At 35.6% G+C, this 72,089-nt stretch overlaps 1 protein-coding gene and 2 pseudogenes across 1 annotated transcript; 2 read left to right on the forward strand and 1 right to left on the reverse strand.

Moving 5' to 3' along the window:
• The first annotated feature begins 18,605 nt into the window (after positions 1 to 18,605).
• LOC131181335 (uncharacterized) lies at positions 18,606 to 39,336 on the forward strand (annotated as a pseudogene).
• On the forward strand, positions 38,383 to 38,556 carry LOC131181849 (U6 spliceosomal RNA; annotated as a pseudogene).
• Positions 39,337 to 40,965: 1,629 nt separating the features above from the next.
• Positions 40,966 to 50,588, reverse strand: LOC110645573 (uncharacterized). The gene is made up of 10 exons (XM_058150017.1): positions 50,164 to 50,588; positions 49,458 to 49,611; positions 47,885 to 48,059; positions 47,065 to 47,180; positions 46,841 to 46,900; positions 45,934 to 46,084; positions 45,621 to 45,687; positions 41,897 to 41,968; positions 41,672 to 41,737; positions 40,966 to 41,309 (listed from the first exon to the last, which is right to left on the reverse strand). The coding sequence occupies exons 1-10, from the start codon at positions 50,365 to 50,367 to the stop codon at positions 41,175 to 41,177; spliced, it is 1,200 nt and encodes a 399-aa protein (XP_058006000.1). The 5' UTR covers positions 50,368 to 50,588; the 3' UTR covers positions 40,966 to 41,174.
• Between the last annotated feature and the right edge of the window lie 21,501 nt (positions 50,589 to 72,089).

A 72,089-nucleotide genomic window follows, 5' to 3' on the forward strand; every position in this document is an offset into this window, starting at 1 on the left:
TACCAAGAGTATAGCAATCTAAAAGAATGCAATGCCATGATGAAAATCAACTCAAGTTCAAAATATATTTGGCACTTAAGATTAGGTCATGTTGCAGAAGATAGGATTGCAAAAACTGGAGAAAATGGAAATTTTATCCTCATTGGGTTCTGGACCTACTGCAACTTGTGAATCCTGCCTTTAGGGTAAAATGACTAGATCACCCTTTATGGGACAAGGACTAAGAGCTGAAAAATATTTTGGAGCTAATACATAGTGATGTATGTGGTCCATTTAAAGAAATGGCTAGAGGCAGTTTTCATTACTTTATTACCTTTACTAATGATAAATCAAGGTTTGGGTATTTGTATTTGATGAAATACAAACATGAATCCTTTGAAAAGTTTAAAGAATTTAAATCTGAAGTAGAAAATCAAATAGGAAAAAGTATTAAAATTCTTTGATCAGATCATGGAGGTGAATACTTAAGTACTGAATTTGATGAATACTTGAAAGAGCATGGCATTGTTTCCCAGTTGACTCCTCCAGGAACACCACAGTTGAATGGTGTATCTGAAAGGAGAAATCGTACCCTATTAGATATGGTATGTAGTATGATGAGTTATACTGATATGCCAATCTCCTTTTGGGGATTTGCATTAGAATCAGCTTTGCATATTCTGAATAGGATTCCATCAAAATCAATTTTTTCCACACCTTATGAGATATGGCATGAAAGAAAACCAAGTCTTAAGCATGTTAAGATTTAGGGTTGTCCAGCATATATCAAAAAGCTGAACACTAATAAATTGGAAACCAGATCAGAAAAGGGTCGATTTGTTGGATATTCAAAAGAGAGTTTTGGATATTATTTTTATTTGCCTACATCACAAAAGGTTGTGGTAAGTAGAGATGCCACTTTTCTTGAACAATAGTTTATTCAAGAAGGAGGCAAAGGAAGGCAAATAGAGTTAGAATTGGAGAATTCTGACTAACCAACAGATCAAATGGATATAGATCCATCTAGTCAACCTACATCTATTAATGAAACATCTACAGTAATTCCTTGCAGATCAATCAGGATATCTCACCCACCTGTGAGATATGGTTTTCTTCATAAAGATGAACAAGAGTTGTTTACTCATGAAGAAGTAGATCATGGAGATGATCCACTTGCCTATGAAGAAGCTATATCAGATATAGATTCTTCAGAATGGATTGAAGCTATGAAATCCAAAATTAATTCCATGTATAAGAATCAAGTTTGGGATCTTGTTGACCCACCTAAAGGTATTGTACCTATAGGGAATAAATGGGTTTTCAAGAAGAAAATTGATTCTGATGGAAAGGTAGAGACCTATAAAGCAAGGCTAGTAGCGAAAGGGTTTTGCTAAAGGCAAGGAATCGACTATGAGGAGACTTTCTCGCCTGTTGCCATGCTTAAATCAATTAGAATTCTATTAGAAATAGCTACATATTATGATTATGAGATTTGGCAGATGGATGTCAAAATAGCTTTTCTCAATGGATATATTGCAGAAAACATTTTCATGGAACAACCTAGGGGTTTTGAATCCCAAGATGGTTCCAAGGTATGCAAGCCAAAGCGATCCATTTATGGGTTGACACAAGCTTTGAGGAGTTGGAACATCCATTTTGATGAAGCCATTAAGTCATTTGGTTTTATAAAAAATGTGGATGAGCCATGTGTATATAAGAAGGTTAGTGATAGTGTTATTACTTTTCTTGTCTTATATGTGGATGATATTCTGTTGATAGGTAATGACATAGGTAGGTTGACAGCTGTAAAGGTATGGTTGTCAAATACATTCTCCATGAAAGACTTAGGAAAGGCAACCTATATTCTTGAAATTCGCATCTATAGAGATAGAGCAAAAAGATTAATTAGTTTATCCCAAAGTTTATACTTGGAAAAGGTGTTAAAAAGGTTTAACATGCTTGATTGTAAGAGACGATTGTTACCAATGAGACATGGTATCCACCTTTTTAAAGAGATGTCTCCAAAGACACCTGAAGAAAGAGACAAAATGACCAGGATTCCATATGCTTCGGTTATTGGAAGTTTGATGTATGCAATGATGTGTACTAGGCCGGATATTGCACGTGCTGTTAGTTTGACTAGCAGGTTTCAATCCAATCCAGGTTTAGAACACTGGATAGTTGTTAAGAATATCCTTAAAGTACTTGAGAAAAACTAAGGATTTATTTTTGATTTATGGAGGTGGTTACTTGCAATTAGATGGTTATACTGATTCTGATTTCCAATCAAATATCGATGATAGAAAGTCTACTTCTGGGTTTGTGTTCATTTGTAATGGAGGTGTACTCAGTTGGAAGAGTTCCAAACAGAGTACGACTGCTGATTCCACTACATAGGCCTAGTACATTGCTGCATCAGATACTGCAAAAGAGGCTGTTTGGATAAGGAACCCCAGTCTCACCAGAATCTAAACAGATAGAAAGGCGCTACCATATTATCAGAGAAATAGTTGGGCAAGGCGATGTAGCCATGCAGAAAATAGCATCAACTGAAAATCCAGCTGATCCATTCACAAAGCCTTTGTCACAAGCTCAGTTAGACCAACATCTTGAGAAGATGGGTCTAAGATATTGTAATGAATGGCTCTAGTGCTAGTGGGAGATTGTTAGTAGCATGCCCTATAGCATATCATTTAGTATGTATCTTGTACATATTTTATTAATAAAAGGCAATTTCACTTTTTCGTTTACATAATATATTTATGTGTAATAAAAAAGGTCCATTGATATTTTATTAGAAATTCTATTCTTAAGTTGTTAAGAATATGAGTGATAATATTTCTAGCACAAAGTATTATAAATTGATTCACAATCGAGGATATCTCACACAGGACATGACTTATCCAGAAAGATTGTAATCATGTTTGTTCCCAAGATATTTATATGAGATATAAATAAGATGGAATGGTGAGTCTCATGCCATATAACAAACATGATAGGCACTTATACATGATAAGTAGGCCGAACTAGTGACGCATATGACAAGCACATGGAGTTTACTCTTGTCAATGCATTGTCATATATCATATCAGTGCATATAATCTTTAGACCTAAGATAACATAACTATCTTGTATATAGGTGGTTTGAGTTTGATACTGCTTTCATACTTGCACTGTGTATGGGTATATGGGCATGTGTTGGCTCCTACTAGTTATATATGGAGGTAGGTGTTGATCAAGATAGAATCTGTTACCCTAAGTAAATAGCGATAAAGTCCTATGTTTATTTAATTGTTCTTGATGTTTGAAGTTCCTGGCCAGGACAGATAGATTTAATCAGAAAAGAGTTTCTGATAAGAAAATCTAATTAATTAAGAACTAGAATTAAAAGAGAACATAATATTCATAGCAAATGGGGTTTGACATAAACAATGACTCCAGCTCGAATTGAGATTTTATAACAGAGAGATTCTAGTGCATGGTAATATATGATTTTAGGTTCATTTAAAGGTATTCCTTATTACTGATTGGGTGGCCATAGCATACTATGCTAGGTGTCAACCATGGTCTATGAGATACCTAAACTAATTTAAAAAAATCATTTATGGTAAGAAAGAGTTCTGATGATATTAAGAGTTAATATCATATCTCATTGCCAATTAGTGATAAGCCTAGTAAGTCACACACATACACAAAATAATCACCAAGTAAAATATGATTTAATTGATTAATTAAAGATTTTAATTAATTAATTAAATAGGTTTAGTTTGTAATAAGATTGCAAAGTCCCTAGCATGCCTTGAAATCAAATCTAGGCTATTGAATGTATAATACAAGTTAAATTTATATTTAAAGTGTCTAAATATGAATTTAATTGTGAGAAATTAATTAATGAAGATTAATTAATTAATTTATATTTGATATAAATTGATTAAAAGAGAAGAAATAATGATTTTGGGTTGAGAACTTAAAATTAAAACATAAAGGTAATTTGGTCATTTCACAGGGTGATATATGGCACCATGAGATGGTGACACATGGCACCATATAAGCTTGTCATTTGTCTTCCTATCATGTAAGATGATCAAAGTCAAGATTAAGTCTAGCTTTGACACTAGGCTTAATGTGATTAAGTCAATTAAAAAAATAAGATGCAATGTGGTGGTGACATGTGGCAATAGGTTTAAGTGATGACCTAATTATAAAAGGGAAAAAAAAAGAAGAAACAACATACTCTTCTTTGTCTCAAAGGTGCCGCCACCTTTATCACTCCCTCTCCTCTTCTACTTTTCTTATCAATTCAAAGAGAATTGCCCAAATTCCTTTGAATTAAAATTGCTAGGAATTATTTCTAGTGTCCTATACACATCTACAACCTCTCTAAAGGCATAAACCCAATTTATAATTGGTTGGCAAGGCTTGAGAAGCAAGATTGGGGGCTGCCCATTGGTGATCTTGGTGTGGACAAGCTAGAGGGACAACATTTGGGGTCCTAGGTGCATCCTAAAGGTGGTAATTACATCACTAGTGCATTAAAGGATTAGTGCACATATTCTTCTTTCAAACTAGGGTTCAATTGAATTAATTTGTTAATTCAAAAATCTTAAATGGCAAACATAGATCCTAATATATATTAAAAGTGTTTTAATATGTAATTGAGCATTGAAATTAATTAGGCACAAAATGGATGTGGCATGATGCATGAAACCCTAGAAGAAATTTTTGAAATTTAGTGCTCTAATGAATAAATTTTCATGCTTCCACTCCTTCACTAGTTATTCAAGAATTGGAATTAAAAGAGAACATAATGTTCATAGCAAATGGGGTTTGACATTAACCATGACTCCGGCTCGAATTGAGATTTTGTAACGGAGAGATTCTAGTGCATGGTAACATATAATTAAAGGTTCATTTAAGGTATTCCTTATTACTGATTGGGTGGCCATGGCATACTATGCTAGGTGTTAACCATGGTCTATGAGATGCCTGAAATGATTTAGAAAAATCATTTACGGTAAGAAAGAGTTCTAATGATATTAAGAGTTAATATCATTTCTCATTGTCAATAAGTAATGAGCCTAGTAAGTCACACATCTACACAAGCTAATTACCATTTAAAATATGATTTAATTGATTAATTAAAGAGTTTAATTATTTAATTAAAGAAGTTTGGTTTGCAATAAGATTGCGAAGTCCCTAGCATAACTTGAAACCAAATCTAGGTTATTGGATGTATAGTATAAATTAAATTTGTATTTAATTTGATTAAATATGAATTTGATTATGAGAAATTAATTAATAGAGATTAATTAATTAATTAATTTATATTTGATATAAATTAATTTAAAGAGGAGAAATTATAATTTTGAGTTGAGAACTCAAATTAAAAAGTAAGAACAAATTGGTCTTTTCACATGGTGACATGTGGCACCATGAGATGGTGACACATGGCACCATATGATCTTCCACTTGTCTTCCTATGATGGAAGACCACATATCATGATTTAAATAAAGCTTGACACTTGGCTTCATAGGATTAAATCAAATAATAACAAGATGAGATCTTGTGATGACATATGGCAAGGGAGTTAGGGTTTCACCTAAGTATATAAAGAAAAGTTATAAAGAAAAATCAGCCACTCTCTCTTTTCTCTCATGTTGGATGGCAACATGGAGTCTTCTTCTCCTCTTCCATTTCTCAATTGATTCAAAGGGAAAAACTTAGATTTCCTCTTGAATTAAATTATTAAAAAGTGTTTCTAACACCTAATACATTCTTACAACCTTCACAAAGCATAAACCCTATCTCAAAATTGGTTAACAAGGCTTGAGAAGCCAAACTCGGGGCTGCCATTGCATCTTTGGTGTGTGCTTGTAGTGGACAAACTAGAGGGACAACATTTGGGGTCCTAAGTACATCCTAAGAGGCTTCAATTGTGCATTAAGAGGTTAGTACCTAAAAATCCCTCTTTTAGTTAGGGTTTAATTGAATAAAATATTAATTCACAATCTTTAATGGAAAATAAAAATTAAATACATGCTAAAATGTGTTTTGGTATGCAATTGGGCATTGGAAATTGATTAGGATCATAAGACACTTGGTATGGTGCATGTAATCTTAGAAATAATTTTTGAAATTCAAGGTTCTAATGCCCTTTATTCACACTTCCACTCCTTTATTATATTATACCAAATTCACCTTTTCAAGTTAGGATTTACCTACGGGTATTCCACTATCATCATTGTATTCGACACACCTAAATTAATAGGAATTGATTATAATATTGAGGTGCCTATCAATGCTGCACATCTAGGTGAAAATGCAATCTTGAACTTTGGTAGAGTTTTGTCAATCCAAAGAAGCCCTCAACATGCTGAGCACAAATGTATAATTACTTCCACAATATTACAAATAGATAGCTCGATCTTATTAAAAACTTTGTGGTCGTCTGTGACTCTTTAGATTTTTTTTGTGATGAAAATTTGCTTCGCTGGTCTTTATTCAAAACTATCGACAGTAGGACCACCATGGTAGCCTTGAATTGTGAATTGTGTTAGACGCTTACGAGAAATCATGCTAAAATAGTTTGAGGACCAAAACTTTTCTCCCTTAATTTTAATGCTTGCCAACATTGGATGGCAATGGGGTTGGCTCCTTTAGGTAGTCTACAGGATGAGGAATCAATTAGTGGTTGGGAGAGATTCAAACAGTGGCTAGAGTCCCCAGAATGAAGTAGCCTATTTCATGGATTTTTGGGTTTAAATCAGGTTCAACCATTTTTTCCTTCATTGACATTATCAAGTTTTAATGGCTAGAAAAGTTTTAAAGAGGGGGGGAACTGTAACGCCCTCACATTGGACACTCCTGTATAGTTTACTGTTCCGGTGCCTGATGTCTGCCTGGACAGTCAAGACATCTGAAGTTATATCTGTGACATCCAGAAAAGTTATAGATAAAAGTAAATAGTGATTACCAGAAGATCAAGTATAAATAAGAAAAATAGAGCATAAAAAGTTAAATGAGCCAGGGGTCATAGCGATGGGTGACCGCACCGAGGAAGTGACTGCAAGATCAGTTAAAACCCTAATTTCGTACATGGCATTGTGACACCACAGTCCTAGGAAAAATTGCGAAGCTAGGAGAAATGTGAAAATCACAGAAAAAGGTAGAGAACCAGATCAAATAGTTAGGTCAGGATTCCGGAAGAAATACAGTATTATTGGCAAACCAGATTAGATCGGCGAGAGACAAATTGATCAATTCACCTCTAGAGGTGACTCATGATCTAACTGTCCAATAAAATGTGAGAAATTAAAATTGTGAAATATATAATTAAATTGAAGAAGTTATGAAAAAATAAAAGGAAAAGAAAAGAAATTAAAATAAACTTTATGACATCATTCAAGTGACATAAGCAAGATGTAATAAAACTCTAATTTTTATTATAGGAATTTTTTAGGACAATTTAGCCTTATAAGACAAAAGAAAAAAAAATAAATGAAAATTTCCTTTCTTCTTCCATTTGCCGTCTCCCACATCTCTCTCTTCTCTTTCACCATTTTCTCTCAACCTCCATTAACACACCCATTCCAAAGCTTCACTAAACGCTAATTTATGCCCAAAATTCCTCATATAAATGATAGAAAGCTTCAAATTGACTCTTAAGAAGATTGAAGGAGGAAGGAGAAGGAAAAATTGAGGAATTAAGGAGTTAGAAAAACTACACAAAGAGGTTAGTTAAAATCATTAAATTTCTCTTTATATTCATGCATGTACACTTGAACTAACTTAGGAATTGAGGAAAATGAAATAAAAAGAACATGTTAGGGACCTAGAGTGAAATTTTGCCAGCACATAACTAGTTAGGATTTGATGATGTTTAATTAAATTAAACATGGATTCTTGGTGAGTTGAAGTTGTATAGGTGATCTATATGTGTGAATTGCATGAATTGAAGAATTTAGAAAATTAGGGTTCTTGACCCTTAGGGTTTTGGAGGGAAAAAATTTGAGAATTTGGAAAATTGGTGTATTTTGACCTAAGTAAGGTTAAAATGGTTAATTGGTATAATTTAGAATGTGTTTAAATAGTGAGAAGTTAAGTCAAATTCAGATTGGTGAGGAGTCACTACTGGATAGCCTGACCTAGGTCTATTTTAGGGACCAAAACTATAATTCTGCCACCCTAATTGGTGTGAGGCCAATTGGATATGAAAGTAGACACATAATGTCATAATTTTTGTGTAGAAACCATGCCCAGAAAATGACATTAAGATAGTGAACAATTAGGTCAAACCCAGAATTGGCACACTACCACTGTACAAAAATGACCAAATAAACAGTATTTGTTTATTTGACCATAACTTGGTCTATAAAGGTCCAAATGACCTGATTTTTGAACCATTAGAAAGCTATGACACAGTTCTACAACTTTCATAAAGAACACAAATCCAAATTGTCACACCTTACCCCTCTGTAAGGCATAACATGTTCCCATAGTATACATAATGAATTATCAAACTTCACTTACTGATAACCCATTAAATACACTACAAGGGATTTTAAACAATTTCTTATGTCTTTTTACAGTAGTGAGCACTTTTGAAAAGTTTTAAAACCTTTTACTAAAGTTAGATTATATAACAAATCTGCAATATCAATAGATTCTATAAAAATTTCGGCAGAGTGCCGTTTATATTTTGAACAAAACAGTTCTTCAAAAACCTGTAAAAAAACATTTCCAATATATTTGTTGCATTCCTAAACTCCAATATGGCTCAACACAAATCAATTTTCTCAACATAAGTCAAACTCAATTCAACATCATTTTCAGTAGGTCAAAAAATAGAATGCAAAAAGACTAAGTAGTTCAAAAGCTGAGATAAGAGAAGTATAATACAACATTTTTACAGGTCAAAATAATTTACAACTGCTCAAGACCAAGTACAATATATACATACAGTTCACATACATTATAATAAAAATTACAAGGAGGTACTCAATATACCCGGTAAAATCTCAAAAGTGTAGCACAAGCAGGCTACTCTGCTGCTTTATCTGTCTGTCTACCTGAGATAACAATGAAAAAGCTATCACTGAGCCATTGTCTCAGTGGTACACAACATTAAGAAAATGCAATTTAAAACCATAAACCATAAATCGCATAAACTGTAGATACTTAAAATCATAGTTAATTTCAAAAGACATAGATTGTCTTAAAGAATTAAATTCCATTTCACAATGTCTCAATAAATACTAATAAATCACACACACAGCTTAATCATGATTCCAAAGTCCAATTCGTCCCAAAAACCAATGGCTAATGAGGAATAATATAGCTAGCTAGCAATTATATGAGTACTCATCTTATTCGTCTTCAACTGGTACACACCTCAACACTTCATCCAAAGAGGAAATTCAAAACCAATTCATCCCACTAGACAAGCTAGCGAGGAATTCAATCAAATATACATGATAGTTATAGTTTCAAACCATTTGCAATATTTTTCAAGCAATAAGTATCCATCAAATTTCATTCAAACAAATTTTTCGCAATTTAAGCAATAACATACAAATTATCATAATTTATTTCAAGTGAAAATTTAAAAGAAATAACTGTTGTGCACAAACTTCTGATGAGTAGCCTCTTGGCCTTGACTTAGTGGTTCTTTCCCCTTCCCCGAGTTTTTGCTAACTGAAATACATAATTTAAAGTGTTTCAATATTCATTTAAATTGTTTCTAATAATAAAGTTCAATAATTAAATTTTATTAATACTATTATTAGTCAGCCTATAATATTGACCTTTGATGCATTCTAAGTGAGTCAATTTTAATGTTCCCAATTTGTCACATTTTATAGTCTCTAAATGTTGGTATATGTTACCAATTTCATTTTAAAGCTTATTGCATTTTATTGCCATTTTTTAGATTTTATATGCTAGATTGCTCTAGCTAAATGTCTTATTTCCCTTGGTTTTTAGGTTCTAGTCGAAAGAGCAAAATTGTAGATTTATGTCTTAGTGACATTTTGACACTAATTTCATATCATTTGGAGTTTTCTAGACTAAGTTATGGTCATTTTACTATTACTGGTCAAATTGCCTTTTTATTGTGAACTTAGGTCATTTTTAGGTCATTTTCAATTCTGGCAGGTTTTATACCTGAACTTGTGCAAGCCTTTTAACTTGCTTATGGTCATTTCTGAGTTTGGTGGTCTTAACCAAAATTGTAGCTCTATGTCTAAGCTTTCCAACGATATAAATTTCAGGTCATTTGGACCTATGTACATGGAGTTATGGCCAATTACGTAATTACTGTTCAAATGGTAAATTTTTAGGTTTGAAAGGTTACAAATCCAGATTAGGTCAGTTTTAGTGTCACTTTTCGGATAGAATTTTGGTATGCTTCCAACATGAAAGTTGGCACATTTTGTGCCTAGTTTCACCTCCAATTGGTGTCATACCAATTGGGATCACACATTTAGGGTTATAAGCTCATTTGTATACTATCCTTTACATTTCTCTCAAACACCAATCCAAATGCACATTCAACTTATTCTAACTTACCTTCCATACCTAATTCTGACTTTGTACATTACCATATTCATCAATCACTTTACATTATAGTCAATTTGGGCAGAATACAATGACCTTTAATACACCAAATATAATCCTAAATTACAAAGTCCAATTATAACAATGTATACACAAAAAAACTCCCAAAAATTACATATAACTTCCACTACCGAATTATATATATTTTCATCAATCCTTAATACCATACTTCATCAAATAACTTCATGAATTCAAGCATTCTTGAACAAGTCATAAGGCTGTCGAATTGCCCTAAAATGTATAAGCCTTCCATAATTTCTTAAACTCCAATTTCAAATGCACAATCACCACATACACATGGAAATAACTTACTAGAACATTAAATCACCTTAATTAACATTAATTCCCAACAAGTATATGTAAGAATAATTTATTAACCATGAGATTCCATGGCTGCCAAAAATAGTACCCTCCAATAACTTATCAAAACCTTAAAATTTCTTCATCAATTTACTTATCTCAACATGGAAATCAAGTTTACTTAAGAAATGAAGAAGAAATGGACACTTACCTTTTGTGAGCTTTCTCAAAACTCCTCCAAAACTCTTCTTTCTTGTTTCCAATATGTTTCCCAAGATGTATAGACCAACTATAGTGAAGACTCTTGCAAGAAATTGTTGCTTGATCATGGAAGCATGGAGCTCAAATGTGGGATGGCAATGGAGGACAATGGGAGAGGTTTCAATTCGGCTTAACGAAGAAAGAAGAAGAGAAAATGAGATAGTGGATTTGTCCACATATGTTTATATATTCTCCCTTAGTGCCCCCACTAACCTTTAATTAACATTAAAATATCCATATAATTAAGCTTTAATTATCTTAAGTTTTATCCCTTAATTCCTTTTATTTATTCTATATATTTGACTTCTAATTTTTTTGGCATTTTTAAAATTTAACACTACTAATTTTTTATGGACATTTAGGTCAAAAGTCAACTCTAGGTGTCAATTGACCAAAATGCCCCTCCTTGGGTTGTATTCTCGATTTTTCGATAACACCAATTTTTATCGATTTCTTGATTTTTCGTTTTCCTTTGTACTAATTAATTAAATTTTCTTCAATATTTTCTTAGTCAATTATAACGCAATAGATGTTTGTTTAAGTCTCAAAAATATTTTCCAGGTTTTCCCGCGGTCCAGGGCTAGTCAACGGTCCTCGCCGCAACTTTCCGGTGCGGTCACCCTTCGCTAAGGTTTTTGGCTCATTTAACTTAATCACATTTCATTGCTCTTATTTTTCCTTTGTTTTTCTTGTATTTCTTCTATTGTATTTCATTATCTTATTTCTCTTCACTAACATTTAAGTATAATTTCAGGCATTCTAACTATCCGGACAGATACCGGTCATCGGAATAGTAGAACGTACTATCGAATATAGGGGTGTTACAATTCTCTCCCCCTTAAAATAAATTTTGTCTCGAAATTTTACTTGGCATCAGTCTCTGAACAGCTGTGGGTGCTGTCTCCTCATGTCCTCTTCATGTTCCCAAGTAGCTTCCTGGCCTGAATGATGGTTCCACAGCACTTTAACCAGGGGTATTTGCTTGTTCTTCAACTGCTTCACCTTATATGCTAGAATCTCTATGGGTTCTTCCTCATATGAGAGGTCTGGATTTACCTCAATCTCTTCAATAGGTAGAACATGAGATGGGTCTGATCGATACCTCCTTAACATAGATACATGGAAGACGTTATGTATCTTCTCCAACTTTGGAGTTAGTGCCAATTGGTATGCTAGAGGACCCACTCTTTCCAGAACCTCATATGGTCCAATGAAACAAGGACTCAGTTTTTCCTTTCTGTCAAATCTCATAATCCTCTTCCAAGGAGAAACTTTGAGGAATACCTTATCACCCACTGCATATTCAATATCTCTTCTTTTTAGATCAATATAGGACTTTTGACGGTCTGATGCAGCCTTGAGTCGATTTCTGATCAGTCTAATCTTTTCCTCTGTCTGCTGAACAATTTATGGCCCAATCATTTTTCTCTCACCTACTTTATCCCAACATAGGGGAGTTTTGCACTTTCTTCCATATAAAGCTTCATATGGAGGCATCCCAATGCTTGATTGGTAGCTGTTGTTATAAGTAAACTCAATCAAAGGTAAGTGTGTATCCTAACTACCTTCAAAGTCAATCACACAAGCTCGTAGCATATCCTTTGAGATCTGAATTACCCTCTCAGACTGGCCATCTGTCTGTGGGTGGAATGCTGTGCTGAAGTTCAATCTAGTTCCTAGGGCTCTCTGAAGACTACCCCAGAATCTAAAAGTGAACCTAGGATCTCTGTCAGATATAATCGATACTGGCACTCCATGCAATCTTACAATTTCATCTATGTACAATCTGGCCAATCTTTCCAGGCTATAGTCCATCCAGACTGGCAGAAAGTGAGCAGACTTGGTCAGTCTGTCAACTATAACCCATACTGCATCATGGCTATTCTGTGTCCTCGGAAGTCCCATAACAAAATCTATAGTTATCCGTTCCCATTTCCACTCTAGTATTGGCAATGGATGTAACAAATCAGCTGGTACTTGTTATTCTGCCTTCACTTATTGACAAGTTAGGCATTCCAGAGACAAAATCAGCTACATCTCTTTTTATACCCATCCACCAGTAATGCTCTTTTAATCCTCTGTACATCTTAGTGCCACCAGGGTGCATAGCAAAAGGAGACTCCTGTACTTCCTTCATAATGATCTGTTTCAAGTCAACATCATTAGGAACGCACATTCTACCTTGATGTAGCAATAAACCATTATCTCTCACAGAGAATTCAGGTTTCTTGCCCTATTGGACTTCTTTCAGTAGCTTCTGATATTTTTCATCATTCTGAGCAGCCATTCTAATCTGATCAATCAACACTGGCTGTACATGCCATGCAACTACTATCTTTCCCTCATTATCAATCTCCAAACTGGCATGCTGTGTTTTCAACTCATGTACCATGGACAAAGGAGAAACTCTAAAACTTGCCATAGTCTTACGACTTAAGGCATCAGCCACCACATTTGCTTTCCCTGGCTAATAGTCTATTAAGCAATCATAGTCTTTAATTAGTTCTAACAATCTCCTTTGTCTCAATTTCAATTCTTTCTGAGTGCCTAAATACTTCAAGCTCTTGTGATCTACGTAGATATAACACTTCTCCCCATATAAGTAATGTCTCCAGATCTTCAGAGCAAAAACAATAGCTGCTAGCTCTAAGTCATGTGTCGGATAGTTCCTCTCATGTGGTTTCAGCTGGCGTGATGCATATGCAATGACATTTCGATCTTGCATCAGTACACAGCCTAACCCATTGTGAGAAGCATCACTATAAATGTGTATTCTTTACCCGGTGTAGGTAAAGTAAGGACTGGAGCTTTAGTCAAACACCTTTTCAACTCATTAAAACTCTACTGGCATTTATCCATCTACTGAAATTTCACATCTTTCTGAAGCAGCTTGGTCAGTAGAGAAGCCAACATAGAGAACCCTTTCACAAATCGGCGGTAGTATCTAGCTAAACCCAAAAAACTACGAATTTCTGTGATATTCTTGGGTGGCTTCCAATTAAGGATAGCTTCTACCTTGCTGGAATCTACCTTGATCCCTTCAGCTGACACAATATGTCCCAAGAAAGAGATTTCCTTTAACCAAAATTCATAATTCAACAATTTGGCATATAGCTGTTTCCCCCTTAAGGTTTATAATACAATTCGCAGATGTCTATCATGCTCCTCTACATTCCTCGAATATATCAAAATATCATCAATAAACACAACCACAAATTGGTCAAGGTATGGTTTGAAGATAGTATTCATCAGATCCATAAAAGCAGCTGGAGCATTAATTAACCCGAATGGCATTACCAGAAACTCATAATGACCATATCGAGTTCTGAAAGTAGTTTTTGGATGCTCTTCTCGTACACCTTCAACTGATAATAACTAGATCTCAAATCAATTTTGGAGAACACAGTTGCACCCTTCAATTGATCAAACAGGTCATCAATGCGAGGCAATGGATATTTGTTCTTTATTGTCACCTTATTCAACTGCCGATAGTCAATACATAAGCGGAGAGTGCCATCTTTCTTCTTAACAAACAGTACTGGCGCTCCTCAAGGTGACACACTAGGGTGAATGAAGCCTTTTTCAAGTAGTTCTTGCAACTGTACCTTCAACTCCTTCAATTTTGCTGGTGCCATTCTATATGGTGTTATGGAGATTGGATCTACACCAGGCATAACATCAATCTCAAACTGCACTTCTCTTTCTGAAGGTAATCTTGGCAACTCATCAGGAAACACATCTGGAAAGTCACATACTATAGGGATGTCCTTCAATGCTGGACTCCCCACATGGGTGTCTACCACATGAGCCACGTATGCTTCACACCCTTTTCTGATCATTTTTCTAGCTAGTGTAGCCAAAATGATGTTTGACTACAATAGTTGCCTCTCCCTGTGTATTACCACATCACTGTACTGAGGGAGACTAAAAGTGACTATCTTCAGTCTACAGTCAATCATGGCGTGATGCCTGGCTAACCAATGTATGCCCAAGATGATATCATAATCTCTGAAGGGCATTTCAATGAGATCAGACAGAAAAGTATGTCCTTGGATCACCAAAGGACAATCCCTATACATTCTATTGACGCTGACCTCTTATCCTAGCGGACTTATTACTAGCACCTTAAAGTCCATTTTCGTACACGGAACAGCAATGCAATCAATGATGCTTGCACTCACATAGGAGTGGGTAGAACCCAGATTAAATAACACAAACACATCCTGATTAAAAGTTGATAAGGTACCAGCCACAATATCAGATGTTTTAGCCTCTTCTCTCTGTCTCATTGTGCAGACTCTGGCTGGAGCACTACCTTGCTTTGACTGATTCACTGTGCCTTGGCTGCCTGATGGACTACCTCTACCCCTGCCTCTACCTCTACTAACTGGTTGTGAACCTCTGGTGACAGGATTCTGAACTGACCCTTTTGTAGTAGTAGAAGGTGGCCCAACTCTACGGGTACTGGTGCAGTTTTTAGCAAAGTGTCTCGTGCCCCCACAGTTACAATAGGCTCCTATGGCCTTGTAGCATACCCCACAATGATTTCTACCACAAGTTTCACATGGACGGGGAGGGTAGGAACTTCTGGTAGTCTGCTGACCAGATAGAGGAGGTCTCTATCCCGAAAATTTTCCCTTACGAGACTTTTTACCACCCCTGCTTTGTCCCCCAAAGTTTTTTCTCTTTCCAGTAAGACTACTAAAACTCTGATCTACTGAATTTCCCTCTTTCTCTGTAACACCCCGAACCTCTGAGTTATGAATAGTACTACTCTTGGTCCGTGACTAGTACTATTCAAATACACTAATATTTAAGTATAATTCCAGGCATTCTAACTGTCCGGACAGACACCGGCCACCAAAACAGTAGAACACACTACAGAATATAGGGGTGTTACATAAATTCTGCCCATAACTAATTCATTTTGCCACCCAAGGTTGGTTGCCCAAAACTGCCAGAACCAAAAACCTGCCCAAAATTTTAGGTAGATACTAATCCGACCAGCCTTAGAAAAATAGGCATAACTTGAGCTACAAAACTCCAAATAGAGTGATTCAAAAAGGAAATTAAAGATAAGATATTAAGGAACAACTTTGATGAAGAAAAGTTGGCCAAATTCCCATTGTAGGCAGACCAATGGAACAGTAAAAATAAGTAACCCAAAACTGAAATTTTGAAATTTAACCCTAATAGACTTTGAATTGAATTTGGCAATCAATGCCAACAAAAACATGACTCAAAATGTGGTATGTGAATGCAATTAGAATTAATAAACCTATTTAGTAGGAAAAAGTCAATATTTTCACTTGAATAGTGTAATGAATAGTGACCCAAAATGCAAAATTCAAAGGATACCAATTTAAGCTAATTTAAGGCTACAACTAAGTAGGCATGAAATAAATTAATGGATTTATTATGAGATATAGTACTGAAATACTGTAAACTGTGTGTTTCAATTGAAAAAGAGACTGGAAAGGGATCTTCAAGGAAAAATAGAAATTTGGAGTAAACTAGTTAACAGAGAGGTTTGTGCACAACTAGTTTTAAATTGCTAATGTTTGGCATATCTTATTAGAGTAAATGACTTTATGTTCTTTATTTATTATGTTATTCAGCATCAAATTTATTTCAATCATTATTGAAAATTTGTTATAGTATAAATGAGTTTAGCTTTGGGAAAATGGTTCAGTTATGATTTTATTTTAGATATGGATTGAATGAGTTCAGTTTCGGAAATTTGTGATTGAAATGGGATTTGCATTAAAAAATACAACTTTATGTTTTAAATTGTGATGGGCATAAAAAAAATTATTAAATATTGGAATTAACTTTGAATGGAATTGTATTATGATTTATGCTCACAAAAAGGACAAAGAGATTTATGATATTATTTTATATCTCACCATAAATGCTTGACTAGGTTATTAACCGTCTCTCTCATTTGTTGAGGAGACAATGGAGTTAGCTTTGTTTTGTTTTGAATACCATGGTATGTGCACAGGCTTAGATTCTCCTCTTATTAGAGGTTAGATCTAAGTTTTTTATTGGCCCTTTCGGAATTTTCATTATTGTGTTGTGTACTGTGCACGATGATTCGACCTCCCCGACCGAAGGGAGTTAGAATCGCCCCGAAAATGGCCCTTACGGATTAATCTTGCATAGTTAATGAGATAAAGAATGTGTTTTGAATAGTAAGAATTGTGATTTATGCATAATTGATTTTATTGGAATTAAGATTTATTTCCATAAATTACTGGAATTACTTTAAATGTTCAGTTATGATTTGATAAATTGAAATTCTTGAGCAAAGTCATTTTAAAAAATAATTTATTTTATTGGCAACGAATATTTTGATTTTTGAAATTTTGATTGAATTTCAAGATTTCCAAATTCTTCGCTAAAATTTTGGTAAGACATTGTATATTATGTTTTAAATTATGATTGTGCATCACTGAGTTCACCACTCAATAATAGTTTTATATGCTGTCGCAGGTGAAAGTAAAGATAGAGCAGCTGAGTGAGATTTCCGGTAGCTGCACCTTGAAGACTCATTGGGATTAGCTTCGGGTATATTACAGGTATACCGTTTTACATTAGATTTTGATGTATGTATGTAATTATATTTATGTAAATTATTTGAGCAGTTGTACAAGAACTTTTATAATATTATTTTTGGTATATAATTAAAATGCAAATTATTGTAATATTCAAATTTATATATGAGTTTTGTAATTAATATAAATAATTAAATTTTGGTATTTTGTGAATGAGAAATTATTCTTTTTTTAAAATGAGATGCTTCGAATTGCGATTGATTTTCAGTTGAGCTTCTTGTATGAGATTGTGAGATGAAATGGATTTGTATTGGAGCTATGGTTGAGTAAAAATATTGGAAGTGTATTTCTTTTCAGGTTTTGAAGAACTGTTTTATCAAAATACAGCCGGTACTCTGCCGCAATTTTTGTAAAAATTGCGATAGTTTTAAATATCCAAAAATTTGATTTGTTACTTAATGTCAATTAAAAGTTTTTAATATTTGTGAAAAAAATTTACCCACTAGCTTAAAATGAATAGAAATTATTTTAAAATCCCTTGCAGTATATTTAATGGGTTACTGGTAGGCGAAATACGGTAATTCGTTTAGTGTACTACGGGATCATGTTATGCCTTATGAAGGAGTAGGGTGTGACAGGAACAGTTCATCTGTAATTGGCCAAAGGTTCAAATTAGCCCCTGAAGTATACTCAAAATTACAATTAAGTCCTTAAAGAAAGTTTTGGCTCAATTGGGTCCCTTAAGTTTTTAACATTAATATATAACGACTGAAAGTATTAAAAATCATGCAAATTGAACCAAATTTGGGTCATGTGAGTCGACATTAACCACCATTAAATTAGCATCTCTATATTAAAAGAGAATAAGAACAATAAAAATTTATATGCATGAGATGGAGATGCCATTCAACAATATGGATGATCTACTAGTTAAAGTGCCCTTGAAGATGGAGATGTTACTAAGTCCTCTAAAAGGCATGGAAATGATGGACCACATGGTGGTTACCACAATAATGGTTATCATTGTGGTTTCACTAATGGCGAAGTTGGTGATGGAGACTACCCACATCGATAATTTGAACGTCACAATGGGCCTTAGATGTGAAAATGTGATCAAATGAGAGGTTGAACCTCATTCCATTTCCTCGACTTTAAATTTTCACAGTTTTTTTTGCACCTCTCACATCCCATAGATCAAAGCAATATCATGTACTCACCATACTAAAACTCACACAACAAATATGGAATGCCAAGAACATGATGTGTGCTGTTGATCATTGCCATGGTAGATATCTCACAGCATTAGCAATGTTTCATGCAAGATGAACACATAGGAAGTTGATGAGCAGATAATCAATGTCCAAAATAAGAACTCATCCTACTTCGCTGAATGAATCCCCACATCAATGTCAAATCCACTGTTCATGACATCCCTCTAGCGGGCTTGAAGATAGGCTCCACTTTTATTGGCAACTTCACATCAGTCCAAGAGATTTTCATAAGGGCTAGTGAACAGTTTGAGAAAAGTATTAGAATTTAACTAAGAGTAGGAAATGAATTGAATGAATCTTTATTTCTCTAATATAAAAACTTATATACATGAAAGAGTCAATATAACAACCAATAACTAAATGCCACATCAACTAATAAGCTAACCTTTTACCATAATAGCTAACAAATTAATAACAAAATTCCCACCTTTGTTATGCTCTATTTTCTGCCATATTCTAAATAACTTATATCTATCATTCCCACCTCAAGATGAAGAAGGGTTGAGATTAACCAATCTCATCTTGGAAAGAAAGCAATAAAAAATCAGGGAGGTTAAAGGTTTTGTAAATAGATTTGTGAGCTATTATTTAGATGAGACATGAGAAGTCTAAAAAAACCCAGTGAGAACTTGCTAGCAAACAAGATGATAGTCGATGTCCAAATGCTTTGTTCGCTCATGGAACATAGGATTTTCTGGAATGTGAATCGCTGCCTTATTGTCATAGTTTAATGGAATTAGCAAAGAAAGAGGAACTTGAAACTCCCAAAGTAAGTATGAGAGCCATTGTAATTTGCACACCATGGAGGCCAAGCTGCGGTACTCAACCTCGATAAAGGATTGACTACTAATATTTTATTTTTTCTACTTCCATGATAATAAGGAGAAACCAAGAAAGATACAATATCTAGTGGGTGATTTTTGGGAGATATGACATGGCGCCCAATAAGAATCAGAGAAGGCTGTCAACTAAAGATCATTATGAGTAGGGAAGAAAAGACCTTTGTTAGGTGTACCTTTAAGATAGCAAAGCAAATGGATGGCAACATCCCAGTTTGGTTGTCTTAGAGCATGAAGAAACTGATTGAGGCATTTAACAACATAGGTAATATCCAGATTAGTTAAGCAGAGATAAAGTAATCGCCCCACCATTCATCAATATCTCTCTAGAACGAAAAGTAACATGCCAGTATCATTATCAAGTTTGAGGCCCTTAGTCATGGGATAGTCAGCAGGTTTAGCATCAAGGAGAGCTGCATCCTTGAGAATATCTAGCATATATTTGCGTCGGTCGAGAAAAAGACCAGATGAGGATCTAGCAATTTCAACACCCAAAAAATATTAAGCATGGCCCATATTTTTAATTGTAAACATACAATGAAGAAACTCTTTAACTTTTGTAATATCACCTTTGTGGACACTAGTAGTCAATACGTCATCCACATAAACAAGTAAGGCAAGAAAATCATTATGAGGACCTTTAACAAAGGGGCAATTATTGTGCCGCTTGTTTGAATCCATAATGATGTAACTTGGAAGTAAGTTCCCTGTTCCATTATCATCTCGCTTACTTTAATGCACATAAGCATTTAGTTAACTAGCAAACTTGCCAAGGTTTCGCAGTAAAGTATCCCTCCAGTGGCTGCATGTAGAGTTCTTCATCAATATATCCATGAAGATATGCGTTGTTTGTCTAATTGATGAATTGCCCAGTTACAAGCTATAGCAATAGCGAGCAGCAATCGAACCGTAACTATTTTAGCAACCGAAGAAAAAGAAGCAGTAAAATCAATACCCAAAAGCTAGCTGTATCCTTTAGCCATAATTCTGGCTTTATAACAATCAATAGTCCCGTCTAGATGATATTTTACTTTGTAAACCCATTTTGAATAGATGGCATTTTTGTGTAGAGGCAAATCTGTGAGTTCCCATGTTTTGTTTTCTTTTGGTGCTTTCAATTCTTTATTCATGGCAATGACCCAATTAGGATCTTTCTTAGCTTGAAAATAAGAGGATGGCTCAGGAATTTTAGACACATTAGCAATAAAATTTAGATAACTAGGAGCAAAATAAAGATAATGAAAGTCAAAGGGAGGACAAAAAATACCTTTGTCATATGCAAGAACCATATTAACCTCGGTAGTGACTAAAGTAGGGGATGCAAACAATTCAATAGGTTGGACAGTTGCAATGAAGTCACATAACCAAGTGGGCCAGGATGTAGGTCTAGTACTTCTTTGTATGGGTAAAGAGTATAATGCGTTTGAGGGCTGTTTGTGAATATGAGGTTGGGTTTGGAATTTGACTATGTGGATTTGGAAATTGAAAATGAGGGTTGGGCTAATTATCAGAGGGTGGCATAAAAGAATGATCTAAGATGGATAGGGTAATACAAAATTTGGAATAGATTGGCAAGGCAAATTTCAATAGGGAAAAACATTTTCATGAAATATAACATCACGAGAAATACAAATGGATTGAGTGTCCAAATTATATAGCTTATAAGCTTTATATCCTGGAGGATATCCCAAAAAAAATGCAATGATGAGCCCATTGATCAAACTTGGTTTTTTTGGGAGAAAGATTTGTTACATAGCAAAGAGAACCAAAAACTCTCATTGTAGAGTAGTGTGGTGCTTTATCATTAGGGATTTCATATGATGTCTTCCAACCAAAAATTCATGATGGAACACGATTGATAATGTAGGTTGCTATAACAAATTATTACCTCTAGAACATTAATGGTAGTTTGGATTGAAATATAAGAGCACGAGTAGGAGATGTTTATGTTTGCCTTCAATAATGCCATTCTGTTAAAGAGAATATACACAAGATCATTGATGAACAATTCCTTGAGATTAGAACAAATTTTGATAACTTGAATTTATAAATTATGTGCTGTTGTCACTCCAAATTGTTTGCACTTTGGAATTGTATTAGGTTTGAGAAAAAATGACAAGGTATTGATGGGTCTGTGTTTTATCGTGAAGAAGGAATGTCCAAGTAGATCAACTATAATCATCGATAATGGTGAGCATATAACTAGCAGTAATGATGGAATAAGCTCAATCCAGAGATCAATGTGAATAGGTTGGAAGGAAGAATTGGAGTGGGTTTGGCTAATAGGAAATGGTACTTATTATTGTTTTGAAATCTGGCAGATATCACAAAATGTACAGGGTGGTTTTAGTTTAATTTATGGAATATGAATGACAACTTCTTATAGGACATGACCCAACTTATAGTGTCAAATTAGAAAACCATCAGCATCATCTTTATTTTATTTCCGTCATAGAAGTACAAGAGGTGTTACAGGTTGCATTATTACATGTAAGATAACTAGTGGATTGGGTGGTACAAAAATCAGTATTGAAGGAGTTTTTATCTAACCTATACAAACCTCTTTGTATTTGCCCAACAACAAGCATATCCTTTATAATATCCTCACTTTAGCTAGTCCATACAGTCTACTGTTTAGGCGACCAATGTCAGTCTGGGCAGCTAGAATGTTTGAAATTATAAATAGACAAGAGTGAGGAGTTATAAATAAACCAAATAATGCTCATAAAAATCAAGAAAAATTTTTAGGAACAAAATACACTAAGGTTAAACGAGCCAAAACCCTAGTGATGAGTAACCCGAAAGGGAAGTGACGGTGAAGGCCGTTAGCAACCCTAGACCCGGGGAAAACTTCATGAAATAATTTTTGAGACCTCAGGGAAGGATTATTGGGGTTCTAATGACAATAAAATGTTAAGAAAATACAAGAAAAATTTAATCAATTAGTACACACAATTTTAGCTCGTTAAGCCAAACGGAGGGCATTTTGGTCATTTTCAGAGATGATTTTTGACCAACTTGTCCATTTAAATAAGTGAATTATATGACATAAAACATGAACAAACATTGATGAAAAATTTATTAAAAATAAGTAAAAGAAGTAAGAAAAAAAATGAAGTAAAATGAAATAAAAGACAAATAATGACATAAGCATGACCTCATTAAAAATTCTTCCACCAATCAAAATTGAGTAAACATTTTATAAGGGATAAGGAAGACAAAAAAATCACTTCATCTTCCTCTTCCTTCCATGGCAGCCGAAACCTCTTCCTAAGCATTCCACCATTTTTTTTTTCTTTCAAACTTGAGTATTTCAAGCTTTTCACCATAAAAGCTATATTTGTCTTCACAAAAAAAATTCACTACACCTTGGGCAAGCTAAAATAACAAAAAGAAGTAGAAAGGAGAAACTTTTACAAGTTTGAGATTACTCCATTAAAGGTTACTGACTTAACTTGCTTTTCTCTTTCAATTTATGTTGAAGGAGTGTGAATGAGTGTAAATTTACCAAGAAATTTAATAAATACCATGTGTATGCCCATCCCACATTTTTGGCAGCCTTGGATGTGGTAAGGTTTTGATGATTTCATGGAGCTAAAATGGTAGTATGGCTACCCTTAGTATTAATCTCTTAAGTGGAGTAATGAAATGCAAGTTAAAATGCATGGTTTGAGATAGTTGAGTTAGGGTTTGGGATGAAATTGAGACTTTGATCATGTAATGGTGAAAGTAGGTTTTAATGGTCAATTAGTGACCATTTGGTTATGTATGAATAAGAAATGAAGTGGTTGGTTTAGTGGGAATTGAAGTTGGTGAGGCTGTCCTTGGTGACCTGCAGGACTGGGCATGAGTCCAGCAGGTTTGGGCAGCAATAACTGGAGTTGTAGAGGTTCAATTAGTGCAAGGCAAATTGGATATGAAATTAGACACATAATGGCACAACTTTGGTGAAGAAACCATGCCCAGAAAACCAAACCAAGTTGACCTAAAGATTGCCCTAATCTGGGTAACCTGCATTCTGCTTGGGCAAAATAACCAAATGAACAATGTTTATTCATTTGGTCATAACTCAGTGTAGAAAGGTCCAATTGACCTGAAATTTTACCAAAAAATATTTGAGACATATACCTACAACTTTCATGAAGAAACCTAACCCAAATTTTGACCATAACATGTTCAAAAGGTGACCTGCAGCCACTGCCCCAAACACTATAGATTTGGTCAGTCCAGAAAATCTGGGAAGTTGGCAATCCGGCCAGTTATGGTGTTTAGGCAATAACTTCAGCTACAAAACTCCAAATACAGTGATTCAAAAAAGGAAATGTAACTAGACACAATAAGGAACAACTTTCCTGTTGACAACTTTGCCAAATTCCCACTGTAAAAATGACTAATGGAATAGTAAATACAAAGCTTGAAATCTGAAAATTTTAAATAATTAACATTAAGCTTAGAAATGGTATTAGCAACCAATACCAACAATTTTAAAATGCAGAATGTGGTATGTTGGGAGTATTAAAACCAATGTACCTATTGTCTATACAAAAGTCAACATTTTAATTGACTAATGAAATAAATAGAAACATCTAAACTTAAACTTCAAGAATTGTACAATTTAAAAGTGTGACATGCCTTAGAACACCTAGTAAGATTGGTTTGGATAGGTTGGCATGCCAATAGGGTTCTGTTAGTAGTACTGCATATGGCTTCATGCCATTCTGTGTTTTATGGCCTCACGTGCCATTCTGTAATAAAATAGCCTTTGGCTATGTTAATTGAGTATTTATACTTGAATCTTATCCCTGATGATTATTACAGCTTATTAGCTATTTTGTTGCGCACCGGGAGACACAATGTGACCGATAGTGTGATGGTCCGAGGTACTTAGTACCCAGTGCCAGTTTACCCATTTATTCAGTCCAATCGACTAGTAGGGGTTACTTGGATAATGATAATGAATCTTATAAAATTTTAATCGAATAATACTGCAATAAATGTCAGAAATTAAGTCTACCAAAAATGTAAATATATATTCTGCATATTTATATTATTTTAGTTATTTTATTTTATATTGTCACCACTAAGCAGAATTATTTAGCGCGTCGCTTTTGCCACGCATAGGTACTGAAGATATAGCTGGGGAGTCCAGCAGACCTCATACAGGGTGAGCTTTCAGATCTGCACACGGAGTCCAGAGTTACCTCACATTTGCAGTGTATTTGGCAGGACATTAGGCCACTTTTGGTATTTTGTAAACTTCTGTAATGAATATTATAAACTCATGTAATTATGCTTTTGATGTAATTATCTATGAACTATGTTCAGTAATAAATGTGAGCATTTCTCATTGAATTGAGTGTGATATGAAATGAATTGAATTTTGAGATACTGAAGTGATTTGAGAAATTGTTGAAAATATGTTGATGGTTGACTGAGATTGAAATTATGATTATATTGGAAGTGTTTTTAACAGATTTAAAAGAACTGTTTTTCCAATTTACAGCCATCACTCTGCCAGATTTTCTATAAAATTTGTAAAAATTTTATATTAATAAAAAATTGTAAATAAATAAGTAAAAAGGGTAAATTGAATTGAAATATGATTTGGTGCTTCGGCACACTGTGTGGCATATCTTACTCGGCTACACTATAGACGGGTAAGCAGTGTCACATTTAGTGATATCAGAGCATCGGTTTGGGCGTTTCTGAACCTAGATAGAGTGCATACCATTGCATTGCATTTGTAAGTGTTGAGGTGACACTGATGCAGATCTGTTTGTTTTCTTATTTTGATTAGGATATGGATCCTGCTTCTCAAAGAGCAGTTGATGAAGAGGTGGAGAGTCGTGCTCCACCAAGGGCTGAATCTGGGGGTAAGGGAGAATCTGCTCCACCAGCAGCTGAGGCACCTACCCAAACTCAGTTTGCACTATTTCAACAAATGACCAAGTTTTATCGGCAAATGATGGGGGCAATTCCACCACCATAACCACAGCCACAACCTCCACCAGCACCACAGAAGTCCCATTTAGAGAAACTGCGAAAACATGAGGCTGTGGATTTCTTCGAAAAGAAGGATGATGACCCTATGACAGCGGAAAACTGGTTGGATAGAACAATCAGAGTGCTGAAACAGCTTCATTGCACCCCCGAGCAGAATCTGGAGGGTGTTGTGTCCCTACTTTAAGATGATGCATACCAGTGGTGGGACACAGTAACCAGTGAGGTGCAACCAGATCAAATTACCTGGGTTCCTAACAGAGTTCAGGAAGAAGTATGTCAGTAAGGTGTATTTAGAAGAGAGAAGAAGAAAATTTATCAGTCTGAGACAGAGGCAACTATCAGTGGTAGAGTATGAGCGAGAATTTGTCAGACTGAGCCGGTATGGGAGGGAGATAGTCCCTACAGAGGCAGAGAGGTGCAGAAGGTTTGAAGAAGGGCTCAATAACAATATCAAAGTCATGATAACAGCATTGGAGATCACAGATTTTGCCAAATTAGTAGATGCTGCATCGAAAGTAGAAAGGGTCTGAATAAATGAGCAAACTAGAAGGGAAAGACAGCAAAAGAGGGGTCTAGGTCAATCTAGTTTATTTTCTACTCCCAGTAAGAAGAGTAAAGGTCCTCCTACTCAGGGTTCAGGACAACTACAAGGTCAGGGTCAGTCCCAGGGGCCCAGACCATAGTTCACACCTAGGAGAGGCCAGTCCACACTATCAGTGGGAAGCTCTCTAGGGACGGTGTTCAGGGGACCATCCCCAGCATCTTCTGTCTGTCCATACTGCTAGAAGTGGCACAAGAGGGACTATTGGCGAGTGACTGGTGCATGCTTACAGTGTGGATCTATAGAACATCAGATCAAGAATTGTCCGAAGAGGACTACTACAGCTGCTCCAACACAAGCTGACAGACCTGCTCCTGCACCACAAAGGGGTAGGAAGCCCAGTAAATCTGAGGTAGATGGTCCATCACTGAGGCCTGCATCTGAATAAGTTGAGAGGCCAGAGGCCAGAGTACCTGCCGGGGCCTATGCCATCAGAGCTCAAGAGGAGCAAAATGCCCTGGACATCATCAGGGGTACATTCTCTCTCTACAACACTTCTATGCATGCATTGGTGGAACCATGATCCACTCATTCATACATCTGCATCAAACTACCCCTAGAGAAAGGAGTTTCAGTAGAGGAGAGTGATCAAGATATTCTGATCACAAATCCACTAGGCCACAGTGTGGTAATGAATAAAGTGTACAAAGATTACCTGTTGAGGATTCAAGAGTATGAATTCTCGGCAGACCTAATTGAATTGCCCTTCCACGAGTTTGACGTGATTTTGGGAATGGACTGGTTATCACGTCATCAGGCAATAGTTGATTGCAAACTGAAGAGGATTTCTCTGAAAACTTCTGAGGGTAATGAGATTATTGTTGTGGGTGAAAGCATAGATTTCCTGTCCAATGTTATCTCAGCCACAGTTGCAAGAAGATTGATGAGAAAAGGCTGTGAAGCTTACCTAGCACATGTGGTTGATACTAAGCAGGCTAAGCCGAATTTGTGTGATATACCCACAGTAAGAGACTTTCTAGATGTGTTTCCTGAAGAATTGCCTGGTTTACCACCAGAAAGGGAAGTCGAGTTTGCTATTGAGATAATGCTAGGTACAACACCAATTTCTATTGCTTCTTATAGGATGGCACCCACTGAATTGAGAGAGTTGAAAATTCAATTACAAGAGTTGCTTGATAAGGGGTTTATACGCCCTAGTGTGTCAACATGGGGAGCTCCAGTAGTGTTTGTGAAGAAGAACGATGGAACCTTGAGATTGTGTATTGATTACCGGCAGTTGAACAAAGTAACTGTGAAGAATAAATATCCGTTACCCAGCATTGATGATCTGTTTGATCAGTTGAAGGGAGCCGGTGTATTTTCAAAAATTGATCTCAGATCAGGGTATCATCAGTTCAGGGTAAAGGATGCAGATGTGTCAAAAACTGCATTCAGAACCCGGTATGGGCATTATGAATTTCTAGTGATGCCGTTTGGGTTAACAAATGCACCAGCAGGATTTATGGACCTTATGAACCGTATCTTTCATCCATATTTAGATCGGTTTGTAGTGGTCTTTATTGATGATATTCTGGTGTATTCCAAGATCAGGGAAGAACATGATGAACATTTGAGGATTGTTCTGCAAACCCTGCTAGAAAAGAAGCTATATGCTAAGTTGTCCAAGTGTGACTTCTGGATGAGTGAAATCTCCTTTCTTGGACACATAGTATCAGCTGAGGGGATTAGAGTGGATCCCAAAAAGATAGAAGCAGTGATGGAATGGAAGCCTCCCAGAAATACAACTGAGGTCAGAAGTTTCTTGGGGCTAGCTGGGTATTATAGAAGATTTGTGAAGGGGTTCTCTCTTATAGCTACTCCAATGACCAAGTTGTTGCACAAGAATGTGAAATTTGGCTGGAATGATAAGTGCCAAGCCAGATTTGAGAGGCTAAAGGCTATGTTGACAGAAGCACCAGTGTTAACACAGCCAGTGTCGGGAAAGACTTTGTGGTCTACAGTGATGCCTCACATAATGGGTTAGGGTGTGTATTAATGCAAGAGGGGAAAGTGATTGCCTATGCTTCCAGGCAGTTAAGGCCACATGAACAGAACTACCCTACTCATGATTTGGAGTTAGCAGCAATTATCTTCGCACTGAAGATATGGAGGCATTATTTATATAGTGAAAAATGCTACATCTATACAGACCACAAGAGTCTAAAATATTTGCCAACCTAGAAGGAGCTCAATCTTAGACAGAGGCGATGGATTGAGTTCCTAAAGGACTATGATTGTGTGATAGATTACCATCCTGGGAAGGCAAATGTAGTTGCTGATGCCTTGAGTAGAAAATCCATCACAGCTTTAAGATCACTAAATGCCCATCTGTCCTTAGCTCAAGATGGAGCTATTTTGGCTGAGTTACAAGTGAGGCCATACCTACTACAATTGATACAAGATGGGCAGAAGGCACATGAAAAATTAATGGCTATTGTGGGCAAAATTTCAAAGGAAAAGGAAACTGATTATGAGGTGAAAGCAGATGGGTGTCTGTACTACAGAGGATGAGTGTGTGTACCAGATGATAAGGAGCTGAAGACTAGTATTCTGAAAGAAGCACACACTAGTGTTTATGCTATGCACCCGAGAAGCACAAAAATATATAATGATTTGAAGCCTCATTATTAGTGGCTTGGTATGAAGAATGATATAGCTGACTATGTGACTAAGTGTTTGACATGTCAGCAAGTTAATGCAGAACATCAAATTCCATCAGGATTGCTACAGCATATAAGCATACCTGAATGGAAATGGGACCAGGCCACTATGGATTTTTTAGTGGTCTACCTCTCACCCAAAGGAAGCATGATGCAGTGTGGGTGATAGTGGATAGATTGACGAAGTCAGCATATTTTCTGCCAGTTCGGACTGATTACTAACTGGAGAAACTAGCAGAATTGTATATCAGTGAGATAGTTAGACTGCATGGAATCCCACTTTCCATCATCTCTGATCGAGACCCAAGGTTTACATCGAGATTCTGGAAAGAGTTGCAAGAAGCCTTGGGCACACAACTCCATTTTAGCACGGCCTTTCATTCTCAGACGGATGGACAGTCAGAACGAGTAATCCAGGTAAACCTAGAACCTAATTGAATTTTCACAATTTACAAATTGAAATGATAGTAACAATGTGAATTATGTAATAGATCCTGGAGGATATGATGAGGAGTTGTGTCAATGAGTTTGAGGGGAGTTGGGATAGATATCTCCCACTGGCAAAATTTGCATATAATAATAGCTACCAAGCTAGCATTCAAATGGCCCCGTATGAAGCACTATATGGAAGGAAGTGTAGAACCCCAGTATGTTGGACTGAATTGGGTGAAGATAAGCTGGTAGGACCAGACCTGGTGAAACAGACTGAGGAGAAAGTGAAAATAATCAAAGCAAATTTGAAGGTTGCCTCAGATAGACAGAAATCTTATGCTGACTTAAAAAGAAAAGAGATAGAGTATGCAGTTGGCGATAAAGTGTTTCTCAAAGTCTTACCGTGGAAGAAAGTACTGCAGTTTGGAAGAAAGGGTAAGTTAAGCCCTAGGTTCATTGGCCCATATGAATTCATTGAACGTGTGGGACCAGTGGCCTATCGGCTAGCTTTACCACCAGAACTGGATAAGATCCATAATGTATTCCATGTTTCTATGTTAAGAAGATATCGCTCAGATCTTTCACATGTCATCTCCATGGAAGAGATTGAAATCCAACCGGACTTGACATATGCAGAAGAACCCATACGGATCTTGGCTCGGGAAGTGAAGGAACTGAGAAATAAACAAATTCCACTAGTAAAGGTAATTTGGAGGCACCATAATACCGAAGAGGCAACTTGGGAAAGTGAAGAGATAATGAGGCAACAGTTTCCTCAACTGTTTGTATCAGGTAAATTTCGAGGACGAAATTTTTATTAGAGGGGAAGAGTTGTAATATCCTCACTTTAGTTAGTCCATACAGTCTACTGTTTAGGCGACCAATGTCAGTCTAGGCAGCTAGAATGTTTGAAATTATAAATAGACTAGAGTGAGGAGTTATAAATAAACCAAATAATGCTCATAAAAATCAAGAAAAATTTTTAGGAATGAAATACACTAAGGTTAAACGAGCCGAAACCCTAGTGATGAGTAACCCGAAGGAGAAGTGACGGTGAAGGCCATTAGCAACCCTAGACCTGGGGAAAACTTCATGAAATAATTTTTGGGACCTCAGGGAAGGATTATTGGGGTTCCAATGACAATAAAATGTTAAGAAAACGCAATGAAAATTTAATCAATCGGTACACACAATTTTAGCTCGTTAAGCCAAACGGAGGGCATTTTGGTCATTTTGTCTTCAGAGATGATTTTTTACCAACTTGTCCATTTAAGTAAGTGAATTATATGACATAAAACATGAACAAACATTGATGAAAAATTTATTAAAATTAAGTAAGAAAAAAAAATGAAGTAAAATGAAATAAAAGACAAATAATGACAAAAGCATGACCTCATTAAAAATTCTTCCACCAATCAAAATTGAGTAAGCATTTTATAAGGGATAAGGAAGACAGAAAAATCACTTCATCTTTCTCTTCCTTCCATGGCAGCTGAAACCTCTTCCTAAGCATTCCACCATTTTTTTTTCTTTCAAACTTGAGTATTTCAAGCTTTTCACCATAAAAGCTATAATTGTCTTCACAAAAAAAAATTCACTACACCTTGGGCAAGCTAAAGATAACAAAAAGAAGTAGAAAGGAGGAACTTTTACAAGTTTGAGATTACTCCATTAAAGGTTAGTGACTTAGCTTGCTTTTCTCTTTCAATTTATGTTGAAGGAGTGTGAATGAGTGTAAATTTACCAAGAAATTTAATGAATACCATGTGTATGCCCATCCCACATTTTCAGTAGCCTTGGATGTGGTAAGGTTTTGATGATTTTCATGGAGCTAAAATGGTAGTATGGCTGCCCTTAGTATTAATCTCTTAAGTGGAGTAATGAAATGCAAGTTAAAATGCATGGTTTGAGATAATTGAGTTAGGGTTTGGGATGAAATTGAGACTTTGATCATGTCATGGTGAAAGTAGGTTTTAATGGTCAATTAGTGACCATTTGGTTATGTATGAATAAGAAATGAAGTGGTTGGTATAGTGGGAATTGAAGTTGGTGTGGCTGTCCTTGGTGACCTGCAGGACTGGACATGAGTCCAGCAGGTTTGGGCAACAATAACTGGAGTTGTAGAGGTTCAATTAGTGCAAGGCCAATTGGACATGAAATTAAACACATAATGGCACAACTTTGGTGAAGAAACCATGCCCAGAAACCAAACCAAGTTGACCTAAAGATTGCCCTAATCCGAGTGACCTGCATTCTGCCTGGGCAAAATGACTAAATAGATAGTGTTTATTCATTTAGTCATAACTTAGTGTAGAAAGGTCCAATTGACCTGAAATTTTACCAGAAAATAGCTGAGACATAGACCTACAACTTTCATGAAGAAACCTAACCCAAAATTTGATCATAACATATTCAAAAGGTAACCTGCAATCATTGCCCCAAACACTGTCGATTTGGTTAGTCCAGAAAATCTAGGAAGTTGGCAATCCGGCCAGTTATGGTATTTAGGCCATAACTTGAGCTAAAAAACTCCAAATGGAGTGATTCAAAAAAGGAAATATAACTAGACACAATAAGGAACAACTTTCATGTTGACAACTTTGCCAAATTCCCACTACAAAAATGACTAATGGAACAGTAAATACAAAACTTGAAATCTGAAAATTTTAAATAATTAACATTAAGCTTAGAAATGGTATTGGCAACCAATACCATTAATTTTAGAATGCAAAATATGGTATGTTGGGAGTATTAAAACCAATGTACCTATTGTCTATGCAAAAGTCAACATTTTAGTTGACTAATGAAATGAATAGTAACATCTAAACTTAAATTTCAAAAATTGTACAATTTAAAAGTGTAACATGCCCTAGTACACCTAGCAAGATTGGTTTAGATAGGTTGGCATGCCAATAGGATTCTGTTAACAGTACTACATATGGCTTCATGCCATTCTGTGTTTTATGGCCTCACGTGCCATTCTGTGATAAAATAGCCTTTGGCTATGTTAATTGAGTATTTATACTTGAATCTTATCCCTGATGATTATTACAGCTTATTAGCCGCTTACATTTGCAACAGAGACACAATGTGACCGATGGTGTGATGGTCTGAGGTACTTAGTACCCAGTGCCAGTTTACCCGTTTATCCAGTCCAGTCGACTAGTAAGGGTTACTTGGGTAATGATAATGAATCTTATAAAATTTTAATCGAATAATACTGCAATAAATGTTAGAAATTAAGTCTACCAAAAATGTAAACATACATTCTGCATATTTTTATTATTTTAGTTATTTTATTTTATATTGTCACCACTAAGCAGAATTATTTAGCGCGTTGCTTTTGCCATGCGCAGGTACTGGAGACATAGCTGGGGAGTCCAGCAGATCTCATACAGGGTGAGCTTTCAGATCTGCACACGGAGTCTAGAGTCACCTCACATTTCCAGTGTATTTGGTAGGATATTAGGCCACTTTTGGTATTTTGATATTTTGTATTTTGTAAACTTCTGTAATGAATATTATAAACTCATGTAATTATGCTTTTGATGTAATTATCTATGAACTATGTTCAGTAATAAATGTGAGCATTTCTCATTGAATTGAGTGTGATATGAAATGAATTGAATTTTGAGATACAGAAATGATTTGAGAAATTATTGAAAATATGTTGGTGGTTGACTGAGATTGAAATTATGATTATATTGGAAGTGTTTTTAACAGATTCAGAACAACTGTTTTTCCAATTTACAACCGGCACTCTGTCAGATTTTCTATAAAATTTGTGAAAAATTCAGATTAATAAAAAATTGTAAATAAATAAGTAAAAAGGGTAAATTGAATTGAAATATGATTTGTTGCTCCGGCACACTGTGTGGCATATCTTGCTCGGCTACACTGTAGACGGGTAAGGGGTGTCATATCCTTAGTCGATAGGTCCTACAAAAAACAATGGTTAGGGTGGAAAATCACACAAATGTTTAATAAAGAAGCTAGTTGACTGATGGATAATAGGTTATGTTTAAAAGAAGAGATATGTAGTACATCAATGAGTTGTATTGGGATATAAACAAATAGTACCCATATGATAGACATTTTTAATTGTACCATCGGGAAGATAAACTAGTGAGGTAGTGGTTAATTTTCAGTGGGTAATGAAAGAATTCAAATTACTTATCTTATGTGATATTGCTCCTGTGTCAATTATCCAAGAGTCTCTTCTTGTATTTGCAATACAATTAAAATTACTATTACCTATAAAACCTAAAAAGTTTGCATGATTTGCCTTAGCCGTAGACTTGCCTTTCGTCATGTATTTCACAATTTCTTGCTGCACCATGATTGCAAAGTTTGCACTTCAACTAGAGTTAATATTATTTGTTTGTGGATTATTGCCATCATCCAATGGAGAGTCTTGGGATTGAGCTACACATGCCTGAGACTTATTTTTCTTCTTTTTCATTTCTTGAAACCACTCAAGATAACTATGTAATTTGAAACACATGTCTTTCACATGACTAGTTTTGTTGCAATAGTCACAATATCAGTTTTCTTTCTTAATTCCATCATCTTTCTTAAACTTTCCCTTCTTGCCTCCTTCTTGCTAGAACTTCCCTTTGCCATCATTACTGCTTGGTTTTTAATTTCCACTCTATCACTATAAACTTGCCTTTGTTTTTCAATCTATAGAGGCATTGAGTATGCCTTACTAATGCTAGGCAAAGGATCTGTTACTAACACTTGATTACGAACATGATCATAATTATCTCCCAGTCCCATTAAGAATTGCATTAGCTCATCATCATTTTCCAATTCAACAATAGCCTTCAGGAGATCAAAGGTACATCCACCACATGTACAAATAGGGAAAGTTTTCAAGCATGCCATTTCATCCCATAACCTTTTGAGTTTAGTGAAGTAAACCATAAGTGGTATATTACCTTGTGTGAAAGCACTTATTTCCCTTTTGAGGTAGAGTAGTGGACCATTGCTCTCACCAAATCTTTGCTACAATTCATCCCATAACTGCTTCACAGTTGTTACATAAAAGAGGCTTCTACCAGTTCTTTAGAAATAGCATTAATGATCTAAGAAATGACCATGCAATAAACTCGCTTCCACTTCACAAAGTTTGGCGAGTTTTCTATAGGTTTCACTACTTCGCCATTGATAAAACCAAGTTTGTCTTTGGATTGTAAAGCAATTAACATCGATCGACTCTAAGTCAGATAATTTATGCCATTAAGTTGAGCACTCACTAGTATCATGTAACGGTCAGGCTCTAACCACTAGAAGAATTGTCTGTTTTGGCCGTAAGCCTCATGGTTTTGTCCCATAGGTAGAATGGAGAACTTCCTAGGAGGTCACCCATCCTAGGATTTCTCTCAAGCGAGCACGCTTAACCTTAGAGTTTTTCCAACTCTCCAGGCCATTCCACCAAAAGGCACCTCTAGTGATTAGTTCCCCCATTTTATATATCATTACCGTGTCCTCCCATTCCGATGTGGGACATGTTTCCTTGTCTTTCAAAGGAGCTTTACGCCATGTCTAGCCTAAACTGGGCTCCTCAACCCCTTAAGCTTCGAGCGTCCTCACTCTCACACCGTACTGAGGGAGTGTCCGACTTTGATACCAATTATAATGGTCAGGCTGCAACCACTAGAAAAATTGTCCACTTTGGCCGTAAGCCTCATAGTTTTGTCCCATAGGTGGAATAGAGAACTTCCCAGGAGGTCACCCATCTTAGGATTTCTCTCAAGCAAGCACGCTTAACCCTGGAGTTTTTTCAACTCTCCAGGTCATTCCACCAAAATGCGTCTCTAGTGATTAGTTCTTCCATTTTATATATCATTACCTTGTCCTCTCACTCCGATGTGGGACATGTTTCCTTGTCTTTCAAAGGAGCTTTATGCCACGTCCAGCCTAAGCCGGGCTCAACGAGAAGTTATTGTAAAGACAGCTAGTAGCCCTAAACCCGAGGAAAATTCTATGAAATAATTTTAGGGACTCCAGAGAAGAGTCATCGAGGTTTCAATGGCATTAGAATGCCAAGAAAATGCTTAGAAAATTTTATCAATTGGTACAGACAATTTCAGTCCGTTAAGCCAAACGGAGAGCATTTTGGTCATTCACCTTTAAAGATGATTTTTGACTAACTTGTCTAATTAAGTAAATAAATTATATAACATAAAATATGAATAAATATTGCTAAAAATTTATTTAAAAATGAGTAGAAATAAAAAAGAAAGAAAAAAAATAAAAGAAAGTTTAATTATTACATCATGCTTAAGTAAGCATGGTGTAATTAAAAGCCTTCCACCAATCATATTACAACAAACACTTATAAACCCAATTAAAAAGAGATAAATGAGACAAAAATGAAAAACAAAAATCTGCTTCTTCTTCCCCATACATCAGCCGATCCTCTCTCTCCCTAGAAACCTCCATTGAAGCCTTCATCCCAAGCTTGATTCCCACTTAATTTCACCATAAATCCACTCACTCCCTTCACTAAAACTCTTCCTTGCACCTTTTATAACCCCTAGGCAGCAAAAAGAAAAGGAAAAGGGGAAGAATTAGAGCTCTTGAAAAGCTCTTAAGTGAGGTTAGTGCCTTATTTTTCTCTCTTACATCTTTTTTTCTTATTAAAACAATAAATTAAGTAATAAGTTGAAAAAAAAATTGAAGCAAATTATACATGTTAGGTTTTCTTTAAATTTCGGCAGCCATGAACTTCCTTGAGTTTGATGGCTTTTAATGGACTTAAAATGATGTAGGGATGTCCCTTGATATATATAAGTGAATTAAAAACTTTAGTTGTATGTATAATGCAATATTTGAGAAATTAGGGACTCAGGTTTTATGAAAAATTAGGGTTTAATTCTTGTGACAGTGCATGAACATTTTAATGGTAAATTAGTGACCATTTAGTAAGACTTAACCATAATTGAAGTGAATTAGGGCATTGGAGTTGATTTGGTATACTACCCTTAAGGTGCCAGAATCACTGGACTTGAGTCCAGTGTGGTTGGACGGTAATAACTGAATTTGTAGAACTCCAATTGGTGCAAGGCCAATTGAAGGTTAAATTAGACACATAATGCAACATTTTTTGTGAAGGAATCCTACCCAGAAAACCAATCTAAGTTAACCTAAAAATTGCCTCAATCTAGGTAACACACAAGCTGTCCCTGGAAAATGACCAAATAAACAATATTTATTCAAATGGTCATAACTCAGTGTAGAAATGTCTAATTGACCTGAATTTTATATCAATGTAAATCTTACACAATTTAGAATAACTTTCATGAAGAATACCAACCCAAATTTTGATCATAACCTAACATAATTATCCACAAAAGTCAGACATCAAAACTGCCAGAACCAAATTGGTGCCCAGAAATTCTGGGAATTGGCAATCTGACTAGTTGTGGTATTTAAGCCATAACTAGAGCTACAAAACTCCAAATGGAGTGATTCAAAAAGAAAATTAAACTAGAGATATAAAGGAACAACTCTCATGAAGAAAGTTAGGTCAAATTTTCATTGTAGCAAGGTCCAATAGAACAGTAAACATGGACCTTAAAATCTGAAAATTTGAAATAACACTCAAAAGGTTATGAATTGAGTTTGGGAACTAATGCCAACAAAAATAAAGTTTAAAATGTGGTATCTTGGTGAACTTAGACTTAACAAATCTATTAGGTATTAAAAAGTCAACATTTGTGTGGGAATAGTTAAGTGAACAGTGAGCTCTAAACCAAAAATATAAGTAATTAAATAATTAACTGTATAAAATGCCCTAGTATGCCTAGAATGATTGGTTTGGATAGGTTGGCATGCCAATAGGGTTTTGATAGCAGTACTGCATATGACATTATGCCATTCTATAATTTATGGCTCTTGTGGCCATTTTGTGATATGATGGCTTATAGCCAGTTTGATATTCTTGATTTACTGGGCCTTGTGCCCGATGATTACTACAGCTTATTAGTTGTTCTGTTGCACACCTGAAGACACTTTGTGACTTATGGTGTGATGACCCAAGGTACTTGGTACTCAATGCCAATTTATCCGTTTATCCAGTCCGAAAAATTGTATAGGTTACTTGGGTAATTACATTAAGCCTTAATAAATTATTATGAAATAATAAACATAGAAGTATTAAATTAATAATAATATTAATAGTTACCTAAAATTTCAGTCTGCACATAATCATAACATAAATTCTGCATATTTAATTATTTTAGTTTATTTTTATTTATTATTGGCACCACTAAGCAGTATTGCTTAGCGCGTTGCTTTTGCCACGCGTAAGTACATGAGTTACAGAGAGAGATCCCAGCAGACCCCAGACTAGGAGAGAGTCCCGATTTGTATAGAGTCAGAGTCACCTCTCATCTGCAGTGCATCATTGGTAGAACCCTTAGGTTCCTTTTTGGATTTTGTATTTGCATTTTGTAGTAGATATTAGTTTTGATTTGTAAATTATGAATTTATGTACATTGTAAACTTTTTTAATTATTTGTTGATGTAAATATTTTGTAAATTTTTGTTGATTAATAAAATTTGAGTATTTCTTATTAAATTTGAGCTTGAATGTGACATGAACTGAATAAAAATGAAATTGTGGAATTCTGTTGAAAAATTGAGACGATTGAGAATTTGTTGATGATTATTTGGAGTTGTGGACTTGAAAAATATATTAGGAGTGTTCTTTTTCAGGTTCAGAAGAACTGTTTTTCTAAATTATAGCGGGCACTCTGTCGGATTTTCTATAAAATTTGCGGAAACTCCGAATTAAATAAAATTTCAATAAATGACATAAATGGAAAAAATTTCACTTAGTGACTTTTAATAAATATATTAAGAATTAATAAATTGATTTTAAATATGGAATAAGACAAGATAAGGTGCTTTGACACTCTGTGTGACATGCCTTGCTCGGTTGCACTGTAGACGGATGAGGGGTGTCACAAGATTAGCATGGCCCCTGCGCAAGGATGACACGCACAAATCGAGAAATGGTCCAAATTTTTGAGCCTGGCTTAGGCTGGACGTGGCATAAAGCTCCTTTGAAAGATAAGAAAACATGTCCCACATCGGAATGGGAGGACAAGGTAATGATATATAAAATGGATGAACTAATCATTAGAGGCACCTTTTGGTGGAATAGCTTGGAGAGTTGGAAGAACTCCAAGGTTAAGCGTGCTCGCTTGAGAGAAATCCTAGAATGAGTGACATCCTGGGAAGTTCTCCATTCTACCTATGGGACAAAACCATGAGGCTTATAGCGAAAACACATCTTCACTTCGTCTTGTCTCCAAACTCAGTCATCATTGCTACTAGTTACTTAGATCAACCTTCAAGAAGGTAGAATGTAGAGAATAAACTAGATCTAAACTTCTAGCTAAGCAAGGAATTAGAGAAAATAACCACCATTGGCACACAGGTTCATCGCTTTGATACCATGAGAAATGTATGAGAATTTAACAAAGAATAGGAAATGAACTGAATGAATCTTTATTTCTCTAGTACAAGAATTTATATAAGTGATGAAAGAGTCAATGTAATAACGAATAGCTAAATGCCACATCAACTATTGAGCTAACCACCGACCGTAATAGCTAACAAACTAATAACAAAATTCCTGCCTTTGTTATGCACTATTTTCTGTCATATTCTAAATAACTTATTATCTTTCACAATTCACTGCCATGTTCCACAAAAAAGTTTTCTTGCATTGGTATAGTATTGGAGAAGGCTTGGACAAGATGGAGTTCACAAGGGCCAATAGTAACATGATCATGATGCATTAATAAATCTTATATGAGTAAATATTATGAAAGTAATAAGTAAAGTAGCAGTGAAGTGTCATAATGGTGTAGTAAGTACTCCAAGCTTTGGGTTGAACTGGTAGAGGTTGGTCACTTGCGCAGCGAGCAGCAGTGTTCCAACGTCCTTCATCATGGATGGCAGTTTACTCAATAAGTGTGGCGTCCTCTTCACATTCCATGAACCTTTCCTTATGTTAATCTCCTCCTCAGTAGAAAGACGAGAGTGGAGTTACAAATTTTGGCAATGGTCGTAGAGAATATGAGTTAGGCTTCCAGATTAGATAGACAAGCCCACATCCTAGAAGTTAACAGAAGTTAAATGTGTGTTAACTTTGGGCTTCTTTGGTCCATTTAAGAACTTGAGGGACTCAATTGAGTCTGAAATTTTTAAGGGTTTAATTGTAATTTTAGATATACTTTAGGAACTAATTTGAGTCCTTTTCAATTTTAACCAAAATTTTTAATTTTGTTAATATAATTCTCGATCTTTGACATGTGTTTTAATTTTTAATAATTAAATTATTAAATAGGTGAAAATACAGAGCAATTGTTAACATGGCTAACTAATTGGTAATTACTATTAAAGGTTTCTATTTTATTAATGGACTCTATATTTCTGATTAAGAAAAATATTGTGAATTAAAAAATTTAGTTCAACATAAGCAATTTTGAGTACGGAAGATTTAATCACTAGAGTTAAAATTAATGTTGAGATTTGAAGATTAAATTAATGAAATTAAAAATACATGAAAAAGTTTTAGATTTTTTTAGTGATTAGTAATATTGATTTCTACTAAAATAAACCAGAGTTCCAACACAGGTAAAATAAGCCAGATATAGACCATGATATTGCTATTACAGTTATTTAATTGAGTATTGGAATTTTTGTGCAAGTCTAGAGAAACACGTCTGGGTTTCTAACATTTGAAGTGATAGCTTAGTCTTTATTTGGTTCAGTGGTTGAAGACATTTGATACACCAAGTTCGAATCTATACTCTCTAACCCTTCTTTAAAAAAAAAAAAAAAAAAAAAAATCATTTGAAGCTGATATTTACTCGTGGAAGTTGTCATCGAATATCCTGAAATTAGGCCTGCATTTTCTATTAGGATATCTTTGAATCGATGATTTCTCCAGTTTTGACTGGACAAGTGGCTGATTGCTATACTGTGATATATCATGTATACTTCAAGTCCAGCCACGGTTTCGGTTTATTGAGGTTCAGGATATGAATTTAAATCGCTCTCTAAGATACTTCAATGATTCTAATTTCGATTTTAATTTCAATTTCAGTTTATGTTCCAATTGATTAGAATTTGATTAAAGTCAACGGTTTAATTTTTTAAATGAAATAAAATTTATCGTTTGCCTGAAACCGATCTGACTGATGATCTGAATCTGATTCAATCATGGCTCAAATCAATCATTGTTCTAACAAGGTTCGGTCTAATTCCAATTAAATTTAAGCCAATCCGATTCTGATTTAATTCACCATTCGAATCGATCCCAAGCGAGATCTATGCATACTAAGATTTATATGTTCCGCTTGTTAACCTGCTTTTGCTCTAGTTTTTTCAAACCGTTTATTACTAACTTCACATCATGACTAGAATTAAAACTCAAAACCAAATTATGATTTACATAATCATTGCAGCAGCCAATTGATGTCATGTGCAACAAGGTCATCAGGCCAATTGGGTAACCTCACCCCGAAAATGGAAACTGATACTCGAGTAGGAGCGAAAAGTTAATCGGAAGCCACTACATACAATTTTAAAAAGGCTTGGGAAATTAAACAAGTTGATTACGTCATCTTTGGTGTCATTCCATCTCTTTGTAAGGTCCAAAATATATGGTACAGCATACTGAAATCAAGATGAGTAAACATCCAACTAGACCTCCAAATGGTGAAGATGCCCTAGAAGAACTCATTCCCCACAACTGTGACAGGGCAACCTGAAACAGAGGCAATAAATTATATATGAAGTACAGGACAACACCGGATTTCCTGGTCTAGGAAAATAGTGACATTTCTTTTCTCACAGCATTCCCAAAATTGATCATTTTTATATATCAAAATTACATATCCATATATCTGATAGATAATACTTGGAGGAGTACATTTTATCATCTATAGAACATAAATGGGAACCGTTTTCAGTATTAAAAAGAGTTGGGGAAGAAAGCTAGTCCTCTCAATGTGGATTGTTATGAGCTATAGAACATAAGTGGGAACTCAGTTCCAGATGCTAATGTAACTTGCATGCCGAGAGGGAGAGAGAGAGAGAGAGAGAGGGAAAGGCAGACCAAAGAAGTACCTCAATGTACTGGACATTTGCAGCCCTGCTGGTCCTTTCAAGCTGAAATCCACGAGCTAAAAACACCTGGAAAGTAGCAAACATGCTTAGAAACCCATAAAGTGATAAAGAAAAGTCACAAAATTATCAGTGACAAAATAAAATTTTGATGGCATGTAGAAATTACTGCACACAAAAGTAGCACCTCTATGAACCAAGAAGATAAATTATAGTTTAAACTAGCACCTCTACAAAGAAGGCCAGAACACCCAGTATAAGCATAAAAGTGAATGAATAAAAATCTGGCACCACAAATTCCTGCAATACAAAAGTTAAACTCAGTATCTGCAAACCACATAATAAACAGATAAACTGGTGAAAATATAATACTGATTTCAAACTCTAAATTGTTAGGACCTCCAAAGATTTAGGGCATGTTTGGCTTACTCTAGAAAAGGAAATAGAATGCAACTCCTAAAATATGATTAGTTTTCTTATGTTGGTACACAAGGAATCTTTTTTTTTTTTTTTTTTTTTTTTTTTTTATAATATTTATACACTTGAATTGCTTGAATTCAGGTGGAAATATCCGCAACTCCAAAAATATGGTTCATTTTCCTATGTTTCGCATATAAGGAATCAAAATTTATTATAATACTAATACACTTGACTCCCTTGAATTCAGTTGGAAATATCTGCAAACCACATAATAAACAGAAACTGAAGAAAAATAATGATTTCTAACGCTCAATGGTTAGGACATCCCCTCAAGGTTAGGACATCCAAACATTTAGAGCATGTTTGGTTATTCTAGGACTAGGAATGGAAGTAGAAGCAATTCGTAAAATCTGGGTTCATTTTCTTATGTTTGGCACATAGAGAATCAAAATTTTTTATATTGCTAATAAACTTGAATCCATTGAATTCAGGTAGAAATGAAATCTAATTAAGTGAATAATATTAAAAATTACAATTAAATTGTATCTAGTCATCTCAAAAAGTGAAATTGGAATGGAATGTCTACATATTCACGTCCATTCATATTACATTACCATGGTGAATTGGATATATCCTAAATAAAATGTCATACTCAATAACTAAAATTAAACAATTAAAATGTCATATATCCCAAATTACACACACACACAAATGGAATTATTGCAATTTTTTTTAGTTCATTACCTAACCGAGATTAATGGAAGTGAAAGATATTGACATATATGCAAGGCAAAAAATAAAAAAAGAAGAGTGAGATTTTCATATCATATTCCAGATGGGGGGAAAAGAAATTCCATGAAAAGTGTTTTGTAGGGCAACTTAAGGCACTGCTATAATCAAAATACTTATTTGTTTGGCATGAGAGATGTAGTTCCAAGCCACAAAGTTAAAGAGACAGTTTCTTGGGATTGAGAGGTCTCATGCAAGATGTTATTTGTGGACCTACCCACTCTATCTATTGTTTATAATTGTTGGAAATCCCGTATTTCCTATACAGCAGATTTAAATTTCCTGTATAGGAGAATTATAGAAGATTTGTAGGAGTTAAAATAGGAGTAGATTATGTTTCCTATTATATTTAGTTACCTGTTTAGTATCAAACTCTTGCATATAAATAGGGACATGTATCTAATCAAATATACACAAAAATAAACCGTTTCTTCCCACAAAACCTGTTTGAACATGATATCAGAGCACAACCACTGGTTTTTGACATAAATAGTACCAGATCTAGTTAGGGTTTCTTGTAGGCCAAAGCTTAAAAGGACTGTTGCAGTGGGGGTTGACTATCATCACCCACCTCAGGAGAAGGAGCAACTGCCAATTGGCCTATTCCAGGAGATCTGCTGCCGTCCGGTGAAGCACATAGCTACGCGATCTGTCGAGAGTGTTGCATTGTTTCTCATATGCCGGTACATGGACTTGCTTCCGGTGAGTTTTCTAGGGTGCTCCCATCTCCGGCGACCTTCTCAGTGGTCCATGCCTCTACTAGCCTGCTTCATCATTTTGGTTTGGGCTTTTTTTTTTTTAGCCCTGTTGCACTTGTTCTTTGATTTTTTTCCTTTTGTTTATTGAACAATGTCTAACAGGAAGAAAACAATTACTAAAGGGAAAATAAGTTTTATCAGTGAAAACCCCTCGTTACAAATAAGTCTCGTAAAGTTTGATGGGACCAATTATCTAACATGGTTCGGATCTTGTTTGCCTTTTTTTCAAGCTAGAGGACTGTAAGGGTTATATCACTGGGGATAACTTGACACTAGAAGCCGCAAGTTCTACCTATAATCAATGGGAATCCGATAATTCGCTTGTGATGTCCTGGCTCATCAACTCCATACAACCTTAGATTGCATGAAGGTATTTACTATTGAATAATGCATCCTCAATTTGGAATGTAGTCTCTCAAACCTATTTCCAAATGGGCAACGATGCATAGATTTATGAGATATCGAATAAGGTTCATGGTACAAAGCAAGGTGAGATGACTATTGCACAATATTTTGCTGAGTTGAGTGCTTTATGGTAGGAACTAGACTATTATCAGGATTTTCAGGCTAGATGTATTGTTGATACTATTAAATTTCAGAAACTGATTGAAAAGGAGAGCATAAATGCTTTCTTGCTGGATTGAATATAGAGTATAATCAAATATGGGTCCAAGTGTTTGATAAGGGTCCGTTGCCTCCCTTGAGGCAAACTTATTCATATATACAGCAGGAGAAGAGTCGTAGGAGTATCATGGTCCATTCCTCCTCTGTGGACAAGGCAAGACTCATAGCTGCCTCCTCAAAAGAACAATCACAGGCTCCTCACCATGGTTCATTGGACAAGGACCAATTGCATTGTGATTACTGTGGCAAGTCTAGACATACAAAGAAACATTGCTGGAAATTGTATGGTTGCCATCAAAGGGCATGGTGGCAAACGAACAGGCCCTTCTAGACCATAAGCCAATGCATCCGAAATAGTAGACTTTTTTAAGGAGAGTTTTTCCAATGAAGAAGCACAAACCCTGAGGTGTTTATTGTCACAACTTGAGGCTCAATCTACCACAGTTGCCTTCTCCAGTTTTGTTAAATCAAATAATACATTTCTTGCCAATCTTGATAAAATTTGTTGGATTATAGATTTTGGAGCAAACAAACATATGACTAGCTCTTCAAATGGATTTTCCACTTATTCTCCATGTTAAGTAAAAGAAAAGGTCCGTAGATGGATCCTTAACTCCTATTTTTGAAACAGGTTTTGTTACATGCATTCTTAATATAAATTTCACTTTAGTTCTTCATGCTCCTAATTTTCCTATTAATATTTTATCTGTCAACTCCATCACTCAAGCTATTAATTGCAAAATTGAATTTTTGTCCTACTCACTGTATGTTTCAGGAATTGAAAATAGGGAGAATGATTGGCAGTGGTAGATTGAGAGATGGTTTGTATCTTCTAGATGACAGTAGTGATTTCTCAAACCCTAGCATGAACCAAAACTGATGCATATTGAGTGTGCACATGCTAGATGTTATGCATGGTAGATCCACCTCCATCAAGCTCCCATGTTGCTTTATGTTATCAGCCTACTTTTTCTTCCATTTAACAATAATTTGTAACTATATGTCCATGAAATGCAAACTTCCCACTTACAACTAGTTAAGGATCTTCATTCTTAGGTGAATAGTGAAAGTGAAAATTCAGGATACATATTTGATCTTTTATTAGAAAGACATTTTAACAACTATCAAATACCTTAAATGTAGACAAATGTTTACCTCCAATATGTAACAACAAAATACTGATAAATTATGAAAACGTAAAAATTCAGATTTTAGAAATCTAAACCTATCATACAATTTACAATCATATCAATTAACATATGATTTTCAATATTCATGCATGCACAGACAATAATTTAGAGGAACTTGTAAGATTTGGACTTACGCTAAAGCAAGTATATTAACAATTCCTAGGAGATTACCTCAAAAGCAAATGTACATATTCCCGCAGCAGGGCTAGAGAGTAAGCCAAATGAAAAAACAGTGGCCCTGAAAAAAGAATAAAGTGCAAACTTAAAGCTTTAAGATATTATAGAAGATAAGGACAACAGGTGCATATAAGAATAAAGCTAGTGGACAACCGTGTGACAATCAGAGTTAAAATTGAAATTGCTTAAAAGGATACACAAAAAAAAAAAAAAAAAAAAAAAAATCACAGAGAGCAGCAGAAGGCAAATAATGTATATGTAAGCACGGTGATTAAGTAGATCCACCAAAACCAGGTGTAAATCTTACACAGGTTGATCAGATGCCTTTGCTCCAGCCTTTATAAGGCAGTAACTGATTCCACCAGTAATTGATGAGAATAAACCAACCAATACGGCATATATGTGGTGACTTCCCTTAGCAGTTGCATTGCTTTTTTCCCCACCTCTAATCCACCCCCCTGTCAAAAGAAAACAAATAAATTTGCCAGTAATGAACAGTTCCACAAGAAAACAGATGTACTGCAATCTGGTGAGGGGGAAAGAGAGCACAAAGCAGAGAGGGTGGAAGGTGAGAAGGATTTTCTTATACATAAAGCTATAAACAAAGGCCAAGAGACCAGAAACAAACGAAAAGTGAAGAACACGTATATTGTTCAAGTCCATGAGTTGCCCGTTTCTCCTGTACGTTATATCTATTTGTATTTCATATCCAAAGTCCCAGCAAGTTATGTAATCCAACAGCTTCACAAGATTGACTAGGTGCCACAAAGGGGGAAAAAAATCTATTAGAAAACCCAGGATTGATGAAAAAAATCTGCTCCCAGAGATTTTTTCCCTTTCAGCATCAGCCTTTTCATGGGGTCCAAAAATAGAGAATTTGAAATAGCTGAAAATAGCAAGCAGATAAAACTCTCATCATGAGAGAAAAAGGAGAGAAGAGGAGAGGAGAAAAAAGGAAGAAAGTTTATAATTCACTTGAAAGCTGATTGTACTATACTTTCTTTAATGCAGAAAGAATATTAGTAGCACTTGTATAAAGCAATCTATGTATGAATAGGGTATGATACAACAAAAGTGGGGATCCATATTGTTGTTATTATAGAGAAAAAAGAAAAACAACAATAATATTACATTGAAATTCTTTCAATTGCTGATATTCTTTAAGCAAACATTATCATCACAGGATAGGAGGTTTTGTTAACTCACTTCTCTACCTTGTGTTCTAAGTATCTGTCTATAAATGAAGACCACACCAATGAAACTGCAAGCAAGACCTGGAAAATGAATGGTAGTTAGCAAAGTAATCACTTCCCACCCAACAAATGCTACTTTTAGCATTTATATCAAGAGCAAGAAGAAAAGAGGCAGGGCTTCCCCACCATTTTCTACCCCTTCTACTGGAAAAAAGAAAGAGTGAAAAGAAGAAAATGCTGCACACCTCCAATATCTGCAATTTTGAACTTTTCACGTAACATGATCCTTGCCACAATTGAAGCCACAATTGGAGTTGTGAAATTTAATACAATAGCCTGGGACAAGGGTAACCTCTGAATGCTGAAAGAGGGAAAAGTAAGGCGCCAACTACTAGTTATTACAGCATTTTGCTAGTTATTCAAATTTCCAAAGAATTAAAGTTTTTCAAGCCAAAGAAAAAGTTTTGGAAACAAGACAGTGCAAGCAGTGAGAATTGTTCCACAAGCAACCAAAACATCAGGTATCATATAAAGAGTACACCAGAGCTGAAAATGTGAACTGACCTTTATAATTTCAACATTCAGTGGTATTGCACAACTAAAAACTTTTTAATGAAACCCTTGATTGATTAGCTCATATAAAATTGTAAAACCATTTCATCATGGGTAAAAGCTGAGCCAGCCCTTAACATTTTCAGAATTACACACTAGCAACTAGAGATGCAGCCTGCAGGTAGTCACACTATATCTCCACAATTATGGTTAATTCATCTCGCATTGCAAATTTAGGATTGCAACATTGCAGATGAATCTATGATCAAGTGATCCTGGCAAGATGCACCACATCTTCACAGTATAAAAATGAGTATTCTGAAAATGTTTGTGATTAAGAAATAATGAACATTGTCTACGTGATCAGTGAACCTCAGTAATTGTACCCTTGCACCCCCTCTACCTGCATCCCTACTGACCCTCACCCACCTAACTGAATATGATAGAAGCAGATGACAAAATGAAACTAAATTGTATCTACATGCAGGAGTACGTGCATCAGGTTGAACTTACCAATAAATAAAACTCAATAATGATAGATATCCAGTTAAGGCTCTCCAAAAGAGAAGTTTCCTAGCATTTGCTGCTCCAAATAATGGCTGTCCACTTCTCCTCAACCATACATATGATAATATCAATACTATTGTACATCTTGTAAATGCAGTCTCAAACAAAGGGATTGACCGAGCTGCCCAAAGCATAAACTGTTAAACTTTGTAAAAGTAAAAACTTGTTCAAATAAAATATCATTCAGAGAAACATCAAGGCAAGGTTATACATGATGGTATTTCTAAAATTATGTTAAAGCATTACCAACTGCCTCTTCTCCATTCCCCACCCTCCACTATGAAAAAACCTTGAGGAAGAGAAGCTAAACAAAGTGCAATTATGGTTTGCTTTCTAATCTTTTCGGTGTGCAAAAGATAAAGTTTAGAAAATGTGGAACTCATTTATGAAGTCATAAATCATAAAAAAAAGAAAAGAAGAAAAAAAAATACTGACAAATCCAATCAAGAGGATTCACAATTTGATTTTTATGTAAGTCTACTAGAATTTGCAATTTGGAAATTGTTTCATTCAACCCTAAAATGTCGAGTTCTATTTAAATCTAATGGGTATAAAAATCTATTTCAATCTTTCAAGGGTGTTTGCAATTTGAGGAAAATAGTGGTCCTGAAAATTTTAGATAAGTATTGAAGACAACAATATTAGCCATCATGTTGAACTAATGGCCTGCAATGAAAACAAGACACCAATGGCTATGGAGAAAGTCCAAAATATTGGAAAATTTAATGAAGAACAAGTAAAGGTTCCACAAATCTATGAAGTCCAAGATTTGCAAAGATCTGAATTTAAAGAAGTTGACTCAAGAGTATTTCAAGCCAGCATTGTGCAAGAACTTAAAGAAGAAAAAATAGACAACATTGAAGTTCAAGAAATTGAAGATTCGTTGATAGAAATTAGATCTCTAGATGAGCCCATAATCCACAATTTTACCCATCATTGGCAGTTTGATGTTGGTGTGTATGTAAAGAAAAAGAAGATAACAACTTCTTTTAGGAAGGAATATCTAGAGAGAATCAAATCCCCTAGCATTAGTCTTTGCACGGATTGCTTATCATATGCCTATCTTTTATTTTGGATGTAGAATTAGAGGAAGCATCTTAGCCTAAGGCATCTCCAGAGGCTTGGCAAAAGGGTTAGCTCCGCATTCTTCAAAAGAGTCTGCTTTAATTGCCTAAGGTGTGTAGGAAGAGGGGCAGGTTTAGAATCTAACAACAATAGCAATCAAGGAAGCAAATTCTTCTCATAAACGAAACAAATGATGCTGCAAACCTAATCTACTTGGTTATCTTTCAAATGAGAACCATCCTCACTTACTCCAATCTTAGCCAAGGGAGGATTTACTTTGTAATGTAGGAAAATGGGTATAGTAACTTAAATTAGCACATGAAGGCTGACTTAGAGGAGAGATCTTTAAACGCATTTGAGATAGCTATATCAGATTGGTAATGTAAAGAAAGTTTATAGCATGCTAAGAAGAGTTATGCTCGATCATAACAGTATAACAAACCAACCTACCTACCAGAGAAAGAATCAGATAGAACTTCCATTACGAAGTAGATGGTTGATGATAAGGCCATGCACAATATGCCCGAGTATCTGGATCCACCCCATATCCAGAAAATAAACTGTGTTATTGGGGATGTCTCTGTTTCAGGTAATCTTGCCACTTGCTCCTGTAAGTTAAGGTTAATAACCATATTCACTTCTCCAGTTCTCACCAATGCTTTTATATTTCAAACTATAATCAAAAGAGACAATCAATCCACATTATCAAATTTAAGCAAACCACTAATTGAATAAGAATTAAGCAACAAATTTCAATAATTAGTTATTGCTTCTAAGCTCAATAATTCAATCACTTCTGGTTCTACCAATTATTTTCTGTTCCCTTCTGATAATATCAATTTAATCTTTCCTTCCTCTTCTTGTTCCCTCTTTTGAATTATAAAGTTAGATCGGTGTCCATTTTTGGATTTGTATTTCAAGTGAAAAATCATTAAATACTAATATGATGTCAAATTCAAATTCCCTTTCTAATCTTCATATATCCAAATGGACCTGAGCTAATTCGCTGTATTATTAGGAATATGAATCATTAAATAAAAGACCTTAAAGATCAAAATTCAAAAAAAAATAATCACTCCTAATCATAATTAACATAAATAAATGACAAAAAACCGATTATAAAAGTAAAGCAATGGAATGATAGAGTTAGGGTTTATTACTCTAGGTTTTCTACGAGAGTAAGAAACGGAAAAGATATTGATCTTGGGCTTCTCGGCCTGGTTCAAAAGAGGGGCCATTTCCTCAGAGCCAGAGCCGCCGCCTGCTCCGTCGTCCGCACTGCCATCAGGTGATGATGCGGATGCGTCTCGCACGATCAGCTCGACCGCGTGATCTCCATCGCTGATCTCAGTAGTGACCGTCATTTTCGCTTATCAAAGAAAGAAAAGAAAACCCTAGAGCTTATAGTTGTGAGTCCAAGATTTGTGTGTATGGCGCTGTCATCAGCTAGGAGGGCGAAGAAATGGTTATTCTAGTTGCCAGAAAGTGATGCGTTAACGGTCAATTTGGTATGCAAACGTGGCAATTTCCAAATGGTCCATTGGGTGGGGAAATCAGTAAATGTTTGTTTGACTGTCTGAGCCCCTGACACTCTGTTTGGATGGGAGGAAAAGGAAAGGAAAAAAAAAAAAAAAAGGAAAAATAAATTGAGTTTGATATTTTTTTTATTTAGAAATAAAGAAAAATCAGTGGAAGAGGGAAAATATTTTTTATTTTTTTTATTTTTTTTTAATTTAAAAAAAATAATAAAAAATTAAAATTATAAAATTATTTTTTTTAAATATATTAAAAAAATTATAAATTTATTATTTTTTTTTATTATTTTTTTTTCTATCTAAATAAGAAAAAAAAATAAAATAAAATAAATATTTTTATTTTTCACTCTTTATTTTTCTTCCCTCCTAAAACATTTTCCAAACAGAGTGCGAATGATTTTATGAGCATAGTCTGCTCACCATCTCTCCCTTAACGCCACTTGGCACTGGCGGGTGAAGGTGATCCTGACATTCCACGAATAAGAAAGAAAATTTATTTAATTAGCAAAAATTTTAATAACCTCGTTATAATAGAATAAATTACTACTTAATTTTTATATTTTAATAAAATTAATTATTTATTTTATATTTTAAAGAATGTATTATATATTTTTTATATTTTGTCTATTTAAATTATTTAATTTTTTTATTAATTTTTTTTATTCTTAATTATTTATTTTATATTTTAAAAAATATATTATTTATCTTTTATATTTTATCTGTTTAAATTATTTAATTTTTTTTATTTTTAATACTATTTAATTTTTTTATTTTAATTAAATTAATTAATTAATCTATATATTAAAAAAATATATTAATTAATTTCTATAATTTAATTTTATTAATTGTTTAGTGATATAATTATTTTTTATACCTAAATTATCTTAATTCTCTTATTTTTATTTCTCTCTTATTCTCACTTATTTTTCTCTCTTCGTATTTTTTCTTCTCTACACCCCCGCACTCTTTTCCTCCTAATTTTTTTTTGTTTTTATCTGTTTATAAAAGATGATTCAAACTATATGCAAAAAAAATTAATCAATTTTTTTTAAAATTTTAAATATAAAATTGATAATCAATATATTGAAAATTAAAAAAATTATAAATTTAAATTTAATCTCTACCTAATAAAATTTTTAAATATATTTTTTAAAATATTATATTTTTTAAAATATATAAATTAACTAATCAGTAGATTAAATAATAATATTATTCAAATATGTTACAAAAATAGATTTACTGCTATTTTCACACAGAAAATGTAATTTAATAAATTTTATTTAATTTTTTAATATACCATTTACTCATATTATTCTATTAAAATTACATAACTGGGGTTGCTAAATTATGATTGAAACTAATAAATTTTTTTAATGCATATTAAATTAAATAAGAATATATTTATAAATAATAAATTAAATACTATTTTAAAATAAAAATAAAAAATAACCTATAATTTGAAATGGATGAAAAGAAAGTAACTTTATTTTTTCTATGACGGAAAGAGTTACAATCATGACTTATTCTTTAATTGAGAATTGCAAACCCATACCTCATTGTAAGCTTAGTCTTCCCTAGCCCGCCCACTTTTCTGGATTTGTACTAATTGCGACGTTGTTACTCTTTGATCGAAAATGTTTGTTGCTGGATTGGTGTCATTTGATTGAGAATTTAATAATTTATTAGGCTTGTATTTTCATTTTGAAAAGAATTGTAATTTTTAAGGATTGTTGGGTTTGTGTTCTCGGTGTTCTTTAATTTTTTAGTATTTTATTTTAGTTAATTTTATAAAAATAATTTTATTAATAAAAATTAAAAAAATAATATTTCAATTTCTTTTATAAATAATTGAGTCTATTTGAATTTAAATATAAATATATGATCTTCCTTTTTTTTATATGGGAGATTGTGATATATTATTAAGAAGGCAAATCAAGATTTATGAGCCTCAAAATATCCTCACGTACATACGCATATAATTTTTTCAGTGTCCAACACTCACTACCATATAACACAGCCGGTCGTGTGGCTGTACGGTAAAATTTTCCTTTCAACTTATTGGGGATCTTACGATCACATAAAACTCCCGTGTAGATGTGCCACGGGAGTTTTATGTGATCGTAAGATCCCCAATAAGTTGAAAGGAAAATTTTACCGTACAGCCACACGACCGGCTGTGTTATATGGTAGTGAGTGTTGGACACTGAAAGAGTCGTATGCCTCTAAGATAAGAGTTGCAGAGATGAGAATGTTAAGGTGGATGAGTGGCCATACTAGACTAGATAAAGTCCGTAATGAGAGTATTAGAGAAAAGGTAGGAGTGGTGCTAATTAAAGATAAGTTGAGAGAAGGGAGATTGAGGTGGTTTGGTCCTGTGAAGCATAGACATACAGAAGCTCCAGTTAGACAAGTAGAATACATTAGGTTAGAGGATAGAAAGAAAAAAAAGGGTAGACCTAAATTGACTTGGATGAGAGTAGTATAACATGACCTATAAACATTACACATTTCTGAAGATTTAACCCAAAATCGTTTAGAGTAGAGAAAGCGAATCCATATAGCCGACCCCAAATTTTTGGAATAAAGGCTTACTTGAGTTGAGTTGAGTTGTACAGAGTTGTGAAAAATAAATTCAGAATTAACATTTGCAAAGAAGTTTAGACATTGCATGTGCCACAACAATTTCTGAACGTTGAACTAAAGAGAAGGACCAAGAGTGTAACGTTGCCGCCTTATGAGTAAATATCATCAACGACTTGGAAGAATGGAGAAACACCAGCAGAGGAATCAGAAAGAGCCAACCATAAAATTTGACAAATAGTGTTAAGAAAAATAGAAGACAGACCCATAAAATGACTAGTCCTTCTACCATTTCAACATTTATAGGTCATTCACTCTTTTTATTGCTACTACCTTTACAGAATTATAACTATCCCGAATTACAATCCCAAGGCCCATACATTTCCAGCGAGAACAGAGATTGGCATCCACATTCACTTTAAGAAAGGGAGATGGTGGTGGTGGTGGTATCCCCACAACAAGGACGGACTACTGAACTACTTTTCCTTCTATAGATTGAGATGTAACTTCAACAAGGAGCTAATTTAGCTTTGCAACTGCCATAATAGCATCTCAAATCATTATTCATAACCACATGGTTCCTATCCCGCTAAAGACATCACATAATTATCACAACTTGAAATAACTCCATTAAATGATGCTACTCCAATAAAGCAATAAACCAATCCATCTGAGTTCCTTTTGTCATATCCTCAATGTGAAGAGCTAAAAGGGATAAAAACCATATACCTCTCGTCCACAAGCAATCATGGAGTATATTGAGAAACAACTCTGAATCTGCATGACAACGTGGGCACAAAGGAGACAACTGGTCTATTTTTGCACACAAATTCGCATTGTAAGGAAGAATGCTCGTCACAACCTGCCACAAAGATAACTTGTTCCAAGGCAGCAAAGGCAAATCCCAAATCAACTTCCAATTAAAACCACTTTGCACTGCGGAAGAGATAAGAATAGCTGAAGCCATCATCTGTTTTGCACAGTAATACCCCGAATGCATATGGTAGATGCCATTTTTACACCCCATCCAATAGATACTATCCTTGGGTTACCTAGAACTAAAGGAAGTTGGAGGACAGCTTCCTACTAAAATGGAAGAAAGGCCCTTTGGATAACATCCCTACACCATGTTACGGTTGAAGGGTCAATTGATTGATCAACTGTGGCATCCAAATCAAGCTTCTGTGGGATTAAAGGGCATTGGTTGTTAAGTCCTGCAACTTAATTATCCTTCCAAGATGCACAAAAGATCCATCCCCAATATGCCAACGAACTCCTTTCAAAAGAACTTTCCTTCCTTTCAACAAGCTATGCCAGGTGTAGTTGGGGCCATGTCTAAGAGTAACATCCAAAAAACTGGAATTTGGAAAATATTTCGCTTTATAAATGCGAGCACAGAGAGAGTCTAGTCTTTGAAGCAACCTCCATCCCTACTTAGCCAACATAGCTATGTTAAAACTCTCCATATGGCAAAAGTCCAATCCACTATCAAATTTGGAATTGCATAATTTGTCCCTAGAGACCCAATAAATCTTCCTCCCTTCATCTGAACTTCCCTACTAAAAATTGTGGATTGAGTGTTGAATCTCCACACAAAACCTATTAAGCAAAGCAAAGCAGTTCATTATACAAGTAAAAATTACCTGGGCCACCAATTTAATTAAGATCTCTTTTCCAGCTTGTGATAAAATTTTATTAATCCACCCTGAGATCCTCTTATAGCTAGAAGGCCCAAATATTTCGAATAGTAATTCACCAATCTAACTTTAAAAAAAAAAAATTCTTGATTTTAGATCCCAACACTGAAAGGGACCTTCTTAAAACAAGAGATCTATAATCTATCAAAATTAATAATCTGACCCCAAGCATATGTTCATACTACTGCAAAATCCATTAAAAATTTTGGCATTCTTGCCTAGTAGCTCTAGCAAAGAGAACACAATCATCTGTAAAAAAAGTAAATGCGACATAATTGGATTGCCTTATTAACTTGAGTACCATGAATAATGTCTTGCTCCACCTCATGTCTGATAATAGAAGAGAACCCCTCAGCATATAATAGAAATAAATAAGGAGAAAAAGGATCTCCTTGACACAGCCCCCTCTTGTGGAATTAGATGACTATAAGGATTGTTGAAAATATAGTTTGGGTCATCCATATGAGTCAATATGGATCTATTAGACTTAAAATCAGAATTAAGAATAACCACATGAGAAGTCATGTAAATTGCCAAAAGGTGGAAAAATAAAAAGTCATGTACATTGCTAAAAGGTGACAAAATCCAAAAAACATGTACATTGGTTAAGGGTTGTAACTTGCAGCATTCAAAAGTATAAATGGGCCATAAGGCCATATTTCTAATGAATGCACTAAAATTAGAAGAAGAAAAAAGTAGTATAATTGGTTCTTTGATTTTGTAGACTCATTAATAAGGTACATATCTAGACTATAATATATTAATTTTTTCCATATTTACATGTGATTTTATTATGGATTAGTAAAACAAATATGATAGAGATCTTAGAGTTGCATAAACATGAGCTATGATCCATAATTTAATTTTTCTTCAAGGATGTCCATTAATAAGGAGAAGGATACTGATGTCATACAAGCCATAATAAGATCAATAAATTGCCAAGCAAAAGTCAATTCCTACATAACTTCATGCATATAACCCTTTTTACCATTAATTTTATGCTCAATAGAGTGAACAATTTCAAATCAGTTATAGCATTATATATATCAGTCTCCCAGGGACAAAAGCACTTTAGGATTCACTAATAATATTTGGCAACACTTCCTTTAATCTATTAGCCAAAACCTTTGACATAAGCTTATAAATAACATTACATAAACTTATTGGCCTTAGATCTTTAACATGTTCTAGGGAATGAACCTTCAGAATAAGTGTAACAAAAGTGTGGCTTAAAGAAATAGGCATCACTTCAGTATTCAGAAAATCCAACACACACCTTGTTACTCCATCACCAACAATGTGCTAGTATTTATGATAAAATAAAGAAATAAAGTAGGAAAACCATCTAAACCTTGTGCTTTTAGTGGGTGCACCTACTTCAAAGCCATATGAACTTCCCTAGGCATATAGGGAGCAGTCAATAGAGATCTCATAGTATCCGAAACAAAAGAAGAGATAGCACTGTAGTTATATTTTGTAAAGGTTGGACACTTGAAAAGAGCTTATTATAGTAGTGCAAAATAAGTTTCGCTACATTCTCCTCTCCTTCATACCAACCACCATCGAATGCCGAAGTTTGACCAAAGCATTCTTTTAGTGCCTTTCAAAAGCAAACAAATGAAAGAATTTTGTATTACGATCCCCCTCCTTTAACCATACTACCTTAAAACTTTGCCTCTATAACAATTCCTCATCCTTCAATAGATCATCAATTTGCCACCTTAAGACTTGACTATGATGGATACCAACATTTGATCATCATTGGCAAGCACTTCATCCAGCTCCTTCATTAATTGCTCCAACAATTTCTGAGTATGACTAAAAGATTCTTTGCTCCCCAAAGTTAGAGCAGAAACACATGACTGCAATTTAGACATATAGGAATAACCACTAACCAAGGCCTCACAGGCAACCTTTTCACCATCACCATGCTTAGTCTACATTGCCTCAAAATGAAAAGGGCCATGTCGATGACCACCATGTCTACAAAAAATAACAATTTTCAAAAGTATAAGATAATGATTTGAAGCCAAACAGGACAAATGAAGCACTTGAACAAAAGAAAAGAGAGCCAACTAGTCTGTGGAAGCCAGAAATCTATCCAACCACTCTGAAAATTAGCATTGCCCGCACAACCATTGTCCCAAGTGAACTGATATCCATGAAAGCCCAAGTCAAACGGGCCTATTTGATCCACCAACTCCCAAAAATCATCACCTGAACCTGCAGATCCAACCACACCACCTTATTTCTCAAAGTTATACATTATTTTTTGAAGTCTTCAAAGAGAAGCCATGGCTTAGAGTACGAACCATAAAGTCTCCTAATTAAAGACCAAGTCAAGTGTTTAATATGACTTTTTGGCCAACTTAAAATAGTAGAATCATGCCAAACATCTGGTAGACCAACCTCTGAGACTAAAAAACCAATGTGATGCTAAGAGAAACTAAGAGTAGTGACATCCAAGCATTTTCACCACATCAAAACCAAACGACTAGTCTGACCCATAAAATCTATAATAAGGAAATCATATTATAAAAGAATACATCTAACACTAGAAAATTCAGAAACATTCAATCAAGTTTCCATAAGAAAAATGCAATCTGGGTTATTATTCCTCACGAGAAGGCGAAGTGCCAGACCTGTCCAGGGATTACCCATACCTTGGAGGTTCTAATTTAAGATTTTCATGGCTCTTAGTGGTGTGGCCTAGCAGACACTGCTTCTTTTTAGAATCCAGAGCACAACCATCTACCATTATTAGTTTCTTAACAGAAAAGTCTTGCTTATTATCGTCATCAGAAATATCCATAGAAATAGCACATACCTTACGCTTAGCAACATTTAGAGAATTCTCCTTGATCGACATGATATCTAAAACATTGTCATTTGAAGTACACACCTAATAACGTCTCCAAGTATGACACATAGCACTACTAGTATTATTATTCTCATTTGACACCATATGCAGAGGCCTACTCTTTAAACAAACAGACTTCTTAGGATGCCCACAACCTTTTTTTTTTTTCAAAACCTTCCATTTCCATATTAAATTGTTACTTAGAACCCACAACATGCAAAATACCCAGATGATTTTGCTCAGAATTTCTAGTAGTTGTGTCCAAAGCAACTGCCACATCAACAATCACTTCCTCGATCAGCTATTTCGCACACTTAACACGAGATTCCTAAGCATTGGGTTCATATGGTACTTTTCATTGATTAGATGAAGCTTCTGTTAGGGGGTTGAAACTAAAGATTGTCTATAAAACAGTAGGACTAGAGGAACTTAACGATCTTGGAACATGTCAAGAACCATCACTCTCCCTTTCGTAGAGTATCTATTAACAACATTTTTTTAAAGAGGAGATGCCTTCAACTTAGGCCCATAAGGCCAACCTTTAATATCAATCGATTCTAATGCATGATTTAACATACCACACCAATAAAAAAAATTCAGCATCCGTTCATAGCGAAAATACACCCAAATAGCCTTACCATTAGCCCACTTCACCATCAAACCACGCTTTATCAGTTTACCAACATCCACCCTAACCTAAACCTTTATTAATATACTCTAAACCCTAACATCACTCTCATTTATCTTTCACACCTCACCCACAGATGCAATAACCTTTCTAATAGATGCCATACCTCGACAGTTGAGAGGCATATTATAAATCTATATCCAAAAGATACATGAGTTAATCACCACTTCTCTAGGTTGTTCAACACCTTCCACATCATCCAACAACACTAGCTGCTTGTTAAAATGCCAATGCTCCTCTCACAATATCTATAACTTATCTAACTTAGAGCCAAACTTACAAACTAAAACTGTTGCACTCAACTCATGGAGAGAAAATAGACGAGAGAGCCTCCATGCACCTATTAGAGCCAATGTGAGGCCAGAGATAGTCAAGGTTTCACCGACACCAAACGAGCCACCAAACATCTCTCCAATCTCACCACAGCCTCAAATCCATCATCAACATTTAGCTCCACCCTCGTTGCCTCATCCTTAGTAAGCGAAAACTGCTCCCAAAGCCTCTCTAAATTAGCCATCATTAGCAAAAAAAAAAAAAAAAAATGGTATAGTAACAAGTCACTTATCCTCTACCAAGAGAGAACAGGGTGTCGGTGGCGGCAAAAAGATCATAAAATGGATCAAAAAACAATTTCCAACCCTATCATGCAATTATTCCAAAGATGAAAATTAAAAGCTCCACATAACTTGAGAGAGTTTTAAATTCACATTTCGTCCTAGTATTGAATTAGAGAAAGCTTTTTCAAAAAGGTGTAAGTTAATTAAACTAAACAAGTTATTTTGAGCTTAATTGAACATCCCAAAAAGTATTAGATTTGACTTTGATTTAATAGTAATTTTGATTTTAATTTTGGCTTCAATTCAGCACAATTTAATCTTAATTGGAATTTGATAATTTTATCAAAATGTGAAGACCCTTCTATATACATGACATAAATACATATCATTAGTTTAATATTACAACCCAGAATCAATCCCAAGTTGATTTTGATTCTCAGCATTCTAATTTTCCATACTCCAACTGCCCAAAATATGGGTATGAATATTTACATAATTCCTATGCGAGAGAATTTCATTCTCTTCAATAGAAATTATGTAAAGAGAGGCAGCTATCAACACCATATTTTGGCCGACCTCTGAAGTCAAGGGACTTTAAAATCGACTTTATTATCTGCTCTCAGCCGATGTCCTTTGATCACAAATGACTTTTCCGAACTCACCAATTGCACAACCCTAGAATAAACCGATCTCTCGCTTAAGTTAATGGTTTTCCGATCTCTTATAAGATGGGTTCGAAACAATATTGGGTCGCCGGACTATCCAATCTTGCCCACTGATATTCTCCGATCTCTCTATACTAATATTGCGGAACTTCATTTGGCTAATGTTATGATCGGGCTTCTCACTTGAATGTCCCAGATATTCCTTAAAATGAAGTTAAGGTTTCCATCCGGTCTAATAACGATTTCGATCTTAAGAGTTCAAGTCAACGTCGAACCTTTGCAACTCTAGTGTTTTACCCTGTATTTGGTCATGACTTAGTCCTATCTCATGTTTATGTGGAATGTTTTTCCGATCTCTTATACTCTGATAGGTTCCAGAAACATAATAAAAAATAGGATAAATGAGAACGGTTAACCAAAGGTCATCAAATTGAATAAATTTTCGAAGTAAGGATCAGATCGGTTACACTTATCATAGATCGAAAAAATAACTAATTCACTAACAAAACAAAAATATTCAAATAAAATTTCATTTCATTTCCAAAAGATCGAATTACATTTGGGTGATCTCAAAAGATCGGATTATATTTGGGCTATCTCAAAAGATCGGGTTATATCCTTTGGGCGATCTCTCAAAATCAGCACTACATTCTACCCAACTTGAAGCTACTCCGAATGCTGGCCTATGTCAAAGCCTAGTTTTGTGGCTGAATCAAAAGACGTGTTTGATCATAAAGCCAGCCAGAAATATTGGATAGATGTGCAGCTCAGATGGGGTGACTATGACCCTCATGATATTGAGCGGAGTCATCACCGATGTCATCGACCAAAATCGAGCTGCAGTCAGGATGCCCGATATGGTTGAAAGCCAAATGGACTTCAAGAGGCGGTCACCGACATTAAGATTGAAATTAGCAGTCCTCTTGTCCGAGGTCTGTCTACCGATTGTAACGATAGATCAACTCGAGATCGGCACGGCCGTCTCTTTCGATCTTGATTGGTAAATTAGTCCGGTTCTCTCACTGTCATTGGATGATGTGCTCATAGCTCTCCGATCACCGAGGTCATAAATTTTCAGGCGAGGGGCAAAAGAAACAATTGGAAAAAGATCAAAATGGCCATCATAACTATCACCGAAAAAGCTAGAATTGGGGAAGGGGTGCATTGAAAACGAACTGAGAAAGGAGAAGTGAGATGTGAAAATGATTTCCCATTTGCTGCATATATATAGGGCCTTGGCATTTATTGCATACAGAAATCGAAGCGGACGCATCGGTAACTGAAAAATTTATTGCTTTGACTAATGCAAGACAGATAAAAGGGAAGGATCTAGAATGGAAGAGATAGGGAAATGAGAGGGGACCCAATACAAGAGAGAGATTAGAAAAGGAAAGGGTAATAATAGGGAGATCAGAAGAAAACAAAGATCGAAAAGCATAGAGAGATTAAATAATTTTCAATCAACTCCCTTCATCGTCAGATCCGAGTTAGTTAAAGCGTTGCAGGCATGATCAAAACCTCACCACATGGCTCATCTGCAGAAACGCCCACCTAGCCACCTGACGCCAAAACAGTTAAGACAGTCATGTGCATCTCAATCTCCACCGTTGATCATAAATGTAAGGATGGATTCGGAGCCCTCAGATCAAAAAGCGGACGACAGGTTCAGCGCTTTTTATTTCCAGCCTTCAGATCCATCTTGTAAGGCAAGACCCTGAGCCGTTGGATTAAGGAAAGAAAGGACAGAAGAGTCAGGGTGTGTGTTGATTATAGGGATCTCAACAAGGCGAGCTTGAAGGATGATTTCCCTCTCCCTCATATAGATGTGCTAGTAGACAATGCTGTCGGACTGGGGAGATGTTCATGTATAGACGGAGCATCCGGGTATAACCAAATCCCCATGGATGAAGAGGACAAAGACAAAACTGTTTTCATCACTCAGTGGAGGGTATTTTGTTATCGGGTCATGCCTTTTGGATTAAAGAACACTGGAGCTACCTATCAACGCACCATGGTCACATTATTCCACGACATGATGCATAAGGAAGTGGAAGTGTATGTGGATGATATGATCATCAAGTCCAGAGAGGGAGAAAGTCATGTACAAGTGTTGAAGAAGGTATTCGAAAGACTCAGGAAGTATCAACTAAAATTGAACCCAGCTCAGTGTGTGTTTGGGGCCAAGTCAGGTAAGTTATTGGGATTCATAGTAAGTGAAAAGGGAATAGATGTAGATCCAAACAAGGTTCGAGCCATTCAAGAAATGCCATCCCCAAAGACAGAAAGGGAGGTGCATAGTTTTCTGGGAAAGCTGAACTACATCTTGAGATTCATTTCCAACCTCACTGCTAAAGCTGAGCCCATCTTTAAGCTACTCAAGAAGAATAACACTGCTCAATGGGATCAAGTTTGTCAAGAGGCTTTTGAAAAGATTAAGCAATACCTGTCAAATCTGCCAGTATTGGTTCCTCTAGTGGCGGGAAGGCCGTTGGTTCTGCACATGGCAGTTCAGCTGAATTCGATGGGTTGTGTTCTGGGGCAGCACGATGACACGGGGCGAAAGGAAAGAGCCATTTATTATTTGAGTAAAAAATTCAACGATTGCGAGTCAAGGTACTCATCCTTGGAGAAAACTTGCTGTTCATTGGCTTAGATGGCAAATCAACTCAAACACTACATGTTGAATCATAAAACATGGCTCATCTCCAGAATGGACCCCATCAAGTATGTATTTGAAAACCCGTTCATGCCAGGAAGGATAGTGAAATGGCAGGTCATGCTCTTCCAATATGACATCATCTATATGACCAAGAAGGCAGTAAAAGGAAGTGTGATTGCTGATCTCCTGGCAGAAAACCCAATCCAAGATTATGAAGCCTTGGATTTCGAATTCCCCGATGAGCATGTCAATGAGGTCAGCAGCGAGGACAAAGAATTGACTGATGTATGGGAAATATATTTCGATGAAGCAGTCAATTTGTCTAGTAATGGGATAGGAGCAGTTTTGATATCCCCTGATGGAAAACACTTCCCAATAGCCATTAAGCTAAGGTTCAACTGCATTAACAATGTTACAGAGTATGAAGCCTGTGTGATGGGTTTACAAGCTGCCATCGAGATGAAGATCAGAAAATTAGAGGTGTACGGAGATTCGACCTTGATCATTTATCAAGTCAAAGGGGAATGGCAAACTAAAGACCTGAAACTGATCCCATATCAAAAGTACCTCCTGGAATTGATTAAGAAATTCGAAGAGATTTCCTTCACTCACCTCAATCGCGACAAGAACCAATTTGCCAATGCCTTAGCTACTCTAGCTGTCATGACTCAGATGGAAGAAGGGCAGATAACACAGGAGTTGCAAATCAAAGCAAGGAGTGAGCTGGCATACTGCTTCATGATCGAAGAGGAAACCGATGGTAAACCCTAGTATCATGATATCTAGGCCTACATCAAGACCAGAGAATACCTTCCAAGGGCAAGCAGAAATGAAAAAAGAATGATCAGGAGATTAGCACTGGGATACTTCCCCAGCAGGGAAATTTTGTACAAAAGGACCTCCAATGGTGAATTATTGAGATGCGTGGATGCAAGAGAAGCAAAGAGGATCCTTTTTGAGACTCATGAGGGAAATTGAGCTACTGACACCAATGGGCATATGATGGCCAAGCAAATCATGAGACGGGGATACTTCTAGACTATTATGGAAAAAGACTGCATTGAATACTTTCGGAAGTGTTATAAATGTCAAATCTATGCTGATTCGATAAATGTCCTACCTCACTATCTTTTCATTCTTGTCTCACCTTGGCCTTTCGCATTGTGGGGCATCGACGTAATTGGTCCCATTAACCCTAAGGCATCTAATGGGCACAGGTTCATCTTGGTGGCTATTGATTACTTTTCCAAATGGGCAGAGGAGATATCATATGCGCATATCACGCAAAATATGCTCCTCAAGTTTTTCAAGAATAATGTCATTTGCTGACACGGCCTCCCCAGCGAAATTATCACTGACAATGCTAAGAATTTGAATGGTCTAAAGGTCCGGAGTTTATGTGACCAGTACAAAATTTGGCATCTCAATTCTTAGCCATACTGTCCCCAAATAAACGGAGCAATGGAGGCCGCTAATAAAAACCTCAAGAGGATAATAAGGAAGATGACCATCATTTATAGAGATTGGCATGATATGCTTCCCTTTGCACTTCATGCTTATCGGACCTCCGTGAGAACATCGACTGGGGCAACCCCATACTCATTGGTTTACGGAATGGAGATCATTTTACCTATAGAAGTGGAAATTCCTTCCCTGAGAATTCTGAAAGAGTCAGGAATCGATGAGTCAGAATGGGTTCAATCAAGGTTGGACCAATTGAATTTACTGGACGAGAAAAGACTAGCAGCAGCGTGCCATGGGCAATTGTACCAAAGAAAAATGGCTAGAGCATTTAACAAAGGCGTTCGCCCGTGTGAATTCCAACCGGGAAATCTGGTTTTGAAAAAGATCCTCTCAAATCAAAATGATTTCTGGGGCAAATGGTCACCAACTTATGAGGGACCCTATGTGGTTAAAAATGCATTTTCTGGCTATGCGCTGATCTTGACTCTTATGGATGGCGAAGAATTCTCGAGACTCGTGAATGCAGATGCTATCAAAAGGTATTATGCTTAAAAAAAAAAAAAAAAAAACGTAGGAGTGAAAACCCGAAAGGGCGCTCCTAGCAAAATGAGCGAAAGAGGGAGAAAACCCGCAAGGGAGCTTTTTCTGCAAAATGCTGCAAAATGAGCAAAGGACGAAAACCTGAAAAGGCATCCTGAAAAAGCGAGCAAAAAATAAATGATAAAAATTAAAAAAAAAAACAAAAACCTAGGGGTGAAAACCCGAAAGGGCGCCCCTAGAACCAGAAAACGGAGAAATAAGGAAGAGAGCACGAGACCAAGAAAGGAAATAAGTCACCATGGCACGAACGTTCGTCGAAAGATTACTTGAAATAGTGGCAGTTAAGGGAGTTCAAAGTTAGCTACAAGGAATTCGTGAGATCTATTCTTGTACCCCTTTTCTTTTGAAATTGTACCTTCATTTTTCAAGCCATAATAAAATTGTTCCTTCAAATCTTTTCTTATATACCCTCATTTATGCGCTATTAATTCGTTAAAACTTTATTATAAGATCAGGATTTGAATATTGATAACCTCATGTACTTTGCTATGAGATTTGCAAGGGATGAACGATGGTTGGGCGATTTGAAAAAAAAAAAAAAGAAAAAAAGAGGGAAGAGTGAAAATCTGAAAGGGCGCTCTTAACAAAATGTGTATAAGAGAGCGAAAATCCGCAAGGGCGCTTTTTGCAAAATAAATAAGGAGCCAGACCCAAAAGGGCATTCTGAAAAAGGCAATGTAAAAGGAGGGAATTGAATGCCAAGCCTTGACCCTCTCCACTAATCATCTATCTTCGAGACTTTGTTGAGTACACTTTGATTGGAGGAGCATCTTGTGTCAGGTTTGCCTTGCTTTGTTAGCATTTTTAATTTTCTGCATTTTAATTCGTCAACATCTGGTTCCTTGATCCAAGTTGATTTTATTTTCCAACATTTTAATTTTCAGCCATCAACTTCTGGTTCCTTGATCCAAGTTGATTTTAATTTTTAGCATTTTAATTTTTAGTTATAAACCTCTGGTTCTTTGATCAAAGTTGATTTTAATTTTCAGCATTTAAATTCTAGCTATCAATCTCTGGTTCCTTGATCCAAGTTGATTTTAATTTTCAGCCTTTAATTTCCTGTCATCAGCCTCTGGTTCCTTGATCCAAGTTGATTTTAATTTCTAGCATTTAATTTCCTATCATCAACCTCTGGTTTTTTGATCCAAGTTGATTTTAATTTCTAGCATTTTAAATTCATGTCATCAACCTCTGGTTCCTTGATTCAAGTTGATTTTAATTTTTAGCATTTAAATTTCAGTTATCAACCTCTGGTTACTTGATCCAAGTTAATTTTAATTTCTAGCATTTAATTTCCTCTCATCAATCTCTAGTTCCTTATTCCAAATTGATTTTAATTTCTAGCATTTTAAATTCATGTCATCAACCTTTGGTTCCTTGATCCAAGTTGATTTTAATTTTCAGCTTTTAATTTCTCGTCATCAACCTCCGATTCCTTGATCCAAGTTGATTTTAATTTCTAGCATTTAATTTCCTGTCATCAAACTCTGGTTTCTTGATCCAAGTTGATTTTAATTTCTAGCATTTTAAATTCATGTCATCAACCTCTTGTTTCTTGATCCAAGTTGATTTTAATTTCTAGTATTTTAAATTCATGTCATCAAGCTCTGGTTCCTTGATCCAAGTTGATTTTAATTTTCATCCTTTAATTTTCCGTATTAACCTCTGGTTTCTTTATCCAAGTTGATTTTAATTTTCAGCATTTAAATTCCAGTTATCAACCTCTAGTTCCTTGATCCAAGTTGATTTTAATTTCTAGCATTTAATTTCCTGTCATCAACCTCTGGTTCCTTGATCCAAGTTGATTTTAATTTCTAGCATTTAATTTCCTGTCATCAACCTCTGGTTCCTTGATCCAAGTTGATTTTAATTTCTAGCATTTTAAATTCATGTCATCAACCTCTGGTTCCGTGATCCAAGTTGATTTTAATTTTAAGCATTTAAATTCTAGTTATCAACCTTTGATTCCTTGATCCAAGTTGATTTTAATTTTCAGCCTTTAATTTCCCGTCATCAACCTCTGGTTCCTTGATCTAAGTTGATTTTAATTTCTAGCATTTAATTTTTTGTCATCAACCTCTGGTTCCTTGATCCAAGTTGATTTTAATTTCTAGCATTTTAAATTCATATCATCAACCTCTAGTTCTTTGATCCAAGTTGATTTTAATTTTCAGCATTTAAATTCCAGTTATCAACCTCTGGTTCCTTGATCCAAGTTGATTTTAATTTCTAGCATTTAATTTTCTGTCATCAATCTCTGGTTCCTTGATCTAAGTTGATTTTAATTTCTAGCATTTTAAATTCATGTCATCAACCTCTGGTTTCTTAATCCAAGTTGATTTTAATTTTCAGCATTTAAATTTCAGTTATCAACCTCTAGTTCCTTGATCCAAGTTGATTTTAATTTTCAGCCTTTAATTTCCCGTCATCAACCTCTAGTTCCTTGATCCAAGTTGATTTTAATTTCTAGCATTTTACTTTCCAGCCATCAACCTTTGGTTCCTTGATCCAAGTTGTTTTTAATTTTCAGCATTTGAATTTCCAGTTATCAACCTCTGGTTCTTTGATCCAAGTTGATTTTAATTTTTAGCATTTAATTTCCCATCATCAACCTCTGGTTCCTTGATCCAAGTTGATTTTAATTTCTAGCATTTTAAATTCATGTCATCAACTTCTGGTTCCTTGATCCAAGTTGATTTTAATTTTTAGCCTTTAATTTCCCATCATCAACCTTTGGTTCCTTGATCCAAGTTGATTTTAATTTCCTGTTATCAACCTCTGATTCCTTGATCCAAGTTGATTTTAATTTCTAGCATTTTAAATTCATGTCATCAACCTCTGGTTCCTTGATCCTAGTTGATTTTAATTTTCAGCATTTAATTTCCAGTTATCAACCTCTAGTTCCTTGATCCAAGTTGATCAGCATTTAATTTCCAGCTATCAACCTCTGGTTCCTTGATCCAAGTTGATTTTAAAATTTTCAGCATTTTAATTTCCAGTTATCAACCTCTAGTTCCTTGATCCAAGTTGATTTTAAATTTTTCAGCATTTTAATTTCCAGTTATCAACCTCTGGTTTCTTGATCCAAGTTGATTCTAATTTCCAGTTATCAACTTTTGGTTCCTAGACCCAAGTTGATTTTGATTCTCAATATTCTAATTTTCCATACTCCAACAACCCAAAATATGGGTCTGAATCTTTACATAATTCCTATATGAGAGAATTTCATTCTCTTCAATAGAAATTATGTAAAGAGGGGCAGCTGTCGACACCATATTTTTGTCGACCTCCGAAGTCAAGGGACTTTAAAATCGACTTTATTATCCGCTCTCAGCCGATGTCCTTCGATCACAAATGACTTTTCCGAACTCACCAATTGCTCGACCATGGAATAAACCGATCTCATATTTAGTTAATTGTTTTCCGATCTCTTATCAGATGGGTTCGAATCAATGTTGGGTCTCCGGACCATCTGATCTTGCCTACTAATATTCTTAGATCCCTCTATACAAATATTGTAGAACTTCTTTTGGTTAATGTTAGGATCAGGCTTCTCACTTAAATGCCCCAGATTTTCCTTAAAACAAAATTAAGGTTGCTATCCGGTCTAATGACAATTCATTTAGAGATCAGATCGGATATACATATCAGAGATTGGAAAATAACTAATGCAATAATAAGACAAACATTTAAACAAAAGTTTCATTTCATTTCCAAAAGATCGGATTACATCATGGGAGAGATCTCAAAAAGATCGAATTACATCATTTGGGGCGATCTCTAAAGATAAGCACTATATCCTACCTAGCTTAAGATTACTCCGAGGTTCCAAAAAAATAGGTCCATGTCAAAACCTAGTCTTGTGGCTGAATCAAGAGATGTATTTGATCAGAAAGTCAGCCACAAATGTTAGATAGATGTGCAGCTCAGATGGGGAGACTATGACTCTCATGGAAGTGAGCGGAGTCATCACCGATGTTATCGACCAGAACCGAGCTGCAGTCGGGACGCCCGATGTGGTTAGGGGCCAAATGAACTCCAAGAGATGGTCACCGACATTAAGATTGAAATTAGCAGTCCTTTTGCCCGAGATCGGTCTACCGATTATACCGGTAGACCGATTCGAGATCGGCACGATCGTCACTTTCAATCTTGATCGGTAAATTAGTCCAGTTCCCTCACTATCATCAAATGACTTCCTTATAGTTTTTTGATCGCCGGGGTCATAAATTTTCATGCGAAGGGCGAAGAAACAGTCGACAAAAGATCAAAATGGTTGTCATAACTATCACTGGAAAAGCTAGAATTGGGGAAGGGGTGCATTGAAAACGAACTGAGAAAGGAGAAGTGAGATGTGAAAATGATTTCCCATTTGCTGTATATATATAGGGCCTTGGCATTATTGCATACAGAAACTGAAGCAGACACATTAGTAACTGAAGAATTTATTGCATTGGCCAATGCAAGACAGACAAAAGGGAAGGATCTAGAATGGGAGAGATCGGGAAATGAGAGGGGAGGCAAGGGTTTTTGCGGTCGCCTGGACGAACACTCACCAAAGTGGGAAAAGTGAGGAGTCGCCACTTTAATTTTGAGGGAAATTAAAGAAAACCATTTTTAGTAAAAATATAAAGAAGAAACCACTTCGAAAATAGAGATTCTAAGTTCGGGGTCCGTATACGGGTGGGGAAGGTGTTAGGCACTCCACCTCATCCCTTAATGAGGGTAAGCAGATTTAAGATTATGCTCTTTATAAATTAAAATTGATAATTAGGGGGCTGGGATGATAATGTTAATCCTTTGTATGTATAAAAGGAATATTTGATATTTCACCATTCAGGGCTGCCCAAGAACATGAGTACATGAGATGACGCTTAGTGAGCAAGCGTTGTATAGCAGATTTTTTATTTAGGGGTTACTTTGTATATTAAAGTTGTGATATTCTAATTTGGATTTTAGTTAAGAGAGTTCGGGTAAGAAATTTCTCCCGATCTCTTGATGTATTTTGTTAAGAGTTTAAGCGGGAGATTTCGTATAAGAACTCTCCTCCGATCACCGCATATTTTATTAAGATTTTTGACTGAGAATTGGGTAAGAACTCTTCCCCGATCTCTTAAAGTATTCAGTTTGAAATTTAAGTGAAGGATCTCGGATAAGAACTCTCCTCCGATCTCCACATATTTTATTAAGATTTTGGTTGAGAATCGGGTAAGAACTCTCCCCCGATCTCTTAAAGTATTCGGTTTGAAATTTAAGTGAAGGATCTCGGATAAGAACTCTCCTCCGATCTCCACATATTTTATTAAGATTTTGGTTCAGAATCGGGTAAGAACTCTCCCCCGATCTCTTAAAGTGTTCAGTTTGAAATTTAAGTGAAGGATCTCGGATAAGAACTCTCTTCCGATCTCCACATATTTTATTAAGATTTGGGTTGAGAATCGGGTAAGAACTCTCCCCCGATCACATGTTTTATTAAGATTTTGATTGAGAAACGGGTAAGAACTCTCCCCCGATCTCTCAAAGTATGTTCATTAGAACGGGGTTTTGTAAGGACTTAAAACTAAGGATCCTGGTAAGGAGTCTTTTTGGACCTCCCCTTTTATGGGAATAGAGTACCGACGACATAGGAAGTCCAGGTAAAGCTTTTCCTAGCCTACGGGATCTTTTAAATAGATAGTGGATGAAAGACCGAACTCTTTGCCGATCTTCCGCTTGATCATTTTATTAGAACTCTTCGATTAGCGATATCCGATCTCTTTTGTTGCTAATCCGGGATCCGATCTCATCTTAATTCCCGATCTATAGTATTTTCGCCTAGTTTCATTTTGAGGCCTGATCTCATAACTTGTTTATTTAACCTATTCTCATTTCTGATCTGTTCGACCTTTTGCTATGCCTATCTTTTGTCACTTTTTATTCATTCAGGCCCGAAGCTCTCATGCTAAGATACTTCTACCAACACCTTTAAGATTATCTACAAGTTGTCCGTAACCTGACCGTCTATTCTCGATGGAAATGGAAACTAAGAGGAGATAAATAGAGTTTACGAATGAATAGAAAGAGAAAATCTGGGAAATAACTATTGGCCTGGATAATCTACTTTGAGATTTTAGCCTAACTGAATATAAAAGAAATTTTAAGAATAAAAATGGAGAAAATTAAGCACGATTATTTGACAAAATGACAGTTTAGACACTTATCTGTGGAAAGTCGAGGAGACTAATGAGCTAATTCCAGTGTCCACAAATCTTGTACAGGTGAAAGCTGACGGCCAAAAGACTAGTACTTACTTGAAGTAGCGTGAATCAGGTTGGAATGAAGTTGAGCTTTGGAGAGTAATGTACCGATATTAGGGCGGTGAGAATGAAATTGAACAAAGAAAATGGCCTTACAGAGCAATGAACATGCACTGAAAATGAAAATTTCAGGGTTTAGAACTCCTTCGATGCAGATACTTAAAAAAACTGATTTCTAAAGTTTCTCAAAAGCTCAGAATGGCAAAGCAGCAAGACTGAATCAAATTTCATAGTCTTTCCACTATAATAACCACCACCTTTTTTTTTCCGTCCCCTCTACAGTATTGCATATAGGTATTTATAGGGAACAGGTGCCTATAATGAAGGGTCAGGATCTCACTAGGGGAGACAGAGGGTTCAGATTCAAAAGGACATAATCTGATGTCTGGGAATTAAAGAGAATCAAGATGGAGGGCTGGGATCCCGTTCAGAATATCCGTCCTTTCTTCTTTTAATCCCACGGCTCAGGGTCTTGCCTTACAAGATGGATCTGAAGGCTGGGAATAAAAAGTGCCGAACCTGTCGTCCGCTTTTTGATCCGAGGGCTCCGGATCCATCCTTACATTTATGATTAACGGTGGAGATCGAGATGTACGGGACTGTCTCAACTGATTTGGCGTTAGGCAGCTAGGTGGGTATTTCTGCAGATGAGGAGTGTGGTGAGGATTTGATCGTGCCTGCAACGCTTTAACTAACTCAGATCTGACAATGAATTGATTGAAAAATTATCTAGTCTCTCCGTGCTTTTCGATCTCTATTTTCTTCCGATCTCCCTATTATGACCCTCTCCTTTTCCGATCTCTATTGTATCGGGTCCCTCCTCATTTCCCAATCTCTCCCATTTTAAATCCTTCCCTTTTGTCTGTCTTGCATTGGTCAAAGCAATTAATACCTCAGTTACCGATGCATCCGCTTCGGTTTCTGTATACAATAAATGCCTAGGCCCTATATATATGCACCTACGGGAAATCCCCTTCACACTTCAATTTTCCTCCTCTAGTTTTTTTTCAATGCTCCATTTCCAATTCTAACTTCTCTGGTAATAATTCTGACCATGTTGGCTGCTTTTGATCTTTTGCCGATTGTTTTCTTCGCCCTTCGCCTGAAAATTTATGACCTCGGCGATTGGAAAACCATAAAGACGTCATCTGATGACAGTGAGGGAACTAGACTAATTTACCGATCAAGATCGAAAGTGACAATCATGCCGATCTCAAATCGGTCCACCGGTATAATCGGTGGACCGATCTCGGGCAAGAGGATTGCTAAATTCAATCTTAATGTCGGTGACCGCCTTTTGAAGTTCATTTGGCCTCCAACCACATCGGGCGTCCCGACTGCAGCTCGGTTCTGGTCGATGACATCGGCGATGACTCCGCTCACTTCCATGAGAGTCATAGTCACCCCATCTGAGCTGCACATCTATCCAAAATTTGTGACTAGCTTTCTGATCAAACACATCTTTTGATTCAGCCACAAGACTAG

The sequence above is a fragment of the Hevea brasiliensis genome, chromosome 7 (genome assembly GCF_030052815.1).
Source record: "Hevea brasiliensis isolate MT/VB/25A 57/8 chromosome 7, ASM3005281v1, whole genome shotgun sequence".
Taxonomy (NCBI): domain Eukaryota; kingdom Viridiplantae; phylum Streptophyta; class Magnoliopsida; order Malpighiales; family Euphorbiaceae; genus Hevea; species Hevea brasiliensis.

Bases quoted from the DNA above. Each gene is read 5' to 3' on its own strand.
- LOC110645573 (XM_058150017.1), bottom strand. From the start codon at position 50,367: ATGACGGTCACTACTGAGATCAGCGATGGAGATCACGCGGTCGAGCTG. The intron at 41,969-45,620 runs GTAATCTCCTAG...TTTGTATTGCAG, and splicing joins TATGTACATTTGCTTTTGAG to GAATTTGTGGTGCCAGATTT. The intron at 41,310-41,671 runs GTACTTCTTTGG...CCTCTGTTTCAG, and splicing joins CAAATGTCCAGTACATTGAG to GTTGCCCTGTCACAGTTGTG.